Here is a 72,089-nt window from a genome sequence, read left to right on the forward strand (position 1 = left end):
GGCTCTCTACACTTTTTTACAGCCAATCACCTAATATGGTAATACCCATCATTTTCTCTACCATTCCTTTCACCTATCACTCATCTTTAACCTAGTGGGCTTTAGAAAAAATACCCATTCTAATGAAGTATATAAAACTTGAACATATTAGGCTTTAGACGAGGGCCCAATAAAACCCTAATATACACCAGCGCACAACTCTATTGTCGCTCTTCAGCCGTCTGCCCTGCCTTGGATTTATAAGCTCGTAGCAGTTTCTCATCTTCTTCCACATCTAAATCAAACAATTCAGAGAGAGATTATCTAGTTATAGTTTATGTATGTATGGCAATGACGAGAATGTTAGAAAACATATGACTGCGGGATCTAATCTCGCAGGATGAACTTTCTTCGGTTCGTATTCCCTGAGCTTACAACTCCTTTTCTTTTCATCTTAGTTTCTCGATCTATCTATTGAATTTGCTTATACGAAGGTCCTATGGAAGAAGCGCACAATTATGCGTTATCGCCCAAGTTTGCTTTCGAATATAGAATTAGAGAGTTTTGTTACGATGGAGTTGAATTATTTGATTTTATCTCCTGACTAACAGTCTATTTTAGATCTAAAACTCTTACAACAAATTGATTAAGATTTATAAACCCTAGATTGAGATTTATTATTTTCGAAGGTCCCAGCAGGGAGGAAGCTCATTAACGAGACCTCTCTAACACTAATCTATTACCTTCGTAGAGTTATTATTAGCCGAACTGAAAGACCTTCCAAATCATTTTCAATATTGGCGTGTTTAGAAATCTCGGCTACATCTTATCAAATTTTCTATGATCAATACTTTCACTTTATGAAAATTGATAATTCATCATTATTTTCACTTTTCAAATATGTGATTTAATGTGTCATAGATTATGATAAGTTCAGTTTCATAAGATTTTCTATGAATAATGAAAAAAAATTGTGTTTCTATGTGTACAATTCTACATAATATTAGGTTTACATTACTTCTTTTATGTTTTGTGTTTGAAGGGTGGATATTGATCAATGATTTGATAAATGATTGACTTGAAGAGGCATATTCATTACAGCCTATGCTAGTTGATAAACCATACCCCTCGAAAATGTCCAATTTCTTTGTTTAAGTGCATGGCTATCCATGGGTTTGGGTCATGACCCCGGTTCTTGTTGATTGTCATGATGTTGGTTGTTGTTGATTGTGTGGGTTTATCCTAACTAATTGGTTAGTGTGAACTTATTTAATAAAATCTGTCATTTTTAATTAGAATTTTTTTTATTTCTTTTTTAAAACCTTCAAACCTGTTTTTATCATTATTTATAATTTTAAAAAATAAATAAAATATATCAAAATTTATAATTTTTTAAGATATATAAAAGTATCTTTATTCATGACTTGTTATTGTGCTTATCCATAACCAACAAAGTTTTGATCACGAATTAAAAATATTATTTTAATTTTAAAATTAAAAAAATAATAAATAATTTTTAAATATAATAATAATATTTAATTTCTAATTTTTATATATAATTATAAACAAATGAAGATAATTAATAAAAATGAAGAAAATGGTAATTTTTTTTGTGCTCCTAAATATAGCAACAGTGGTCTCTATTTATAGATTTTAAAAAAATTATGAATTTTGATATATATATATATTTTTAAAATTATAAATAATATTAAAATCGGGTCTTGAAGATAAGAGATAAAAAAAATATGGGCAACCAATTAGATGCTTTTAACAAATGTCAGCATTTGATTGGATAACTTTGGTTGTGATTTTTGTTATAATTTGACTAAAACTAAGACTAAATGACATGGTTTTGGTCATGGATTGATCAAACATTTGGTCATGATAAATTAACAAGATCAACATAACCAACATCATGACCCATTTTTGGGTCATAGATAAGGATGGTCTAAGAGCATCCCTATCAATAATCAATTTTTTGGTCATGATGTCGGTTGTCGTCGCTGATTGTGTGGGTTTATCATGACCAATTGGTTGGTTATTTAATGACCAAAATCACAATCAGTTCAAACAAACACATCCAATAAAATGTTGTTATTTGTTAGGTGCTATTGAATTTTTTTATCTCTTATCTTTAAAACTTAATTATATTATTATTATTATTTATAATTTAAAAAGATAAATAAAATATACCAAAATTCATAATTTTTCGAGATCTATAAGAGCATCCCTGTCAATAACCAATTTTTTGGTCATGATCATGAAAAAAGTTTTATGATCAAGTTTTCATGAACAAAAAATCTTCATCATTAATTAATTTTTTTTATTTTTTTTATTTTTAAATTAAAAAAATAATAAATAATTTTTAAAATATAATCACGGAAGTGTTTAGTAAAAATGGAGGAAAAAAAATCACTATTTTCTCCATTTTTCTTACTAATTATCCACCTTTATTTACAATTATTATCCATAATTAATACTAAATTATTATGGATAACTACAACAATAATCTAAACCCGTTGATTATATTTAAAAATTATTTATTATTTTTTTAATTTAAAAATTAAAAAAATAATTTTAAATTTATGATTAAGATTTTTTTGGTTATGGATAATCAACATTACCAAAATCTTGGATATAAAGCTTTTTCATTATCATGACTAAAAAAAATGGTTATTGATAAAGATGCTCTAACAATAATAATAAATGAACAATTATAGTTTCTAAGGAATTACAAAGTTTGTAAAGATGAGAAATTTGAGTGTTCACTTGGGATGTTAATGGTGTTTCTTGTAGACTTGTTTTGTGGGATTTATTATTTTTTGGGATGTTAATGGTGTTTCTTGTAGACTTGTTTTTTGGGATTTATTATTTTTGTTTGAATTATATTTGTTAATGGTGAAGAGACTTTTAAATGGAATACTAAAATCTAAAATAAAATGAAATTATAAAATCATATTCAATATTAAGTATATAAAATTATTAATTTAATATCAAATATAAATATTAAATTATTAAATAACAATTAATGTGCCTGATTAGTTAATGATTTAAATTAAGAATAATATAGTTAATGATTCAAATTAAGAATAATATAATTAATGATTTTAATTAAGAATAATATAGATTTAAAGAACATTTTTTAATAAATATGAAAGATAAAATTATTATGAACAAAATAACTATTTATTAAAAAAATTCAACTATTTTATTCACTTTATATATATATATATATATATATATATATATATATATATATTAAATTATAAGTTTATTATATACTTTTAAAATTATAAAAAAAAGTTAAATATATATATAAATAACAATCTTAATATATATAATAAACAAATGAGTAGTTATATGTACAAAAGTGATATTATTAAATATTTTAAAAAGTTATTAATAAATTAAAAAAATTATTTATTAAGAAATATATATTTAGAAAGTTAGGTACTTATAACTATAAAATTTTAATATATAAATTAGAAAGAGAGAAAATATGAAATATTTTTTTAAAATAAAAATTAAAGAAAAATATTATTAAATATGTTTATAATTTGTCAAAAGAGAGAAAATGTTACATAATTTGTAACCAAGCATAATTTTAAAAAGGTCAGATTTTCTTTCTTTTCTTTTCATTAGTTATTTTTCTCTCATCTCTCTATCTTAATAATTTCCCTTTATTTTTTATATATATATTTTTAAATAGATAATTAACACGGAGATTGGATTAATCAAATATAAAAAGTATTAATTATTTTTATAATATAATGAATTGATTCAACTATTTTATTCACTTAATAAATATATAACAAACTATTTAAATAAAATTATAAGTTTTCACCTTTTTTTAAATATACATAATAAATAAAATTAATAATTCAAAATTTATTTAAACAATATTAAAAAATCAAAATTAATAATATAATAAATCATTTATATATATATATATATATATATATATATATATATATATATATATATATATATATATATATATATTACAAGTCATAGTAAAAAAAATTAATATTTTTTTAAAAAAAAATAATTTAAATATATATAAATATATTAAGTATTTATTAAAATTTTAAAAATATATATATATATATATAAAATATTTCTTAATAAGTGTTCTAGTGGTGTGGAATTGTTTATATAGAGATTTTAGTTCAAATCACAAGTATTTTACTATTAAAAAATTATTAATGATTAATATGTGAAATGCGAACGTTGGTTTATTGAAGTGAGGAGATAGTTAAATGTAAAATTATGTTGATGGTTAAAATATGCGATGAAATTTGTGGGTGGGTAAATGACTTTAATGAGATTAGAAGTCGATTGTGATGGATAGTTAAAATATGCGATGAAATTAGTGGTTGGGTAAATGACATTTATATGGGATGAGATGGTTTGGAGTTTGTTGATTTGACTGAAAGAAGTCAATTGAGGCGGATAAAAATATAGAATGAGGTGGTTGGTTAGTCGAAGTGATGATAAGTATGTCGGGTTGTTTATTGTAAAATATGTGAGGAGTGACTTGTTTGACCGTAGTGAAAGTAAAAAGTTTCGAAATGAGAGGTCGAAATTGAGATTGGTGGATAAAAATGTGCAATGATATAACTGGTTAGTCGAATTGAGTATGTCACACAATGAGAGGTCGATTGAAGATTTGTGAGCCAAAGTTACAGTAAGAGAGGTCCGATTAGGATGGATAAATGTGGAAAGAGATGAATGGTCAGTTCAAAGTGAGGATAAGTAAGTCGGATTGTTTAATCGAAATGAAAGTAAGTCTCAAGATGAGAGGTCGATTGAGATTTGTGAGATAAAAATGTGGAATGAGATGGTTGATTAATTAAAGTAAGTAAGGTCACGCGATGAAAGGTCGATTGAGGATTAATGGGTCAAAGTGAGGGTAAAAGAGATTGATAATGTTGAAGATGATTGATTTGACTAAAATGAAAGTGTGTAAGGTCATAGTATGAGAGGTTTATTAGGCTGTGGATAAATGTTGAATGAGATGGTTAGTTAACCGAAGTGAGGATAAAAAAAACTATGTTGTATATTATAAAATATGTGAGAAGATGAGTCACGAGATAAGATGTCAGTTGGGAATTTGTGACTAAAGTGAGAGTAAAAGAGATTGGTAATGTTGGAGATGGTTGATTTGATCGAAGTGTAATGTCACATATGAGAGGTCAATTATTGAGGTGGATAAATGTGAAATTAGATTAATGGTTAGCTGAATTGAGGTTAAAGAATGTCGGACTGTATATTGTAAAGTATGTTAGGAGATGAGTTGTTTGACGAAGTTAAAGTAAGGTCTTGAGATAAGAGATCAATTGTGAATTGATGGATAAATGTGGAATGAGATGGTTAATTAGTCAAAGTGAAAGTAAGGTAACGAGATAAGAGGTCGTTTTGGGTGGATAAATGTGGAATGAAATGTATGGTTAGCCGAAGTGAGAATAAGAATGTCGGATTGTATATTATAAAATATGTGAGAAAATGAGTTGTTTGATGAAGTGAAAGTAAGGTCTTCGAAAGATGAGATGTCGATTGTGATTGGTGGATAAATGTGGAATGCGATGATTTTTGATTATTCGAAGTGAAAGTAAGGTAAAGATATGAGAGGTCGATCAGAAAGAAATTGATATTGGTGGTTAAAATATGCGAAAAAATTAGTTGTTTAACCGAAGTGAAAATTAAGGTCACGAGATGAGAAGTCCAATTTGAATTGGTAGATAAATGTGGAATGAGATGGTTGGTTAGTCGAAGTGATTTAAGGTCACGAGATAAGAGGTCGATTGAGCATTGATAAACTAAAGTGAGGGTAAAAAAGAGATTGGTAATGTTTGAGATTTTTAATTTGATCAAAGTGAAAGTGTAAGGTAATGAGATGAAAGATCCATTGGAAAGATTATGTGATGAGATATGTGAGAAGATAAATTGTTTTACTAAAGCGAATAAAATATAGAATGAGAGTGTTTTATTTTTTATTATAATATATTATTTGTGATTTATTGAGAATTTTAAACATTCAATACATATATTAAAATTATTATATTTATTATTATTTTTTTTGTTTATATTTTTATCCGTATGTATCGCACGAGAATCCTTCTAATTATGATAGTTTATGTGTTTAGATTTTTGTCTAGATGTCAATTCTATTAAGAAAAGAATATCGGTTAAGTTTAAATTACAAAAAATAAATATCGTTTGAGCATGTTAACTTTTAAAATAAAAACAAAAAATAAATAAATATTTGACATGTTAAAATTTTAAATTAAAAAAAAAATATTTGTTCGAAATTTAACTTACTAATTATTTTAAAAATATATTGGTTCGACACTTTTAACTTTTCTAAATTAAAAAATAAAAATTATTGGTTCAACAAGTTAACAGTTAACTGTATTGTAAATAATAAAAACAAAAAAATTATTTAGAAAACATAAATATTTCATGATAGAGGGAGAAAATTTGAAAGAGGGAATGGAGTGTCATCACACTGGTTGAAAAAAGAATAAAAGGACGAGAGAGAAGAGAAAAATTTTGTTGTTTTTTTAACGAATCAGATTGCCGTCGTCACGTAATTCTTTATCAAATTCCTTCCCAAATTATTTCTCTATTTGTAATTACAATTCAGAGTTAAAAAGAGTGGAATTAAAAATTATGAAATTACATCAATTAATATTCTATTGAAATTTTAATTCAAATTATTAATCTTAAATGATTTACCAAACTTAAATTACAATTGGACCCAATTCCAATTTCATAGTTACCAAACAACTTTTTTTTTTAAAGAAAAATATAAATGTTTAAATATATATATATATATATATATTATAATAATTTTATATAAATTAATATAATAATCATATAAAATAAATAAAATAATATATGTAAGAAAAAAATAAAAAAAAATAAAAAAGAAAGAATATGAGAAATAATGAATAAAAATATTGAAAATAATGATAAGAAAATAAATTACGGAAATTATAAGATCAAACGTTATAAGGTGAGATAAATAAAAAATGCGTTTTTCAAATGTTTTTGATTTATAATTTTTTGGTTAGTTTATTAGTTAGAATTACTATAGCATATTATTATGCAAATGCGTATAATTTCAACTTATAAGCTGAATCAATCATGACTTATTTATAGTTTATTTTTTTATTTATATAATTTTACATATATATATATATATATATAACTTTATATATGTTTATAATCTATTCTTTCATAATATTTTATTTTATTTTTCTTCACAATTATATTTCTTCATTCACTCTATTAAAATGATCATATATAAACTTAATTCTTATTTATTTTTAGCTTTAATAATAAAAAAATATATTATATCATGTAATTAAATTAAAAATATGATAAATTCAAATTGATTTATTAAAATGATATATGTTTTTGTTACCTACATGAATATGAGATTTATTTGAACATTTTTATAAGTTTAATTTCAAATCAACTTAGAATTAGTTGATCCGTCTTTAATTATCGATTTGATACACATACTTGTTTGTTTTATATTCATGATGGATATATGGGGGTTGAGAACTAATTAAGGTTAACTCAAATTAGGGTGACCTAAAAGCTACAACATGGAACAAGAAAATAAAAAAATAAAAATTGACATGACTGACCATAACATGAGTCAGTTACTTCTAAAACTACATTTTGATTTCTATATTATAAATATCTTAATTCTCTTTGGTAGCTCTTAATTGTGTTCTAGTTATGTGGACACGATTCTACGTTAATTAATAAACTTTAAAGTAACAATATGTTTCATGTTTGGTTTAGACATGGGGATTTTGCAAAAATAGTTGTCGCAGTTGAAAACCCCCATGTCTAAATCGCAATGGCCGTTGCCCGCAACCCCGAAAAACTGAAGTCGCGGACATGCTCTACTAAATGAAGATTTTATCTCGGGTTGTCTGTGAAAAAAATGCAGTTTTGTGATGGAAAGATTTGTTGGAGGTTACCTGGGTTGTTTGATCAAGTTTCCACACAGAGAGTTTAATTATCCATCATTATTTTTTTTACCTTAGAGGAGGATTATGCAATTTTATATATATATATATATATATATATATATATATATATATATAAAATATGAAGTTATAAAAAAAATAATTAAATACAATATATATAAAAATATATATAAAGAACAATATTATTGAATAAGTGGTTGATTCGAGGTATGTGCATAAGAAATTTCCATTAAGCAGTTCCATCGTTTTCCGTTTGTGTTGGAGATTATCGCAGATGGTTGTCTCGCAGGGTACAACGAATCTAGTAGTGATTCTACACGGGAATCACTACGCATCGAACTTGACCAGCATACCTGAACTATAACCGAGTTTTATCTCGAAGATTACTCACAAAATAAGTTTCAACTCGAAAATTACTCACAAAATAAGGAGAGGACTTTTGAAATCCTATAGTGAGAAAGGATAAGATGATGTGCTAGTTTAAGATTTAGAGATGATGAGTTTTATATTATTGAATTATAAACTTTCATAAAAATAAAATCAATTATTAATCTTTTACAACGACTGGCCTTGATTGACTCTTCATTATCCTTTACATTTTCTTTTTATTAGAAAAGACACGTTACATGATTTTTTATAATGCTAATAAACTGATTGCAATAATCTCATTAAGGTTATAATGACAATTAGAAAAATTAAATATATTTAATTTAATAATTATTTTTCAAGGCATTAAATATTAATTACACAATTAACAAATTTAAACTAATTAATTCATACATTTGGATCAAATTTCACGTTTGAATTTCGTGTGAATTTCGTTTGATTTTATTTACCCAAATTCTCATTTCAATTCATTAATATAATTTATGAATTAGTTTAAATATACAACAATCCCCACATTAATGGAAATTGAAATATGAACCCATTAAAAAGTTCAACAGTTGAATCTTACATAGAATATGTATGTGTAACCTTTTGAACATTCCCTTACGAAAGTATATAATTTTACTAGCTAATTAGTAGACTCGATCTCCTTGAACTATTTCGTATTTTATGTAAATGATTACACATTTTTCCATCGAATTCTTCCTGATACATGTCAAGCTCTCATAGTTGTGTCTGTTTTGTCCATAGAACACGCGCCTAGTTCTGTGACAGGGTCTAGAATTGAGTTGTGCAATTCCTTTGAAGCGACCCGACTTCTCCCTCACATAGGTGATCTTTTTGTTTCAAAGAATAATTAAAAGTGACATGTTTATCCTAATTAAAATGTATATTGTTTCTTTATAGGATTAATGCTCAACAATAATATTCCAAGTTAGTATAATTAGGTTATCCCATTGAACCTAGTTCTTGAGATCTCCAATCTACATAGGTTGGATTTCCTTCATATCAACTTATAGTAAGCTAATATCTTTAAAGACTTCAAACTAACTCTTTATTTAATAATTTGGTTAGTGGATCCACAATGTTATCTTTGACTTAAATAGTCAAATTTGACAACTTCATTAGAGAGTATATTTTATTGACATTATTTCTAAGACGTGTATGTCTAGACTTGTCTTTGACTCTAAGTTTGTCCAATTTCAAATTACTATCATAATAATTAAAAAAATTCGTTGGTACATTTTAGATAATCTTGAAACATCTTCTAATAAAAAAACATAGTCATTCGTACATGTTTACCGTTTAAATTTTTGTTTTTATAAAATTATTGTTTACTTGGCTAATTAGTAGACAAAATATTTTTGAACTATTCTGCCTTCGTGTAAACAATACTTTTTCATATACATATTTTATTTTTTGACATATGTCAAAATTATAAATTATAATGTTTAATCTATCAAACATAATTTTTTTTAGAAGATTCTATACTTAGATTGCACTTACAAGTGTAAACAGATTCACTTGTAGGCGTAAAGTCTTTCATTTAATAATATCAATATATCATTTAATAATACCAATTTTTTTCATCGTAATTTCAACGATAAAAATATCATACAAAAGACACGTAATGAAATAATTTTTATTATCTTCATGATATATGTAATTGTCACATTCACTTTTAGTCAAAGTATGATCAAATTTTTATATTATTATTATAAAATTTGTTATAAGTCATATAAAGACTTTATAAAAAATTCTTTTTCATCTATTTCATAAAATCATTTAGAAGATATTGGTTCTTCAAAGTTTATTATGAAAGTAATATCAAATAAATGACACGTTTCTTGATTTTAAAATCCTCAAATTTTAAATATCAATTTGAGCACCAACTCAAACAGTTCTATCGTCTCCCGTTTATACTGGAGCTTATTACAGATGATTGTCTCCTAGGGTACAACGAATCTAGTAGTGATTCTACACTGATATTACTACGCATCAAACTTGACCAGTGTACCTAAACTATTACCAGATTTAAAAGAAAATGTCGAGCGAAGAGCTCGAAGATTACTCACAAAATAAGGAGAGGACTTTTGAAATTCTAGAGTGAGAAAGAATAAGATGATGTGTTGGTTTAAGATTAGAGATGAGAGATTTTATATTATTGAATAGATAATGTTTTATAAAAATAAAATCAACCATTAATTATTGATAATACGACTGACCTTGATAGCCTATTCATTGTCCTTTACATTTTCTCTTCATTAGAAAAGACACATTACATGATTTTTTAAATTGTTAATAAATTAATAGTAATAATCTAACGAATGTTACAATGACAATTAACAATATTAAATATATGTAAATTATGAATGTTAATTACATAAATAACAAATTTAAATTAATTAATTCAAATTATACCTTTAGATTAAATTTCACCTTTAATTCACACGTTTGAATTTAGTGTGAATTTCATTTTATTTTATCTACCAAAATTCTCATTTTCATTCATTAATAAAATTTATAAATTAACTTTAAATTGAATTAATTTTAAATTCGAACACTTTGTACATAGATTTTGGATTAATCTGTTTAATGTATCTTTGTTTGAAGGAAGCCCCTAATCTTTAGGGGGGCAAACCTGGTTATATGTGAAACCACACTGTAATTAGGCTTTGACTGGTGATTTTGAATTTATTTTTAAAATGTTTTGAATTTCCACAACGCCTTTTCTTGGTTTCCAAATTAGGTGTACATCATTAAATCAATAATTATTTGAAATTACATAAGTTGGTTATTGATGGACATGTACCTAACTAAATCATGGGAGCTCATTTATTTATTTATTTTTGTGGTGGTTATTAATATGCAAAAATGATTTTAACATGTCTATATTTAAAACGAGTTGAAAGTGGGTGTCATTGTTTATTTACATATATTTTGATTTTGAAATGTAATAGTGATTTTGATGGTTTCATTTGTCAATTTTAAAAGTGTGACATTTTTTTCTCATAATTTTATAATTTATTTTCTTCAGATATCATTCAGTTTTAATAAAAAAAAAACATATTGATGTTGGACTAGAGTCAATGTGAATCATGTGATTGACATGACCATCACCTTTCATTATCAATTATTGTACCGTTTAAAAATTAGGCACGTGATTAAATTCAAAATATGTAATTTACCAAAATATAATAAAAAAAAACAGAGAATTTAACTGTCCAATATATGTGCCGCTAAAAATCTTACCGGCACAAGATTTAGCGTCGCAAAAGATGGAGTTCGAAAAATTAAAATTTTATCCGACACATAATTAAGCGTTGATAATCAGTTTATATGGAAACAAAAACTAACATCATTTTGTTATTTTAGCAATACACTCATAAACTCATATTTTAGCCATTTGAATTTAAACTCTAAATTTTCAAATTATATTTTTCAATATTTTATAAACGTATGAATTAAAAACTAAAATTACATATATTATCTATAATATTCCATATTAATATACTCGAAATAGGCCTAACATACTAACAATGTAGCATGATATATAAACATGTGCACTTATATAAGTTTTTCAAAAAGAAACAACACATTAAGATATTTTGATGAGCCAGACCTTTATTAAAATACATGAAAATAAAGACAAATATTTTGTTCTCACAATATATGGCCTTATTATGAACTAAATGATCAACATTTAAAAGCATTCACCATTACTTTCATCACTAATTTTGGATAATTCACATCAATCAAAGGAAAGCGAAATCGGGTCGAGGAGGAGCAATTTAACGCGATCTTTATTTTTTCCTGTAGTATTATGACCGTGTGCATCTCCATGTTGATACATGAAATGACCTGCCCTTGCAAGGTTTGTTGTTATATTCACGTAAATCTTCCCGAAAGGGCAATCAGGTGCGACTCGAGCTGTGTTTATCTTCCTCCATGCTGCCCTAATTAGTTTCTTAATATGATTTTGAGCTTCTTCTTGCGAGAGGCCGGTTTCATGCATATGAATTTGCACTGATTTCAATATATCACCACGCTCCAATTCGTTCTAAAATTGAAACCACAAAAAAGAATAAAAAAACATCTATCATTAAGAACAGAAAATGAAATTTTTATTGCTACATTTTAAATACATGAGGAATGTGGATGCAACTTGCCTTCGATGTTCCCAAATCATTGGTAAGACGAACTATCATGGAAGGCCATTTAATGAGATCATGATAGTTTTTAACTGCTTCTAACCCCTTCTCAGTGATTGAATGAGAAGTAGAACCACATAGGAAATACCCATGAACGGCTATCATAGGAATCGCAACAGACATCCATCCATTGTCCAAGTACTCCTCAAGAGAAGGAACATGTCCCCCATGGAACCACCTCGCTTCCTTCATATAACACCCACATAAATCTGTCCACTACATCGAAACAAACAATTGAAATGAAGCTAACAACTAGTGAACTTTGTTTTTTAGAAGCTATCGAGTATTGTTATATACAAAAATCTTATGTGCGATAGAAATTATTGATAAATATACAAGAATCAAGACGATAAATATAGAAATGGAACGAAATGACAAGTACCACTTTGACGAGGTAAGGAAGAGCGTGGACTCCAACCTCCTTAAGAGCCTCATAGCCCAATTCATTGATAGAATTGACATTGCCAAGAAAGCATAACTTCATATAGTCCGGTAATCCATCGACATGATTGACATCCCACCTTCAAATTCAAATAAACACATCTTTATATACTTTTTGCTATAATAAGTTGTGTGTGATTTATTTTACACCATGTTCCATTCGGTGGAATCATCACGAATACCATAGTCCCCAATAATTACCTTAACTGGCTCAATTGTTAATTTTATATAGCTTATACAAAAAAAAAACTTGTTAGTTGTGTAAATAAAGACACAAATTTAACCTAATAAATGCGTCGTTAAAGAGCTCGAGCTCGTCTAGTGTTCCGTAGACATCATAAATATCATCAACACATGTGACTAGTTGGTTGACCCTTGTGGCCATCCTTCTATAGTATTGAAACTGAGGTTGTGGATCATACACTTCAGCCAAGGACCATAGGTAACATTCCACTAGCCTATCCCTTGCAAATGGTAGTTTTTTACTCAATCCTAAGTTGTCCCACCATCTGCACAACAAAACTTTTGATTAATTATTCATTTTATATATAAAAAAAATAAGAGAATGTTTTACTATAAAGGACATTTGAGGGAAATATAAATTATAGAAGGTTGGTGTCATAAATTATAAATAATACTAGTATAATCTTATTTTTATAAAGTGTAATAAAATGGTTCAAAGATCTTTATATATATAAGACTATGATTTGATAATTAACCACCTCGAAACATGTTTAAGGTCTTCTTGGTGAATAGCTTGCACCGTGTTGAAATCAATCTTAGCGAAATTGAGGAGGGCATTATTAACATCTTGTCGCATGCCATATTCGTCTATGAACCATCTCGCCTCGAATCTTTGCATGGTCCAATGGAGGGGAAGCTCAAGAGCATGTCTCACTAACTTGGCAAGATATGGATTTTTTATCTTATTCAAGTTTTCTTTTAAATGTTTAGTAGCAAAATTTTCTGCCTCTTCCAATGTTGTACCCTCATCCTCTAGTGCATGAAATGAGGCCTCGTACAAGGACAACAACCCCTTGGTATCCTCACATAAGGACTCCTTGAAATTCCCATTTTGGTCCTTAAATTTTTCAAAAACTTCTATAAAACACAACCAAGTTAATTCACACATAAATTCTCTCACCAAGAAATAATTAGAAAAAATGAAGAATTACCTAGTGAAACATTATAACCATGCTCTCTGAAAAGCCTGAATTTGAGAGCTGTCTCATTTAAGTCAACTGCATCAGTAGACCAATTTGTGTTACTATAGATGTTATCCAAACAGGACTTTATTTCTTCTTCAAAATGATAAGACACTCCAAGTCTTTGCACTATGTCAATAAGCTCCAATTTCTCCAATGGAATATCTATCTTCTTTAGCATCATCATCCTCACTTCTTCATTCAATTTTGCCACCTTTTTCTCATAGTCCTCTCCCTATACATACATATACATGATTACTATGCTTGATTAAATATAATATTTTTTGTTTTAATTCTTTTATTAAATCACAATTCTATGAAGATAATAAATATAATGTCTAAAAAGAATCATGACGAATCAAGATGTATGTGACAAATATAGGAATATATAATTTTTACTCTTAATAAGTTTTATACTAATTCAAAGGGAAAAGGAATAAAAATAGGTTACCACATGATTATTGGTAATCGATTGTATGTATTCATGTTCCCAAATAGTTGGACCATAGTTAGCCCACCGCCTAACCACGGCTCGGTCATCATTGGGTTGGTCTAAAGTGGTAGCCTTGTTGCAGTTGATTATGTTGCAACCCATTCGGCTCGGGAAACCTTTTATTTGTCGTGACAATCGGTGGCGGAAAGGTCCGACCGGTAACTTCCAAAACTGGGGAAGCTTAGAAGATTGAACTAGGTTTAAGGGAAAGAGAAGTTGGGAACCCATTGATCAAGCAATGAGAAAAGAAGAAACGCTAGCTAGCTCTTTGTTTTGCACTTAGCAATATTGTTTCTTGTTTATTCACCTTAGATATATTTGAGAGCTACATTTTATATAGAAGGAGAAATTATGTGTCACGGCCCGCAACTAATGCACAGTACAAATATAATCAAATACAATTTAAGTTTTGACATTAATCACCACAAGTTAAGTTTAGTTTCAAAAGAAAATTTTGTCAATTAAAATATCATAAACTCAATTATTATTATTATTATTTTTTATTTTTGAAAAAATGAATTTTTTATTCATTTGTACGTCTACATAAGATCATGTTTCTCGTTTGGAAAAGAATCAATTATAATTCAAATTACACAAACAAATATTATCATAAATTATAAGGGCAAAAAGGTAACAATGGCTATTCAAATAATGTTATCCTACAAAGAATTTTTATTTTGTTTATGGAATTAGTTTTTTCCTTCTTAAAAAAACACTATTATATAAGTTCAAACTTTTTCAAGGTTGAATAGAAACCTAAATGTCCTATTTTTTTAGTTATATTTAGTCATGGTCATTTAATATGTAAAGTAAAATATGACTACTTATTAATAGAATCTTTAAAAAAAATTAAATATATTTTTTTTTTATTGAAAGTACTTTTTCTTGTAGCTATATTTTAGCTACGAGAATTTATAGTAATGATTGGTGATTGGTATGTTTACCATGCAGGATAAAGATCAATAACTACAGTAAATTATGCAACACTTATATTATTTTCCGTCGCTTCCCAATTTTATACTCTTACTTGTTTGAATGTAGTAAGTTGGAGAATTCAAATATTATTTATAAATGACAAAAACTAAGGGTCTTAACCCTGTGGTTCAAAGTTCTTTAACCGTTGAATTTACCTAAACGTAAAGTTGTGCGTCATGGTATACTGGCTATGTTTGGTATAGGGTATAATCCTGTAGATAAAGTATACTTATATAACTAGTAAATTAGAATGATTGTTTGGTTGAATAATATTTATATATACAGTAATATTTAGGTATAACTTATCCCTTATATGAGGTATAAGGTAATACCTACCTACACCAGTTACAAAGTCAATTATAAAATTTAATATTATTCTTTTACCCTAATTTTATAAAATTATTAAAATTTTAATTTTTTATTATATTTTAAAATATAATAATAATATAAATTATATCTAAGTATTAATTTAAATTTAACATTGTTTAATTTTTAAATTTAAATAATAATAATAATAATAATAATTACACAATTACTTATTTTTATTTGATTTTTTAATTTATATTTTTTTATGTATATAAACAAAAATTATATTATTTTAAGTATAATTTTTTTTAATGTGATAATTTATATACATTATTAAATATAATGATTAAAAATAATAATAATGTTAGTTAAAAATTAATAATATATAAAATTAATTTATAAAATAAAATTGTATTTCATTATTAATAAATAATATTTATAATTAATTATATAAATTAATGATATTATTATTAATTAATATAACTTATATCTATATTATTTCTGAAATTAATTTATAATTCTAATTTCAAATATTATTTTATTAAAATTATTATTTTTAATATTTTATTCAAATAATTAATATTATTTTAATATATAAATATTTATAATAATACATAAATTTCAAAATTAAATATTAATTAATATATAAATAAGTTTTACTTATATAATTATATAAGTTAAATTAAAAAGAATTATATATAAAATAATGTAAACCATATAACAGTATTATTTATTTTAAAATACATTTTTACAATAATTATATATTATTATTTTTTATAAAATTCAATTTAATTAATATTACAAGCTACTTACAATAAGCATTAAAATAATAATTTTAAATAATTTTAAAAAATATAAGATTAAAATAATCATTTACACTTTTTTACTACTCTCTTATACCACCAACCAAACACAAAATAACAAAATATATATAACTTATACCTATTTTTTTCTCTCAACCAAACACTAATAATCTATATAACTTATACCTCATAATACCTCCTTATAATTTATACCCCTTACAATTTATACCTATATAACTAATATTTATATATCGTAACAAACGCTACCATATTGTAATGAGATCGAATGAGAAGAAATTATTGAATTTTCAGTAACTATTTTATTAAATTATGTTTAAAACATGAACTCATCCGAACTCACATCCAATGTGTTTTCAAATTGGTCAACATGTATTAGCTAGCATTCCATTAATTAATGGAGAGTTGTTTTAGGTTAATTTGTGTTGTGTTTCTAACCAAATTTGTTGAATCATGCTAGGTTCTAATTAATTAAACTCTCCATCCATAATTTGTATGTCTTATCAACTTTTTTAAATATAAATATTTTATCCATTTAAATACGAATTTAAAGTTTATTATATTTGTTTATCGTATTTATTGTGTTTATATTTTCGCATATAGATATCATACCATCACAAGATTTTCAATTATGTTGTTTTGGATTACTCTATTATGATATTTTATATAAGGGACATTTAAAATAAAATATTAGCACATTTTACTAGTAAAGTAATGTGTATAAGTGACATAATGGATGATCTATTTAACAAATAAATTAGGAAATCATGATTCATAATATTTTAATGATAAAATTTCTAATCCTGCCACTATCCACTAACTAATGTATTATTTTTAAATATGTCAGATTTTTTTCATGTTTATCATTGCATTAATGTCACATAAATAATGATATGTAGATCTTAAAATACCTGGCATAGATTTTGTGACGACACCATTATAAGTGGACCAACTATTTACATACAGATTTAGAAACTCTCAATAGTACCCGCCGACAGAAAACTAGCTAGGTCATATTTGAAACAACATCCAATGAAAACAATGAACATTTGTGATTATTATTATTTCCCTAAGTGACAATAATATTAAACATACATTGGAATACGATAGATATTCAGTAGGTTAAGTGGAAGTCAATAGTCAACCGTCAAACAAGTTTGAATTGAGACTGTGTTCTCGGTTGGTTTAATTCTATAGGTCATTATCTAGATTATTTTCTGATGGATTATTTGGCTTGAAAAAAACTGCAAAACGTTTAATTATTAAGTTGACCGATATATTTACTAAAAAACGTTGCTTGCTAAAGGAACAACCAGGTGCAACTCGAGTACTATTAATCTTCTTCCATGCATCTCGAATCAACTCTTTCACATGCTCGCGGTCATCTTCCATCGATATTCCTCCCTCCCACATATACACTTGCATTGACTTCATTGTATCGTCTCTGATCATTTCATTCTAAACTAACAAACAAGACAAATTAATTAGTAAGCATCAATACTTTAATTCATAAGAGAGAGTGATATCATGTGAAAAAGAAATTATATATATATAGCATATATTGTCTTGGATGTTTGCAAATCATTAGCTAGCCTTACTACGATTGATGGTCACTTAATAAGATCATGATAGTTTATAATAGCATCCAAACCAGCCTTTGTGATGGGTATTGTTTGATTATTTGAAATGAGAAAATAAGGGTGTGCTGACAACATGGGGATTGTAATTGTAATCCATTAATTATTCAAATACTCTTAAGTGTAGGTACATATCCACCATGAACCATTTTGCCTCTTTTAAGTATATATTGCCCACACAGATCTGCCCACTTCATATTATTCACCATTGTGAGAAACACCTGCCCACTTTTAAGTATGCCTCCTTTTGTATCACACAACGAAAATTTTGAAATTTCCATTCTTATTCTTAAATTTGTTAAAAACATCTGCGAAGAATATGAGTAGTGAGAATATAGGCTAATAATGTAGATCGAAGTAAGATATTTATGGTTATGACTAATGACCCTAAAATTGAAGTGTAGCAATTGGTACATCAGGCGGTTATGATGAGTAGTGGTTAATGATGATCAAGGCCGGTCCTGGGGTAAGCCTGGCAAGCCCTCGGGCTAGGGCAGCCCACCCCCTAGGGAAGCCCATTTGTTAAAAATATCAAAAGATTTAGTTATATTTATTTTAATTTTAAACTTAAATGGTTGTAGCTTGGTGGTTCAAGATATGCATTTAAAGTTTAATGTGGTTATGGATTCAAATCTCATTAAAAATGAATTGTTTTTTTTATCAATTTTTAAAACTACTTAGGCTAACAAAAATGTATATCGAATTTTTTCTACCGATATTAGGGCAGCCCAAACCTCGAGGCCGGCTCTGATGATGATTAAGGGAACTACTCATCATAACCACTAGATATCCTAAGTAAAATACTTCAACCCTAAGAACGATAACTCTCACATAAAAATTTCTCTCACAAATGTGTGCATAGAGAGAAGAGATCATGGATACCTTGGGGGGTATTATAACCTAGTTGTCTAAATATTATAAACATAGAGGCCACACTAGATCAGTTTCAACCATACCATTGATGGAATTTATGGGTAACTAATATAATAAATAATTGTGCAAATTTCATTTTTAAAATAAGTTAGAAATAATGTGATATAATCTCATCGTCTAGCCTAGCGGCAATAAGAGGTTGATACTAACCCCAAATTTCTGGGTTCGAACGGTTAGACGGCAAGTTTTGCGCCTAATTAATTGGTTAAGTGTGTTTGCGGGCTCCATACTTAATCCGTTGTCCTATTTTTTTCAAAAATATTGTGACCTAACGTGAAATTAAATTTATGTCTTATGAATAACTATATTGTTAATGTTTTTAATTTTATTTATTCTTTTATTGTTATTTATGTATTTTGAAACCTATATATATTGTAAGAAATATATATGTTGTTTTTTACTTAACAAATAAAACACAAATCTTTGTAATAGAAACATTGTTTAATTAATTAGGGAGGAATAGATTAGGAACTGTTTATACATTATTTAGTGGTGGGTCACCTAGAATATTTAATTAATAAATTAATAAATTAAGATCTCCTTTAATTATAAATAATATATTATACAGTATTAATTATTGGCGGGGGCAGTGTGGATCACCCGCAGCCATGTAACACTCGGGTTATTTAATTAAAATTTATAAATTAAGATTTTATTAAATTAAAAACAATATATTATTAATTGGTGGGGGTAGTGGGCCTAGGTGTGCAAATGATTAAATTCGACTAAAATTAAATTTTATCAACCTATTATCCAATCATATTAATGAGTAACATGGGTTTGGGTAACTCAAACTATATTTTAGTTGATAAATATTTATTACATTTTTTTACTCGTTTAATATTTAATATGTTTTTGTCCCTGTTAACCCATTTTGATTCGTTTAACAATTATTTGATTTGTTTTACCTAATTTAATACGTTTTTGACTTATTCAACACGTTTTTTTAACTAATTTAACAAATATTTGATTCATTTAACATGTTTTGACTCGCTTAATATGTTTTTAGTTTAAATAAGTATATAACTCGTTTTAATCTATTTTATACGTTTTTGGCACGTTTAATACGTTTTAACACGCTTAACACGTTTGACACGTTCAACATTTTTTAACATGTTTAACACGTTTTTGACACGTTTAACGCATTTTAACATATATAACACATTTTTGGCACGTTTAATATGTTTTTCACATTTTTTGCACGTTTAACACGTTTTTCACACGTTTAACGCATTTTTCATATGTTTAACATATTTTTCACGTTTTGACACGTTTAACATGTTTTTTACATTTTTGACACGTTTAACATGTTTTTCACGTTTTTCACACGTTTAACATGTTTTTCACATTTTTGACACGTTTAACATGTTTTTCACACATATAACACATTTTGTACGTTTTTTGCACGTTTAACACGTTAACACGTTTTTGACACGTTTAACATTTTTCACGTTTTTGGCACGTTTAACACATTTTGACACATTTAATACGTTTTTCACGTTTTTGGCACGTTCAACACGTTTTGGTATAAACATGCCAAAATGTGCTAAACATGCCAAAAACATGTTAAATGTGTCAAAACGTGTTAAACGTGCTAAAAAATGAAAACATGTTAGACATGTAAAAAATATATTAAACATGTTAAAACGTGAAAAATATGTTAAATTTGTCAAAACGTGTTAAACGTGTGAAAAACATGTTAAACATATTAAAAATATCAAAAATGTGTTAAGCGTGCCCAAAATGTGAAAAATGTGTTAAAGGTGCCAAAAATGTTATAAACGTGCTAAATATGTCATAAACGTGTTAAACGTGCTAAAAATGTGAAAAAATTGTTAAAAATGTGAAAACGTGTTGTAATGTCAAAAACGTGTTAAATGTACCAAAAATGTGAAAAACGTATTAAAAATGTCAAAAACGTGTTAAACGTGTAAAAAAAATTTAAGTGTGATAACGTGTTAAACATGTCAAAAATGTATTAAACGTGCCAAAAACGTGAAAAATGTATTTAATGTGTGAAAAACGTGTTAAACGTGTGAAAATGTGTTAAACGTGTTAAACATGTCAAAATGTGTTAAACATGTCAAAAACGTGTTAAACGTGCTAAAAACGTAAAAAAATGTGTGAAAACGTGTTAAATATGTCAAAAACGTGTTAAAAATGTGTTTAACTTTAACGGAAATCAACGTAGTAAAAATCAAGAGAATATATTGAAATTGGAAGATTGTTAGTTTATATTTGATTAATAATAGAGCATTAAATTAAATTTATATAATTTGGGTAATTTGAGTAACCCTAACCAACCCAACCCAAATTAACTACCCAAATTAATATTTTGGGTTAGGTTTGGAGTTTGGGTCAATCCAAGATATGCTCACTCCTAAGTGGGCCACCCGGAGGTAGGTCCGGCTATTTAATTAAAATTAATAAATTAGGATCTTGTTTAATTAAAATTAATATATTATATAGTATTAAAATGACGATAGGAGAATGAAACACTACCCAAAAAACACCTAATTAGCGACGAATAATTATTGACGCTCAGTAAGCGTTGAAAATATATGACGGCGATCGCGACAGTTTAATCCACGAAAAACATGAACCATCGAAAATATTAATAAATGAAAAAAACTTCATCAAAATAAATAAAGATATTTACCCATGATCAATAATCGTCGCTAAATTAAAAGGTACATTTCCGTAGGAAAATTCGTCAATCAATTTATACTATATTTTGAAGTTTTTTAGTTTGTCAAAAAATCCGTAGAAAATATCATCGCAAATATCCGTAGAAAATTCGTCGTAGATTTTCGACGGTTGTTTCAACGTTACATTCAACTTTATTTTCTACATTTGTTTTTAATAAATTTCATCGAAAATGACAAATTTATAGGTTTAGAAAGAACAACATAACGAAGGCTCCGGTTTCTCTATGTTAATAGAGCACCTTCTGGAGATAATCCGCATGAACCAATGGGTTGCACATGAATACGACATTTTCTCAATCGAAAACGACACATGTTTCTTGAGCTGAAAACTACATGTTGTTCTAAGTACAATTTTCGTCTATTTGTTTCTGCGATTGCAGATCTGTTTGTTCAGTTTGAGAACTGTGAGTACTATAATCTTCTTCTCCCTTTTTTCATTTTACCCGTATTTTCTTCTTGTTATAGTAGGTAATTAAGGGGTTGTTGCAGAATCTACAATCTAATGTGCAATTGCTAATACACAAACTTCTGAGAATAATGAAGGTTAGTTTTCTATGAAAAACAATTGTTTATTTTATGGGTTTGATCGTTGGGTTAAATATACTGCAGACTTAAGACCTTGAAAAGTGTTTACAAAAGAAAACCTCTATTTAGTGGATCATTAACACACAAATTAAGATATCTTAAGCTTTGTACAAGGCATAATCTAAAGTGGGGGTTCAATTTCTGGTTATCATAATCTTTGTAGAAGAAGGTATCTTGGGATGTCTTTCCTTACGACTGTACTATTCATCCACACTGGACATAATATCATTAGTGTAACATTTTTTGTTGTTTACAAATAAACCAAGTTGTTAATAGTTTTTGGTTGGATTACCAATTATTTCTTTGTTCATACAATATTCAACAACCATTAGAGGGTCAGATTCAATTATGAAACTCAAACACTTTGAGTACCTTAGATGACAAATTATGGAGTAGCATCAGAAAGTAAATTTATGAATAGGTTGCACCTCAATTCCTCCATGAATAATGCCTTGTTTTCTTTCTTGCTTTATTTGTTTATCTTTCATTCAAAAGTCGGGCTTGTTCTACATATATACTAAACAAAATTGGGGTAATGTTCATATAATATTTTCAAAAAATGTAATTTTTCATTATTTGTTGTCATGAAACACAAATTAAAAGAGGTACATGAATTAGAAAAAAAAATTGGAAACAATTAATATATTTGATTTATTGTGTACAAAAATAACTTATTTGAGAGGCATAATATTTTTTTTTTTATAACAGTCACTTTTTTATTATAGTATAATCTAAAACAATGATTTTTTTTAAAAGAAATATATGGATATTTCTTGTTTCTTATTTGAAATTTTGGTTATATTTCAGGGCTTCTAAAGATCCGATCCTTATATTTGGAGATTTAGTTGAGCTTATCATTTTGCATCCGTTGATGAATAATCTTTAGCTGCTATTGTATAATACACGTATGTCCATCACTATTTTTTATTCATTTGTACTAATTGTTAAAAGTTTCTCAAGTGAGTCTATCTATGGTAATTTTAATTAAATTTTTGAGAGAAAAATATGAGAGAAAATTGGCTTTGGATGTACAACAAAAATTTACCAGATCGTCGAGGATTAACTAACGAATTTATTAAAGGGGTAGAAGTTTATTCAGTTTTCTATGCACAATGTTAACGGTATGAATGGAGGAAATATTTTGTGCCCATGTAGAAAATGAGGAAATCGTACATTTCAAGATTCAGAAACTTATAGAAGTCATCTTTATCGTAGTGGTTTTATTGAGAATTATCATATGTGGGTATGTCACGGGGAAGCACCAACTCAGTTTGTACAATTTTCGGATGAAATTAATGTTGAACCAAATTCTAGTGTTTACTACCATAGAATGGTTTTTCAATGTTGCAGCTAGTTATGACCCGCCAATACAAAATGAAGGTGCAAGTTCTTCATCTAATGTTCCGATAGATAAACTTATTGAAGGCGGAAAATTTTGGGAAATGTTAAATATTTTAGATCAAACTCTTTGATCAGGTCACCTAAGCGAAACAAAATTGTCAGCAACTACGAGACTTATAAGTCTTAAATCTGATTACAATTTATCTGAAAGTGCAATAAATGACATTATAGTATTGTTGCGCGATCTAATTCCAAGTTACAAGAACTTGCCTAAAAATTATTATAATGTGAAAAAACTGCTCAAAGATCTAGTTTTACCGGTTGTAAAGATTGATGTATGTCTTAAAGGTTGTATGCTTTTCTGGAAGGATAATAATCTAATTGAGCATGGTAAGTTTTGTTGCAACCAAGATACAAACAAAATGAATTCAACTCTACAAAGAAAAAACCTTTGAAATAATTAATATATTTTCCTTTAACGCCAAGGTTACAAATGTTATATGCTTCAAATGTAACAGTAGAACACATGACTTGGTATGTGCAACATGATATTGAAAATAGCGTGATGTGTCTGTTGTTTTTGGCACAATTAGAATCCCACATCGGAAGATAATGGGAGTGAAAGAAGTTTCTTAGTATATAAAAGAAACTATATTCACAATTAGCATAAATCCCACATCGGAAGATGATGGGAGTTGGGGAAGTTTCTTAGTGTATAAAAGAAACTCTCCCCTCTTTGGTTTATTGCACCCAAATTTGTATCTCTTCTTCCTTATTAATTGATAGCCTTAGTGCTCGGAGACGTAGGCAACATTTTGGCCGAACTCCGTTATCAAATTATGTTAGTGTTCTTTCAGTTGTTTTTTTTCTTCTTTTGTGGTTCTGTCAAGTTTTTCCCCAACAAGTGGTATCAGAGCCGAAGGTTTGTCCTTGGCATGGTGGAGTCTTCAAAAGGGGCGTCAACTCCTTCGTCATCCTGGACGAGGACACCGATGTCGAATTTGAAGTTTGCGGTGGAGATCTTTGATGGAACTGGGCATTTCGGCATGTGGCAAGGTGAGGTTCTAGATTGTCTTTTTCAGCAGGGTCTAGATGTTGCTATTGAGGTCGGAAAGCCAGATGGTATAGAAGAAAAAGAGTGGAGTATCATGAATCGATTGGCGTGCGGAACAATTCGGTCGTGCCTGTCCAGAGAGCAGAAGTATGCTGTGAAGAATGAAACTTCTGCACAGAAGCTGTGGCAAGCATTGGAGGACAAGTTTCTGAAGAAGAGTGGTCAGAATAAGCTCCTTATGAAGAAGCGACTGTTCCGGTTTGAATACCAATCAGGTACTACGATGAATGAGCATATAACTAAGTTTAATCAGTTAGTAGCGGATTTGTTAAACCTTGACGTTAGGTTTGAGGATGAAGATTTGGCTTTGATGTTGCTATCGTCCCTTCCTGATGAATTTGAACACTTAGAAACAACGTTACTTCATGGGAAGGGAAATGTTTCTCTTGATGCTGTAAGTTCTGCTTTATATAGTCATGAATTGAGAAAGCAAGATAAAAGAAAAAGTAAAGTAGGTACAGCAGATGAAGCATTGATGGTCAGGGGCCGTCAGCAGAGCAAATCAAAAGGGAAAGGAAGAAGATCTGAAAGTAGAGTTGCCAAAGATGAATGTGCTTTCTGTCGTGAGAAAGGACATTGGAAGATTAACTGCCCAAAGTTGAAGAAGAAAGAGAAAGATTCTGAAGATGCGAATGTTGCAGAAAACAAAGGTGATGCAGATTCAGAATACTGTTTATCGATGTCACACACAACATCACATCCTGATGCGTGGATATTGAACTCAGCTTGCACTTATCATATGACACCAGTTCGAAAGTGGTTCTTTGACTTTAAGGAGCTAGATGGTGGAGTTGTTTACATGGGAGATGCTAATACATGTAAAATAAAGGGGATAAGTTCAATCAAGCTGAGGAATGATGACGGATCTACCAGAATTATTAGAGATGTTCGGTACATACCGAATATGAAAAAGAATCTCATTTCTTTGGGGGCCTTGGAGTCGAAAGGGCTACATGTGAAATTGGAAAATGGAGTTCTTAGGGTAATATCTGGAGCGCTAGTGATGTTGAAAGCTATCAGGAAGAGTAATAATTTGTATTACTATCAAGGTAGTACAGTTAATGGGACATCATGTGTATCAACTTCCGGGAGCAGTAAAGAGTTAGAGGCAACAAAGCTATGGCATATGCGATTGGGGCATGCTGGTGAGAAATCTATGCAAACTCTTGTCAAGCAAGGATTGTTGAAAGGTACAAAAGTTTGTACGTTAGATTTTTGTGAACATTGTATTCTGGGAAAACAAAGACGAGTAAAATTTGGCACTGCTATGCATAATACCAAGGGTATTTTGGACTATGTGCACTCAGATGTCTGGGGACCTGCCAAGACTCCTTCTCTTGGAGGTAGACATTATTTTGTTACTTTTATTGATGATTTTTCCAGAAGAGTATGGGTGTTTACTATGAAGAATAAAGGTGAAGTGTTTGAGATTTTTCTTAAATGGAAAACTCAAGTTGAAGACGAGACAGGAAGAAAGATCAAAATTATTCGGACTGATAACGGTGGAGAATACAAGAATGATCCATTCCAGAAGTTATGCCAAGAGTGTGGCATAGTTCGACACTTCACAGTCAGAAAAACACCACAGCAGAATGGAGTATCGGAACGTATGAACAGGACATTGGTGGAGAAAGTTCGATGTATGTTGTCTAATGCTGGGTTAGACAGGAAATTTTGGGCAGAAGCTGTGTCATACGCTCAACATTTGGTAAATCGCCTACCATCATCTGCACTTGGTGGCAAGACTCCATTAGAGGTATGGTCTGGAAAACCTGCAACTGATTATGATTCTTTGCATATTTTTGGTTCTACTGCATATTATGATGGAGTTGAATCAAATTTGGATCCACGAGGAAAGAAGGCTCTTTTTATGGGATTTACTACAGGAGTTAAAGAGTATCGCCTCTGGTGTTTGGATGCAAAGAAAACCATTATCAGAAGAGATGTTACTTTTGATGATTATTCAATGTTGAATAAGGTAACACCAGACAAGATTGATTGTACTCCGCAACAGGTGGAGTTTGAGCAGATAAAGATAAGCCCAACTAGAAGTGACTCTCCGACGACAGACGAAGAGTTAAATGAGGAAGAGGTTCTGACCCAAGAACCTTCAGAAAAAAGTGAATCAATTGCTGTGAATAGGCCAAGACGAGCTATTCAAAAACCAAGTCGGTTTGTTGACATGGCGGCCTATGCACTTCTAGTCGTAGATGATGTTCCATCCACTTTTCCAGATGTCAGTCGAAGTACTGAAAATGGAAAAAGGAGAGGTGTTATGGAAGATGAGATGCAATCTATTCAGAAGAATGAGACATGCAAGTTGGCGCATCTACGAAAAGGGAAGAAGGCTATTGGTGGTAAATGGATCTTTGCTAAGAAAGAAGGATTTCCTGTAAAATTTGATGTTCGCTACAAGGAAAAATTGGTAGTTAAAGACTACGCTCAGAAGGAAGGAGGTGATTATAATGAGGTACTTTCTCCTGTTGTTAAACACTCTTCCATTAGAATTTTGTTGGCCTTGGTAGCGCAGATGAATTTGGAGCTAGCTCAACCAGATGTGAAGACCGTAGACATACACGGTCATTTGAACGAGGAAATCTACATTTATCAACCAGATGGATTCAATGTTGCTGATAAAGAAAATTGGGTTTGCAAGTTGAATAGATCATTGTACAGGTTGAAGCAATCGTCGAGACAATGGTACAAGCAACTTAACAAGTTTATGATGAAGCACAAGTACACAAGAAGCAGATTCAGTTCATGTGTGTATTTGCGCAAATTGCAAGATGAGTCTTACATCTATCTACTCTTCAACGTTGATGATATGTTGATAGCATCAAAGAGCCAATATGAAGTTGACAAGTTGAAGGTTCAATTGGGTAAAGAGTTCGAGATGAAAGACATGGGGAAAACCAAATCTAATTGTTTAGATTTGGTAAACATCTTCCGCGTTTGAGTCGGCGCTGAAGAGCGCCAATTGGAAGCACTGAAGGACTATTTTTAATATTGAAGAATTAGTATTTGGATATTGTGCCAAGGTGGAGATTTGTTGTTTTTGGCACAATTAGAATCCCACATCGGAAGATAATGGGAGTGAAAGAAGTTTCTTAGTATATAAAAGAAACTATATTCACAATTAGCATAAATCCCACATCGGAAGATGATGGGAGTTGGGGAAGTTTCTTAGTGTATAAAAGAAACTCTCCCCTCTTTGGTTTATTGCACCCAAATTTGTATCTCTTCTTCCTTATTAATTGATAGCCTTAGTGCTCGGAGACGTAGGCAACATTTTGGCCGAACTCCGTTATCAAATTCTGTTAGTGTTCTTTCAGTTGTTTTTTTCTTCTTTTGTGGTTCTGTCAGGGTTTTCCCCAACAGTGTCATCCTTCAGATGGAGAGGCGTGGAAATTATTTGACCGTAAATTTCCAAAATTTTCAGCCGAGAAACGCAATATTCTTTTAGGACTATGCGCTGATGGATTTTCACCTTTTGATATGTCTACATATTCTTCCTGACCGGTAATGGTGACTCTATACAATCTTCCACCAAGTATGTGTATGAAGACACAATACGTTGATTGTGCCCGGATCATCAAATCCAAAAAAGAATATTGACATATATATATGCAACCATTAATAGAAGAGTTAAAACAATTATGGGTGGAAGGTGTTCCAATATTCGACATATCAAGTGGACAAACATTCAATATAAGAGCAGCTCTTTTTTGGATGATAAATGATTTTCTAGCATATGGAATGTTATCTGGTTAGAGTACTGTCGGAATTCATGAATGTCTTATTATATAAAACGTATAAACAATGAATTTTCAAGAAATATCATTTAAACATGTTTAAACATAATCATATTAATCATTCCAATTCATTCAAGGCATTAATTAAAAAATGAAGCATAAAGATTATATAAATATATATATATATATATTTAAATATATTTAAATCATGGGTCTAATAATAAACATTTTCTAATGACATATTAATAGACATCCATCAAATATTAATTTATAATAAGTATGTACAAAAATATAATATATATATATATATATATATATATATATATATATTTAATTTTAGGATTTTTGGAGCCCTAAAAAAATTTTTAAAAAATTAACAATTAAATATGAAAATAAATTATGATCAAATTGGACCTCAATTGAAGAATAAATTTTAATTTATTTAAAAAATATTACTTCCTGATTTTTTCATTTTTTAATTATTATTTATTTATTTAATAATAAATATTATATAGTAAAGTAAAATAAATAGAAATGGACTTTTGAGCCATTTATGTAGAATGGGGAAAACACACATGCGGGCCTGGTTAGAGTAGACTAGATTAAGGAATGACTATATCTCATACTGCATTAGGATAGAGGCATGAGTTGGGGTCATCTTCTTTTCCTGATCTATTCTGCACATGAATATCAAACAAAGCCCCCACCCAAAATAAAATAGGTTCCTTTCCACAAAGGCCTCCACTTAACAAACAAAAGCTATACCAAATTTATTTTTTCATTCAACACAAATTATCCCTATTCTAATTCTAATTCATAACATATTAGTTAACTTCATATTCAAACAATTAGCATTAATTTACAAAAGAACAATTACAAACAAAATGAAAAACATACATCTAATAATGACAGACATAGAATTGATCTCTTCATCAATCCATAACCCGCTGTTTTCCTGGGGTTCACCATTCTTGAGTATAGGCTCAAGAATAATCTTAAACAAAACATAACAAGATTATTAAACTTCACAGATAAACAATGATCACAATTCAGTAAAAAAATAAGAAACTTCAAATTCTAGAATGATATTGTATTATAAAAAAGAATAACACTTACACAAAAGGCAGATAGTCTTTAATTATTAAAGAAGAATCAATATTCAACCAGCTAAAAAACAATCAACAACTATCACTATCACTCAATAAGGGAAAATGATTTTCTAAAAATAGCTTTCTGAATATCAGGATGATGACTTCTTGGTGCCTCTGATCTCCCTTCTTCTGAAAGCTCTCATTTATATTTATAGTTGTGGGGGCCATCTAGAAACTTCTTCAACGTGATCTTCTCGTAGGAGAGACTAGATTCAGTCAACGAATAGGGGTCGATGTGGTCTTCTAGGGGCATCGGAAAGACTAGATCCAGTCGACGAATAGGGGTCGATGCGGTCTTTTCGGCGGGCATCAGGAGGCTAGATCTAGTAGACGAACAGGGAAGATCGTGTCATCTTAGACAAGAAGAGGATCACGGAAGAATCGGACATGCCACGTTTTTCTTAGCATCTACAACTTCACCGGGGAAATCGGGAGTTGTGGTTGATCTTGGCGTTTCTTGCTTTTCTTCCCCATAAGGCGGAAAGAATAATGTGATTGTTGAGGAAAATATCAAATGAGCAAGGAAGGGGAAATGACCCTTCGTCTTCTGGTTTGCTGAAGGGGAAATTTGATGAAATGGCCCTCATAAGAGGTCTAATTCCAAAAAAGGCCCACGGTTGATAAAGTTGGCAAAAAGGGCCTTTTTGCCCTGTGAAAAGTCTGTAATACCCTCGCGCGCCTATTTTACTGCTCAATTACGAGAAATATATTTCTTGCATTTGGTATTTCTCGCATTTGACTCAATTACGAGAAATGTATTTCTCGCATTTGATATTTCTTGCATTTGTTATTTCTCGCATTTGACTCAATTACGAGAAATGTATTTCTCGCATTTGGTATTTCTAGCATTTTCTATTTCTCGCATTTGGTATATTTGAGTATATATTGAGATTCGGACATTTGTAAAATATAGGAAAATGACTAGGGTTTCGAATCGATCTACAATAAACTACGAAAGAACAATCTCCAATGGAGGACGCTATCACGATGCATTCATCTCTGGATATCAGATTAACACACATACATGACGACGACTCAAGACAAGAGCGCCTTATCATCGGTGGCTCCACTTGCCCCTGTCACCGTCGAACGCAATGTTCGCTCCGACCTCGACACCACACTTCCAAAGCCTTGTATATATTATCTAGCTAGATCTTGTTCTTTCAAATTATTAGATCTTTGAGATTGAGTCTTTTTTCATCAAATATGCAGACTTGGTTAAAGGGTCGACTGCTCCTGATATGTACCATCCACAAGGAATAATAGGGCACCCTCAATATGGCATGAGTGTCCTCCAGCAACATGCTTCCTTCTTTGATCAAGATGACAAATGAATAGTCATCTTTCGGCGCCAGGGCTTGCGTTGTCTAACAATGATAGCAGGCTCAATTACAAGAAATGTATTTCTCGCATTTGGTATTTTTCGCATTTGGTAAATATTCTCCGGCCACGAACCCTAAATTTAGGGTTCTCATATAAATACTCTATAATTTATATTTTCAAATGAAATTGTCAATTTTGAAATATGGGTTCCTTAGATTTTGATGATATTGTTTGAGATATAGGTTTGTGTCAACTGGGTTTCAATATTAACAATTTCATGTAAATAACAATATACTTAAAATACATATGTGGGTTTGGTTGCATTTGTACAGGTGCCTATTGCAATTGGAGGGCCAGGTTTGACGGCTGGTGTGAGGTACAGGAAGGATGTTACAACTGGAGGACATGCAAATGTGGCTGCCACAGTGATCAATCTCCATGGATTTGAGGCACCTAGTGACTATGAAACTACCCTAATTGAGGTGGTTGACAACTAAAACCACAAAGCCAAAACAGACCATCTTCGAGAAAGAAGAGTTTTGACTTCTATGTTATTTTGCTCATTTTTGTCTACTGTTTAGCCTGGTTCTTGTTAGGTTAAGAATAAATAATGGAACTCATCCTTATTTACCCACCAAAACTTGGTCAAAAAAGAAGGAAGAACTTATTCTTCTTCTTATTATGATATTTAATCATTAGTTGAATTAAAACTATTAAATGTTAGAATGAGTTTTTTTCCCTTTCCTTCAGCTGTTTTGTTATTATCTGATTTGTTTTTCTTTCATTTCATATTTAGTTTTAATATTAAAAAACTACTTAAATTATTTTCATTCATTATGAATTGGATATATAAAGTTAAAAGATAATATTTAGACAATATAACTAAATTTATATTGTAGAAGTTCCAACAGAAATGCAATTGTTTTATTTCATCAATGAGAGATGAAATAGTAAACACATGTCCTCTTGTTGGCCCTTTTGTTCATCAAAGATCAAAGTAATCATAACTCCATCATTCTTACTCCATCATTCTTAGCTGACTATTTAAGTTCATTAAAGATTAACTTCATCATTTTCAGATGACGGTTTAAACATGGTTGTGGGTATTGTTTTGTCAAATTATTCGGACACTTTAAGTAGTATTGTTGACACAATTGAGAACGATTCATCTATGACTAATTATATTCATACAAAAATAAAACCTTATGACAACAAACTTAGTCCGATTAAACAGGACGTCATACATAACAAAACACAAACCCAACCCAAAATTTAGAATCTCAGACTGTAATAGAATTTGTAACAAATATAGAAAGTAATTTGTATAAGTCAGTCACATCAATTCCCATGAAACTCTATATGTAATTTTAGGTAAAATAATGTGTTACAGAATAAGAAAATTTGGCTTCATCAAGAGAGAAAGCTTGATGGAGAAACAGGTGAAGAATTTTAGGATCTGGAAAAAAATGTAAATGATTTACAAAACTAGAATTCTCTATACAAAATGGCTTCAATGAGAATTGAGAGCTTATTATTATTATTTTTTTGGGAAAAAAGCTTATTATTATTGATTACAAGTAAGAGAGTTAGTTATATTTAAGATTAACTAAGATGATTATTGCTCAAGAGGAATCCATTCTAGTTCTAGATCAATCTCTCCCGATTCCACATTCTGTAGCGTAAGACTCACTTCCTCCTTCACCCTTCCATCGACTATATTCATAGTGCTGTCTTCTACGAGGGCATTATCATCCGCCTTTATCCATTTCCCAATTTGCATGTTTTCAAACATTGCAGCATCCCCATATACCATTGCAGAACTTATCATCCATTGTATATCAATATTTGCCTCACCCATTATGTCATCAACAGAAAATGTATCATAGTCATACACTTCCTGCATGCATGTATAATTTCATTATCTTCGAAAATTGTTAAAAACACAAAGAAGTCTTCTTTTTTTACCAATTTCATCGGCCCATAATTCTGGGGCACTGAAAGCATCAGCTCCTCATTCCATGTAGGATTAAGATTACTCCTCATAACAGTTGTTTGCGCTTTCTATATAAAGTAGATCAAATTAACATTTTCAAAATATACAAAAACCGAGACTGGACTCAACTCACTCACCTGCTGCCCGAGAGTAAGAACAACATAAGGATCACTCGACAACATATCTCTGACAGCTAAATTTGTGCCTTTACCCACTTTTATCTTGAGCATTCCTATAAATTCCACCATTCCTTTCTGTTAGTCAGCCATCCATCAGGATTTCATAATTATTTATTTAGTATGAACAGAATTAACCACACAAAAAAGATGTAGATCTTTGGATAGAGAATGACTACGGAATGAGATGAACTAGATTGCAAATTGTTGTTTGACTTCTTGTTGGAATTTGAAGAAATACATAAGCTAGGCTTCACAAATTCTTGCGGCTCATATTTAGACCTACAATAGAAACAAACCAAAGAAAGGGTGGATGGGATTTAAATGATTTGATCAATATATTAACCAAAGATAGTTTAGTTGCACTGATTGATCGATCATAAAATTGGCCTGATAAATTTAGAACGGTCCTCGTGGCTAGAATCTAGTCTAGGTTTCGAGAAACTATCTAGAATATAAGCCTGGTAAATAGAATTAGCAGAAGCATTTCCTCCAACATCAATCATCGCCTCAATTTCATCCTCTGTCCATTCGTCTAATGTCACCGATAACACTTGTTCTTGTTGTTTAAATCACTTATGAGTTATGACATACCATTTTTTTTTATCCAATTCATCTATCAATCATTGAGAACCATCACTCATTTCACCTTTGAGATATGTGCTCCAAGGCTTCTGTGCACTCCACAACATTTTAAGCATATGAAAACCCCAATATTAACTAACCTGAAAGTAGAAACAATCAACCCTCTTAATTCTTATCACAACTCTATCAACATTTTTAAAATATCGAATACTAAGTAAGAAACATACGCCCACTTCGGGTCTAGAGAGCCACAATCTGCACAAAAACGAGTATTCTTTTGCATCTGCAGATCTTTCAATCTTCCTTTACCTACAAAAATCAAGTAGTAGTAAAAGGAATGATATGAATTACTCCTTTGAAACCCTAATTGAATTCAAATAGATACCTGATTTACTCATTTCTATGTTTCATATTCAAAATCATCAAAACAAAACGTTTCCTTTTTACCAGTCTGCAAGTTTCCTCTACCGATGTTGAGAGTGTTAAACTCTGTCGGATTCTCCTCTTCAATTTTCATATCAGTCGGAACGTTTAACTTCTACTTCCATAGATCAATGAAGTACAAACTCATGTGTTGTTGATTGTCATCATCTTTACATAGATAAAGTTGTAAGATTTTCTTAAAACCCTAGATCATGCATCCCACATAATATCACTTAGATAATATTCTAAACCTAGAATACATAAGAATGAATTGAGACGAGAATGTCTTACCTTAGCGGAGCAGTGGTATCGGAGGGGATAGGGTTTGAGAGAGAGTCGGAACCCTAAAAATTGGAGATTTAAAATGAGGGCCAAAATTAGGCGCTTTATATAGTATGAAAGACGCATATTACATAATGCGCGTATATGTAATATGCGTCTTTCAATATACGCATATTACATATTTCGCGTAAGTGTAATCCGCGTAAGTGTAATCCACGTATGTGTAATTCGCGTAAGTGCAGTCACAGGGGCAAGACATACATTTTGTAGGGAAAAAGGCCCATTTTGCAAACATTATCAGGTGCGGGCCTTTTTGGAATTAAGGCTATTATTAGGGTCATTTCATCAAATTTCCCTGCTGAAGAACCATTCAAATGAACAACTAAAATAACCCTTCACCCTTTTGTTGTTTTTAGGGTTTGGTTAATTGTAAATGTGCCCCTTTTTTTCTTCTTATTTTCTATGAATGGGCCTGAACTATCTGCTCCACTCCTTCCTTTGGCCTGAATTCACAAAATAAAATGAAATTAATAATAATATATCTCTTACATTATTCCTTATTTGTTTTTATTATTTATAAAAATAAACAATAATATTAATAATTATAGATATATTAAAATATCCTAATTATTAACTAACCATTTATTATTTATTTTATTTTTCTAATACTAGGATATTTACACAAATAAATAATATCGATAATAATTAATCAATTTTTGTCAAACTCAATTATTATTTTATTTATTCTTTTGATATATTTTATCCAACTAATTTTATCTTTCCCAAAATACTTCTAAATAAATAAATAAATTTGGGGAGTAAAAAATGAGTGTCTACAGACTTGTTTCTACATTGCAATCGTCCCTTGTTGTATGTGCATCCCGATAGTAATGGTCTGAAGCCTAAATCTATTTATACGTTAACCAAAAAAGAAAATCGTATAGTGTTTGAATGGCTTAAAAGTCTAAAATTACATGATGGTTACGTGTCAAACATTGCAAGATTTATTGATTTTAATGGATGCAAGTTGAGTGGATTGAAGAGCCATGATTGTCATATCTTTATGGAACGATTGATTCTAATTGCTTTCAAAAAATTATTGTCAAACTATGTGCGGGGCGCGTTGACAGATTTGAGTAACTTTTTTCATGAACTTTGCTCAACAACATTGAGTATTTCAAACATTAAAAGAATGAAAGTTGATATTCCAGTGATTCTTTGCAACCTTGAAAGAATATTTCCTCCATCATTTTTTTACTCAATGGAGCATCTTTTGGTGCATATATTTTATTTCATTATAGATGGATGTATCAATTTGAAATGTACACAATATATTTTATTTCACTGTATATATTATTTATAATTTCTTAATAACATAATAATTTGTTAGGTTACATCTTTTAAAGAAGAAAGTGAAAAACAAATCGAAAGTGGAAACCTCTATTTTCAATTCTTATCTTGTTGAAGAAATACATTTGCGTCACACTTTTTTGAACCACACGTGAATTCAAAAAGAAAAAGACCGCAAAGGAATACAGAAGGTCCAATTAATAGTTTTTTCCCTACCTGCACATTCTATATTCAATTACCTTGGACGCCCAAGTAGTGGTTCTAAGCCTCGATATTTAAATGATGAAGAACTTTGAGCTGCACATACATATGTTCTGTTAAATTGTTCTGAAGTGGATCTGTACTACAAGTAAGTGTTACTAATTATTACTATTTTATAAATGTACATAATATACTATTCTAAATGTTAATTTACAGAAGATATTGTAATTCACTCGAAGGAGTACATGCAAATCAATTAGATCATGTTGTTGCCGATAATTTTGCTAAGTGGTTTTCTTCACAAGTAAGAATTTAAAATAAAGCACTCATTATCAATGATTTATAACATATTAAAAATGATTCATTATCCAATTTCAGATTCTTATATATCATATTCTTGTTACCGAAAAAAGGTTGTTTTATAACCTTGCATGGAGTCCCAATAGCCCAAAAACGAGTTGGCCTATGTATTTTATTAATGGATTTGTTTGGCACTCTCGAGCATATGAATCAAACAAATCTACAATGAACAGTGGAGTATGTGTGCACTCTGATCATGATTATTATAGTTTTTTAGATGAAATTATTGAATTGGAGTATCCAGGTTTATATATTCGGGTAATGTTATTTAAATATTCTTAGTTTCACCCAATTAAATAAGTCAATGTTCATAAAAAAATATAAATTAGTTGACATAAATCTTATGCAGCCATACAATAAATATGAACCATTTCTATTAGCGCAACAAGTGGTTCAGGTGTATTACTTTTCTTACCCGAGTAATAGGAAAGACAATACACAATGGTGGGCTATTTGCAAAGCAAAGGTTAGAACTAAAGTTGAGGAGCGTTGGACAAAAAAAACGTACCAACAAGATGAAATGATACGATCATTTGACATTCCAATTTATAAAATTACACAATTGTGTGATCATAATGGTTCTCATGATGAGGAAACAATTGATGAGTTTGACACTAATGTCCATAGAGAATTACAGTTTAATGATAACGGAGATCAGAGTGAAGACATCGAAGATGACAATGATCTATTTGAAACATGAACATGTAAGTAATTCCTTATTTTAATATATGCCCTCAATTCCCATAAAATAGGTGAGTACTAAGTAATAATAATGTTATTGTATATTCAACAGGTTTCTAAGTTAACTTGGAAAAGTTGGTAGACATATTCTATTATGTGGCAATTGTTCGAGGAAATATTTACTTAAAGTTGGTGTTATGTCATATGTTAATGCTGATGATTATGTTCTCTATTAAATATTGTGAGAGTTATTTTTAATATTTTACTTGAATTTGGTGTTATGTCTCATGGTACAATTGTTGTAACTCATGTATGAACTTCATTAAATAGATAAATGTTTTGATTGCTTATGAATATTTGGTTGCTTTGTTTATATATCATTAGTAATTCAGTTTTGATCATTCCAACTGATTTATTTATAAAAATGTGACAAATCTTTTAGTACAAAAATTATCTCAATTTGTATCAATAAATTTAAGACTAAATATTTGATCATGTTTTTTTTTTTTGAAATAGATAAACTCAAATAACTTCAATGTTAAAAAATTAATCCCAAAATATTAAACTGTTTTAATATTAAAATCAACCTATTTCAGTTTATTTTAACCATGTGAATACTATATAATATAGAAAATTATTTAAAAATATTATAAAATAAAATAAAAATAATATATTTAATGTTGGCTGTGGAAAATGATGTGGAAACATAAATAATATATAATGTAGAAATTAATTTATAAATAATATAAAATAAATTAATATATTTAATATTAGTCGTCGAAAAATATGTAGATAATTTAGTACGTCGAAATTACGTAGATAATTCGGTACGTCGAAAACTACGTGGATAGTTTGGTACGTCGAAAACTAAGTGGATAATTTGGTACGTCGAATATTACGTGGAAACCTAAATAATATATAATATAGAAACTTAATTTATAAATAATATATTTAATATTGGGAGTCGAAAATGATGTGTATAATATATTAGTCTAAACTTTCATTCGCGCATGTATTTCCCTCTTTTCACTGATGTGTTTCTCTCTCATTTTTTTCTTTTTTCATACATCTTGAAGCAATATTGTGATCGCTCGTTCAACATTCGGCATTGAATCAGAGTTAGGTTTCAATACTGTTTTCATACACATTTTTCAATCAGCACCTAGGTAAGCAATATTGTTTTCATGTTTCAGAGTTAGGTTTCGTTGTTCGTTGGCATTGGTAGATCTAGGTTTTCATTCAACATTTGACACTCGACTCGACCTTGATCTTCAATCAGCATGTAAGGTAAAATCAACAATCTAACTTCATCTCTTATCTTTCACGTATCAAAAAGTGTTTACGACCTATATTTTTAGGATTTAGATATGGATGGTACTGTATTGCTTGCTGTATAACTTATTTCATTTAACTTATTAAATTGGATTTTGTTTGAAGACAAATTTCTTTTTCCTCTTTGAGCAACGATTCTCAAAAATTGTGGCAGTTGGATTAGTTGGGAGCCATCTCCTTTGCTTCAAGCTGCAGCAATCATCATTTCGTCTAAGCTCGGAGTAGTCCTTAGTCAAATTGTTTGTTAATCAAGTAAGTAGGCCTAGTTTAAGGATTCTCATTAGGAGAGATTTTCTTAAAAAAGTAAACTTCATTAAATACTATTGTGCTAACACAAGCATCGTGCTAATTGTAGTCAAGTGTCCCAAACCAATTACAACACAATGCTAATCAAGTGGGTCAACGTCTTTCAACGAAAAATTGGGTTAAATATGGAATAAATTGCATAAAACTAAAATTGCCACTTTTAGATTTAATCTTGCCTTAACTCCTTACCATGTATGTGTGATTAGTTATGTTGACAAGGTAATATATATAATGCTGAGTAAATATGCATTATTATTAAACTTTGACTAATTTGGAATGCTCCTCAATTTCATGTCTCATTTTGAACAAACTGACCAGATATGGATTCATATTGAACAGGAACTAAGTTACAAGAGTCAGCTTGAACAACTTGTACAAATTAAAGGATTAAAATGGATATTAGGTAGAGATATGACTTTAGATCTTCTAATAACATTTAGATTAAGGATTCTTGGGTTCTTACATGTTGTTTTTAAGGATTCTCAGCCAGAGCTTTCCCCCTCCCTTAACTATACTCTAATGTTGTCATGTTTAATCTTTTTGCGAGCAATAGTAGTAGTAGTGTACTGACATTGATATTTTACCTGATTTCCTTTTTAACAATGTGATAATTTGGGATATGCTTTGTAGATTTTACTGTTTCTAAGTAGAATGTGGTGATTTTGTGTTAAAAATTGCATGATAAACAGATAACACAAGTTTCAAATGGTCTCTTGTTCCAACATATTATTAAAGTTTCAATTTCAGAGCTTGTTGTAACTTGTTTTATTTTTTCCATGAAGATTATGTCTAAAGAGAATACACGAGATACAGGAGTTCCATCTTTGTGTTCATATGCACAAAGAAATGATACTTTGGAAATTCAACCTGACGGACTTAAGTAAGTGTTTCACATTTTTATAAAATTTTGAATATAAATAGATTATATAAGTAATTTTCTCTCCATTGATTACACTCTATTTTTATTCAAATATAATATATATTTTTTTAATACTTTTGATTGCTTTCTACCGGATGTTACGAGGATATTGAACAAAATAATAATGTCTTGTTTGCAAGGCTAATTGGAATGATGTACCACTAGAAGTTAAAGAATTATGGTGGCATCAATTCAATGTAAGTTAATTTAATTTTTTTTTGTTTATAGTAAATGAATAAAAATATGTTATAACCTATGACAGTTGCATTTCAAATATGATGAGATTCACACATCAGAGATTCGGCGAATATTCAATAGAAAATGGGGTGAAAAGATAAGAAATGGTGTATATCATACGAAACGATGTAATAAAAAGGCATGGTTCGTTTCCGACCATAGTTGGGCAAAAATGCAAAGTACTTTCGTGACTCCTAAATATGAGTGTAAAAGTAAAAAAGCAAAAACAAGTCAGAAAATGAATTCTGAGGAATCTATGGGTTCATATATTGTGGAGGATCCATAAGTATTTAAACACATAAAAGACGGACTTTTGAGTTTGTTAATCTTCTTAATTAGTAATATTTTTATGAATTAACTCATATAAATATCAATTTATATTATGTTAATATTCTTTTATCTAAGAAGTGAAGTTAAGAAGGATACCAACGGTAATGGAGACTTTCATGCGTATATATAAAAAGTGAATGATAGTTGGAGTGGCTCACAAACGGCTAAAGCAGCTGTATTAAATTACTTTTATATTTATTTCAGTTTAAAATTATTTTAAAAAAATAATTACATTTGTTTTGAACAATATTGTTTGTATGTATTTTTAAGAAAAGTTTGTGAAACTTAACGAAGTTAATGATAGTTGTGATGAATCTAACAAAATAATAAACGAAGAATTATAAATACAATTCAATATTAAATTAAGTTAATATAATGTGTCATAACTTATATAATTCAATATAAAATTCAATACAATCTTTTCTCAATTCTAATAATTGTCATTTCCTTTACTCTTTCTCTGTTTATAGATTTTTAATCATTTATCTCCTACTTTCTTTCTACCTTAAATAAATTAAATTAATTTAATAATACCACCTTATTAATAAATTACCAAATGTCTTCAGTTGAGTTATTACCTTTTATTTTAACATTATATATTAAAATATTTTTAAAATATTATAAAAAAAATTATCTCCTTCAAATTATCATAATAATCCGAATCATAATAAGCCATTAGGACCTAGTTTGGATTTGGATTTTTTTAATTTGGAGAGAGAAAAATGATGATTAAAATGGCTAAATTACTTTAATAATACCTAAACAAATGAAAATGAAAAGAGATTGGGTTGATACTTAACAATGTGGTAATAATTGGTGATAATTTTTAAAATGTAGTATTTTTTTAAAAGGGTAATTTACACACCCAAATTTAATTCATCTAATTTAATAAATATTTAAATAAATTTAAGTCTTTAAATAATATTTTATTTAAAAGACTTCAAAAAAATTAATTATTTCAGGTGAATGTCATATTCATAAATCTAAAATAATTAAAAAAAATGTCAAAAAAAATTTGAACGACAAATAAATAATAATTTTGAAAAAAAATGTATATTCTTAATGTCAAAATAATTAAAATTTGATTCATAAATAAATTAAATAATTATTTGGGACAATGTTATATCTAATAATTTTAAATTAATTAAATTTAAGACTTAATTAAATTAAATGATTATTTTGACAAATATTATAGCCATTTAAATCTCAAAATAATTAAAAATAAATACCTAATACACAAAATTATGAATAAAATAGACAACAATAAATTTTTATATCTAATAAGTAATCTTTGTTTATTTTGCACGTAAATAAAATTTATTAAAAAATGGTCAAAGGCCCAAACAGAGGTTGTTTGGCCCAAATCAAACTAGGCCTAAATGCCTATACCAATCAGAGCGCGTTAGGAGAACTAACTAACGCCCAGGCTAACACCCAATCCAACGACTAAAAGTTAGGCCTTATTTTCATTTGTTGGGTCATTTTGTTGAATTGGGCTTCAAACTTACAGTCCAGACCACCTGCAAATATATAAAAGCCCAAAATATTAAACCTACTTGTGTTTTATAACTACATTTATAATTTTTTTTTGCAAAATACATATTACCATTTATTATTACTAGCAGCATATGATTAAGTTGGAAAGTTATTTTTTTAATATTATATTTATTTTTAATAACATAGGTGAAAATTGTTACAATTAAACATCAAACAGGTAGTTGAGAAATGTTTTAAAGTGTTTTAAAAATAAAATTAAAAGAAAAACAGGTAGTTGAGAAATGTTTTAAAGTGTTTTAAAATAAAATTAAAAGAAATGTGATTAATTGAAGTGTTATTTATAAATCATTAAGTTATAAAATTAACATTATTTTTACAATGTTAATAATGGTAATAAAAAATTAACATCACGAAAATATCATGATTGAACATCAAATAATTGGTGAGGGTGGTTTACAATATTATAAAATCAAAAATAAAAATTTCAATAAATCTTATGCCATTTTTTTAGTTAAACCTCTTAAAAATGTGAATTTTTATAAATAGTAATATTGTTAATTAATAGTATAACTTAGTTATATACTCATGTTATCAAATAGTCACTGATTGTCGTTAACAACCTTTTAAAATAAGAATAGAATCATCTTTTATGTTATTTTCTTAAATATGTCTTTCCATTGAATTTTCGTAAATATAAAATAAATAACTTGTTAATTAACCTTATAACATTATTTATATATCGGTATCATTGGGTTTATTTTGACTTCTTAATTTTGACTTACTAGTTTTATTTATAAATAGAATATTAATATTTTAAAGAAAAAATTGATATACTTTAATGGATAAGATTTTATTTTTTATAAAATATTTTAACCATTATATCACTTAATTATTAAATTCAATTTATAATTTTATTTATCTATATATATTCATATAAAAACTTTTAATCCCAACTTTTAATCCCGCTTAAAATGAATTTATCTCTTAAAATGCACACTCTCAAATTCGCACTTTGTGATTTGAACTATAATCTATCTACATATAATTTCGTCAAATTTGTTATATCATCATTATTATCATTTAAACTCACTCTCAAATTCACACCTATAGAGATTCAAACACTCGTTTCTGCATAGATAATTCTCTCAAATTCGCACACAAATATATGACCAACATTTTCATATAAACACCCACTCTCAAATTTGCACTAATTATGATTCGAACCCTAATCTATATACATATTACTCTGTCAAATTCGTACTCACATATATTATCATAAATCCACTACGAAGTTCGCATCAAAAAAGATTTGAATCATAGTCTCCACAAAAATAATTTCTTACACACTTTTTAACAATGACTTCTTACGAACTAATAACATTGTTCAAATAATCAAACATAACCGATCAATAAAACGAAATCAATATATTCTCATTTTTTGTGACATCAAACCAAAACCAAAATAAAAAATATATATATACTGTTTACTTTCTTATATAGTCACACAAGTTTTTTCTAGAACAGCCCAATGGCCTTAGAGGGTCTACTCGGTCGTCTATCATGGGCTTGGGTAGGGACATTCATTTTAAATCTATTAAATAAGTATTTTCAAATATGTTCAATTCATTTATCTAGTAGAAGTTAGTTTATTTAAAAATGTAGTGCTTTAATCTCTTTATAATAATAATAATAATAATAATTGTTGAAATTGAGTTGATGGGTCAGGCCCAAATTTAATAGGCCCAACTAACTAAAGTGTCAAAGGCTTAAGTTTGTTAAGTTTGTTAAGTTAGTTAGGACAAGTTGTTTATATATATATATATATATATGAGTAATTCACACAAGAGTGTAAAAGATTTTAGAGGTGTGAGTGATATATATAAAGAACGAGGTGTAACTGAAACGTTTAATTGTGATAGTGGAATCGAGTTCGTAATAGAGCTCGACGGAGACGTAGACCATCTTTTTTGGGTCGAACTCCGATATCAAATCTTGTGTTGTTTTATTGGTTTCTTGCTGTTATATTTCTTAAGTTCTTTGATTGATTAGGAGGGAAATTCCCTACAGTGGTATCAGAGCTCGGTTTGGGCAAGATTAAAATCAATCTTGAAGAATCTTGAAGAATCTTGGAAAGGTCTTTAATGCTGGCTAGTGATACGGATAAGGAAGATTCCGGCTCAGGCGCAGAAAGAGACAAAGTGGACAAGGTTCAATATTATACAAGAAAAAGATCAACACAGAAAACGGCACCTTGGGAATTCCAGTGGCAGTCCATCTCAAGCATGAAGACTGACATTGACAAGTTCGATGGCAATGGAGATTTTCGCATTTGGCAGCGGAAAATCAGGGCTCTCTTGGCACAGCAGCATCTTCTGCGAACTCTAGAAGAACCAGTCTCGTGGCCAATGGAGATGAATAAAGATCAAAAGATCGAGATGACAGAGACAGCGATTGGTACAATCATTTTCCATCTCTCAGATTCTGTAATTCGGTTGATAGACAATGAGAAGACTCCGGCATCGATGTGGAGGCGCCTAGACGAGCTGTTCCAATCCAAATCTTTGATCAACAAGATTTACTTGAAGGAAAGGTTGTTCAGTTACAAGATGATGCAAGAAAAGACTCTTACTCAAAATCTTGATGAGTTCTTGAAACTCAATATCGAGTTGGCAAACTCAGGCGAGAACGAAGCAATGAGCAATGAAAACCAGGCAATAATAATCCTCAACTCTCTTCCCGAATCCTACAAAGAAGTCCGTAATGCAATCAAATATGGACGAACAAGTATCACTCTTGAAGAGGTGATTTCGGCATTGAAGTCGAGAGAGCTGGAATTAAGAACAGAAAAGAAAGCGAGTTCGAATGGTGAGAATTATATGGCCAAAGGGAAAAACTTCTTCAAAGGGCAACCTCGCACCAATAACAAATCGAAAGACAAGAAAAGCAAAACATCACAATCAGAATCTACGGAAACAAGAAAATGCTATCATTGTGGAAAGGTTGGTCATCTTCGAAACCACTGCTATAGCTGGCTAAAAGATAACAAGAAAAAGCAAGTGGAGACTAAAGAATCAGCGAATTATGGTGATGGCTATGATAGTGGAGAGGTCTTAATGGCGTCAATGGAAGATACTAGGAGGGACTGGGTTCTTGATTCTGGTTGTACTTTCCACATGACGTACAGAAAAGATTGGATCTCTAATTTCCAGAAACTGAGTGGTTGCAAGGTGCTGATGGGAAATAGCAATGCATGTCAAGTAGAAGGTATTGGAAATGTCAGCATAAAAATGTTCGATGGTGTTGTAAGGGTTCTGAAACAAGTCAGGTTTGTACCTCAGCTGTCACGAAACCTCGTCTCTCTCGGGATTCTTGATGACTTAGGATACACAAATCAGATAGTGTCGGGGAAGATGAAGATAATGAAGGAAAACAGGTTAATGATGCAAGGTATCAAGCAAGAAGGTTTGTATCAGCTGATTGGTGAAACTGTGTCGAGACAGTCTGCACTTATAGTTTCAGATGAAGACAGGAAGGCCACGATATGGCATCGGAGGCTCGGTCACATCAGTGAGAAGGGTTTGCAGATTCTCAGCGACAAGAATATATTAGGCTCAGATAGAGTCAAGGGTCTAAACTTTTGCGAGCATTGCGTGTTAGGCAAGCAGCATCGGCAGAAATTTAAGACCGGGGTTCATAAGTCCAAGGGCGTGTTGGAGTATGTCCATTCAGACTTATGGGGTCCTGAGAAAACATCGACGCATGGAGGTAACTCGTATTTCTTGTCAATTGTAGATGATTATTCTCGTAAAGTATGGGTTTATCTATTGAAACACAAAAGTGATGCTTTTGAGAAGTTCAAAACATGGCAGACTTTGGTTGAGAATCTGACAGGTAGAAAATTAAAGATCCTAAGAACAGATAATGGGTTAGAGTTTTGCAACGAAGTGTTTGATAGTCATTGTCGTGAGCTAGGGGTTCAAAGACATAGAATAGTTCGATCCACACCCCAGCAAAACGGCGTTGCTGAGCGAATGAATCGGACTTTGTTAGATAAGTCTCGATGCATGCTTTTCGGGGCAGGTTTGTCTAAGTCTTTCTGGGGAGAAGCTGTAATGACAGCAGCATATTTGGTGAATCGATGTCCGTCGACAGCAATTGAGTTCAAAACTCCTGAAGAAATGTGGACAGGTAAACCTCCAGATTTGTCTCATCTTAGACCATTTGGATGTACAGCCTTCGCTCATCAAAAAGAAGGCAAGTTAGAGCCAAGAAGTGTGAAATGTGTGTTTCTTGGGTATCCTCAAGGAGTGAAAGGTTATAGGCTGTGGTTAAAACAGTCTGGTGGTTTTAAAACCATAAACAGCAGGGACGTAGTATTCAATGAAGAGGAGTTTGTGTGTCTCTCTCAGAATCAATCTAATCAAGGTGACTTGGGTAAAAGCGAGCAGGGGACTGGTCAAGTGGAGATTAATGCAGGGGATCATGGTCAGGTGGAGCCATTGATTTCAGATCAAGACACTGAAATGGTTGCTGAAATGAAGGAATTTACTGGTACAGATGTTGAACCTGTTGTGGCACAAGACGAGGAAATTACAGCTCAGTCGGAAGCTAGTTATCAACTCGCAAGGGACAGGGAAAGGAGGCAACCAAAACCCATCCAGAGGTATGGGTTCTCAGCTTATACCGATATGTTGGCATATGCGTTTATGACAGCAGTTGAGTTAGACAAAACTGAGCCGGAAGATTTCAAAGAGGCTTTGAGTTCTAGTGATAGATCCAAGTGGATGGAAGCTATGAAGGAAGAAATGAATTCACTTTATAAGAATTCAACTTGGGAGATTGTTCCAAGGCCTGTCAAACAATCTGTAATCAAGTGCAGGTGGATCTATAAGATCAAGGAAGGTATTTCGATTCAAGAAGGGGTCAAGTACAAAGCAAGATTAGTTGCTAAAGGGTTCTCTCAAAAGGAAGGAGTGGACTATAATGAGATTTTCTCACCAGTTGTTAAGTACAAAACCATTCGGATAATTCTCTCGCTGGTAACTCAGTTCGATCTTGAGTTAGAACAGATGGATGTTAAGACTGCGTTTCTTCATGGAAATTTAGAGGAAACCATCTACATGGAGCAGCCAGAAGGGTTCAAAGTTCAGCAAGAGAAAAACATGGTGTGTTTGCTTAGAAAGTCGTTGTATGGACTCAAACAATCACCAAGGCAGTGGTATTTACGGTTTGATGCGTTTATTACTCAACAAGGCTTTATGAGGAGTAGCTATGATACTTGTTTATACTTTAGAGGGAAGAATATACTTGAAGCTGATTATCTTCTGCTATATGTAGATGATATGCTACTAATCAGCAAAGAAGCTTCAAGTGTGAAGAAGTTGAAAATTGTTCTATGTTCTGAGTTCGATATGAAGGACTTAGGCAAAGCTGCTAAGATTCTTGGGATAAGGATTAAGAGAGACAGGAAGAATGGTGTAATGACTCTCAGCCAGCAAGGGTATCTCGAGAAGGTGATTGACAAGTTCGAAATTCGAGGAGCCAAGCCAGCAAAGTTGCCGATCACGAATCAGTATCTGATGTCGTCTGTGAACTCGGCAAAAACCAGGTCAGATCAGACTTACATGGAAAAGATTCCGTATTCAAGTGCAGTTGGGTCTGTGATGTACTCAATGGTCTGTACCAGGCCAGACTTGGCACATGCGATTAGTGTCTTGAGCAGGTTTATGGCAAGTCCAGGCCGTGAACATTGGCTCGCAATGAAGTGGTTACTAAGATACATAGCCTCGACTACTAATGTGGGGATATGTTACAAGAAAAGAAGTGGAGCAGATGTTAGTGTAATTGGTTACGTGGACTCAGACTATGCAGGAGATAAAGACTCAAGGAAATCAACTTCGGCTTTCTATTTTTTGGTGAACGGTAACTGTATCAGTTGGAAGAGCCAGTTGCAATCAGTAGTGGCCTTATCAACAACAGAAGCCGAATATATCGCAGCAACTGAAGCTGTAAAGGAAGCAATGTGGATTCAGGGTCTGCTGCAAGAACTGAAGGTGTTCGAAGGACCTGCGACGGTGTTCACAGATAGCCAAAGTGCACTACACTTGTGCAAGAATCCCGTGTTCCATGACAGAACAAAACACGTGGATATCAAGCACCATTTCATTCGAGAGAAGATAACACAAGGGGTGGTTTCAATCAACAAGGTTGGAACAGAAGATAACCCGGCTGATGTTGGAACCAAGGTACTACCTCTAAGTAAATTCAGACATTGTTTGGATTTGCTTAGAGTTCAAGAGATTTAGTGCAATGAAGGCTTCGAGCAATGAAGTGATGAACATATTCGATTTCACTAGAACAAGAGAAGGACCCTTCAACTCAAGGTGGAGATTGTTGAAATTGAGTTGATGGGTCAGGCCCAAATTTAATAGGCCCAACTAACTAAAGTGTCAAAGGCTTAAGTTTGTTAAGTTTGTTAAGTTAGTTAGGACAAGTTGTTTATATATATATATATATATATGAGTAATTCACACAAGAGTGTAAAAGATTTTAGAGGTGTGAGTGATATATATAAAGAACGAGGTGTAACTGAAACGTTTAATTGTGATAGTGGAATCGAGTTCGTAACAGAGCTCGACGGAGACGTAGACCATCTTTTTTGGGTCGAACTCCGATATCAAATCTTGTGTTGTTTTATTGGTTTCTTGCTGTTATATTTCTTAAGTTCTTTGATTGATTAGGAGGGAAATTCCCTACAGTAATAATAATAATAATAATAATAATAATAATAATAATAATAATAATAATAATAATAATAATAATAATAATAATAATAATAATTATTATTATTATTATTATTATTAGATGCTGTTTAATCAAATTATGTACACTTCAACCACTTGCTAAAGATATTTTTTTTAAAATATTGATCCATCATAACAAAAAAATGAGATTTATTTAATCACACTAAAATAATTAAACATGGAGTTTGAAAAAAATAAAACAAAAAATAATAAAAACATGAGATTAACAAGCATTAAGGCCTTAAAAAGTGAAATGAGCTATTCAAGTGATTAAATAGGCTTCCATCACAAATTTAAAAAAACATAACATTGACGTTATAAATGATACATATTAGTTAAATATAATCATTAAAAATATATTTATAATTTTTCGATCAAATAGTGGAAAAAAAACATACTATATGAAAATATTTATTACTTTTAATTTGTAAATAACTCTTTTTCATTATTATTTTTTCGATTCAATTTGTCTTGTTTTATAATACAATTTGTTTTTATAAATATTAAATAAATAAAAAAGAAGACTAGATAAATAGTATTATAATAAACCAATTTTATATCACAAATTAATATGATTTAATTAAAATTTTAATTTAATTTAAGAATCTCAACCAAGCAAATCAATATATTGTTGTATATAGGAAAAAGGACAATTATTCATTAATTTATTACTTATATATATGTTGACTAGAAAATATTAGGACATTTTTTTTCTTTTAGTAATATTACTAACCCTTGACCATTAAGTTTTCCAATTTTGTATTACACAATTATTGATATTCAAACTTCTAGATATTATAATTTATAACAACATATCTTAACATGTAAGCAACAAGAAACAAATTAATTGAATTCTTAACATAAAAGTAAGCAAATGCATTGTCTAACTTTTGAAAAGTATATATTATGAGAGCTTTTTAGATTTGGCCATATGAAATGTCATTTTCAATCAAGGCCTATTTATAAATATTTCATGGAATTTAATTTGGAGTTAGTTATGTTTTTAAATGAGAAAATGTCACTAAATTTATAAGTGTTTCAGAATTTTATTTTTTTATTATCTAAATTACTACTAGGATAAATTAAATCATAAGAAAAACTTTTTTTCAAAGAAATCTATTATATTATGATAAGAAAAGGTTACATCTAATTTAATTAAATTTTTACCCAATAGTGAGTATGAGTTATGGATAAATCATATGATTATCATAATTTTGAAATGGAAAGTTCAAATTTTGAATTTTTTTTGTACAAATGGGAATATGGGATATCTCATGTCATTTAAATTTTGTTTTAGTTAATAGGTCTTATTTTGAGGTGAATATTAAATTTTTGTTTTTGTTAATTCTCTTCATTATTTTATATTCAAGTTGAGTTAATTTGTAAAAACATTTAATGAATTTAGTTTAGGTAAATTTTTTAAGTACTCATTTTTATAATTATAGTAAGTTTTACAATTTTACATAAATAAAGTTATAAATTCAAAAAAAAAAATATTAATTATATAATAATAATAATATAATCATTCCTCTCAACACAACACAATGCATTTTATGAGAGTAAACTGTTGGACCAATAATATATTCAAATAAATGAGCAAGGTTATTGATTCCACAGTTTCACTTATTTGTAAGGTAACTGTTGATTAGATTATTTTTTTATTTAAAATAAACTCTTACTATTTAATAAATTATCAAATTTTCGAATTTACTTATGTTCAACAATGGTAAATAAATCTCTATTAATAAAACTAATATTAAAAAAAAACTAATACTTTTATTAAAAATTGGCTAACATAGACCTTGTTCGAATTGGAGTTTTTTAAAAATTTAGAGGGAGAAAAAAATAATGATTGGTGATAATTTTGAAAAGGTAGTGATTATTTTTTATAAAAAGACTTAAAGGGTATTTGTATATATAAATTAAATAAAAAATTATAATTTAAAATAGAGAGTATTTTAGTATTTTGGTTAATGAAATGAGTGATATAATTGTTAAAAAGTGATTATTTGAAAATTGATTTGGGTTGGATTTTTTAAAAACCCAAAGAGAACCAGCCCATAAATAAAAATAATTTTTCATATGTCTATTTAGCAAATTTTCACTAGACTGGATTCAGTTGGGTTATTTAATTAACTCAAATTATCCAACCATCGTTTAACTGGCTCTCTCATTTATAAGATTACTTAATTTATTAATCAAAGCACTAAAATATTTTTTATTTTAAATTAGACATCGCGGATCAATCAGGCTAAAGTCTAAAGAAAGTTATTATTTTTCTATATTTATATATATCAATACCTTTAAACATTTTATAAAAAAAATCAAACTTTTTAAAATCATCAAAAAAAAAAAAAAAAAAAAAAAAAAATCATTATTTTTTTATATGTTCTACCGTTCATCGAATAAAAATGAGTAAACATCATATTCATAGTCAAAGTCTTCTTTTATTGGAGATGATTCATATGTCAAAAGTCTTCTTCAATGAAAGCATGGAAAAGTCACATTTGTGAGAATTGTTGGCCAATGAAACTTATTAAGGTAAGATTTTAGTTATGAAAACTAATATCAATCACTTGGTAATTATTAAAACTTATTAAGGCAAGATTTTAAATATTTTATTAATCACTAACCCATTAAAATTTATCGATCACTAACCGGTTAAAACTTATTAACTTAAGGTTTTAAATATTTTATATAGTACATATGATTCAAAACAACTTGTTTACATCTTTTTAATAGTTATTTAACTATGAAAAAATTTATAATTTTTTTTTGAAAGTGGTTAAAACTATTTCATTAAAATCTCAAAAGTGAGAAGGTCAAAAATAAAAGCTAGACAAATCCTATCTATCATTAAAAATGACAATCAAAATACCTAAAAAAACTGATTAGTAGCATTTATACTTTCTAAAAAACAGAAGACTACATTCAAATCTAACAATCTATCAGGCTATCTATTTTTATTGAGAGACTTTCTTTCCTCTCCTCTTTCTCTAACGATAAAAGGAGATTGTATAGAAAAGAATGTTAAGTATTGTTGTTTCTCATTTTGATCTCTCTTTATACGAGCCCGTTCTAATTTGATAGAAATAATTGTTTATGAGAATTTTAGAAGTTTTACCTTTGTTATCTTCAACTTAAATTTCTGTATTATTGTCTTCCTTATTTTTATCTTCAGCTTCAGATTTCACATCGGTTTTGAAATCTTCTTTATCGGTTTTAGAATTTTCTATTTCAGTTTTAAATAATAATAACGTAACTTTATAATTTTGAATGGGTAAAAACATTAAAATTACATTTTAAGATTATAAAGTTTTATTATTATATATTCAATAATTTAAGGTGATAGATAAATTTAATATAAAGTTAAAAAATATATAGGGGAAACTTAGACCACGAATGAGATCTGGAATGGAACCCACCACCAGACTGCAAACACATGGTCTCTTGTCAGTCTTTTGTCATTGCTTTTAAATATTTTATTTTTAAAATAATAATAATTGATTCTCAATTTCTCATTATAATCATAATTACTTAAAAAATATTAAAACAAAAAATTATTATTTTTTTATATATAACAATTTTAATCAATTTAGATTTAAACATTTAGGTACAAAATAGATAAAAAAAAATAATTTTTTATTAATATTTTGTCAATGTAAAAGGAAAAATTCTGTAAACTAACAAGAATTTATTATTTGTTGTTCACTCATTTTATATTTTAAAATTAAAGTTCTTATTTTTAAAATGTTCACTAAGTTAATTTTTAAATATAATAATTATATTTAATATATATTTAGTAGAATAATCCAAGAAAAAAATTATGGACAAGAGATTAAATATTTCAAATTTAATTTATTATTATTTCTGAGCATCATTCTGGAATCATATTAATTTTGTAAAATAAAAAAAAAGTACAGAACATACGTGATAATTTATTATTTTCAAAAAGTTATAAATAAATTGTTACAATTAATTAAACTAATAAATTATTATGAATAAAATGAATTCAACAATTTTAATAAATAAATTGATAAAAAAAAAAACCAATTGTAAGACGTGATAACAATAAGAATCTCTAAACTACCCAAAATATTCAAATTATTAAAAATATATAATAAATGAAATAAATAACAAATAAGCTAATTTCATATTTACTCAAAATTAATTATTTATAACTTTTACTAGTATCATCTCAATAATATGAATAATCATTCAATCTTAACACATTTTCTATATTTGATTTTGATTATTTGAATATCCAATATAAAAAACAATCATTTCATCTCATTTTTTAATCATCATGTTACTCAATTAATTAAAAAAAAAAAACTAAAATATTCTATATTTTAAATTAATAAATTTTATTTTATTATTATACATTAATAATCTTAAATATATTTTTTTAAATCTTCAACTCTTTATAATGGTGAGCACTCATTACTTTATTAAATAATCATTTTTTTTAATCCAATGAATAAAGAACATAGTTTTCCAACCCATAGAAACCATAAGGTTATGGCTTGGTCCACTCAAAGCATCATTGTCATTCTTTATAATAGTTTTTTTTAATTTATTTTAACCATTTATGATTAAACTAATTCCTTTAAGTTTTTTTTTTTTGTTACACTTCTTTATAGAAATGTGTAAGGAATGATAAATGAGAAAATATTATGCTTAATTAGCTAGGTTGCATAATCAATTAAATATATTTTTAACAACAATTAAATGAATAAATTAATGCTATAATTTATTTTATAAATACATTTTTTATCCTTTTTCTGTCTTGTGCTAATAAAATTAAGTACTTGTATGATATTAAATATTTGGATTAAATCCAATCATTTAATTAATATAGATTATAATCATTATTAATTTTATTCAAGTGATAATTAATTTATTTACATTTATTCAAAAATTATTATTATTATACATGTCATATTATTTGGTTTGTTGAGTGAATATACAAATATTTAAAAATAAATAATTCAATTAGATCAAATAACAAAATTCTAAACGATACAGAAGTTTTATATTTAATTCGAGTGCTTTAAGTTAAATTTTCTTTAAATTATTTTTTTTAACACAAATGATAATATTATTATTGAGTTTTTCTGTCTATATATGTTTGAGCCATTTTTATTAAAAATATAAATTTTAGTATACATGATTTTTAAAATTTATGTCAATATATAACAATTCAGTTCTTTTCTGTTAATGATTAATTTGATTGTAAATAACTAAATATTTATATGAAGGCAAAATAATAAGTAAAATGCAGCTAAATATAAATAACCATTTTTTTATTTGGTTAAATTAAATCAATATCTTGTTTAATGTTGTTAGTTAGAAAATGAATAAATTGAATATTTCAAAACATAAATAAATAATGTTATTTTGTATTTTGTTTGTCAGTTTATTGTAAACAATATAATGAAGCTTGTTGAATTTACCAATATAAGTTTTAATATTAAAAAATAAATTGAATTTAATAAAGTAGTTTGAAATTTATGTTTGTCAGTTATATTTGAAATTTTGCATTTTTTTTTTCTTTGTAACCATCCTAATTTCATAAGAAAAATAATTAATTTTAACTTTTTTTTTTGTTTGTTCTCTGGTACTTTTTAAATTGTTTGAATGGTAGTTTATTTTATAATTTATATGTATAATTGAAAATATATATTAATTAATTTGGTCAAAAATCATTAAAATTTGCAAAGCAATATATATATATATATATATATATATATTATTGATATAATCATCTATTATAATGTGGTTTTTTTTACTTTATTTATATAAATAATTATTTTCTGGATCATTTATATTATTTAATTTAATTTGTATACTTTAATTTAATATTATCTGTTTTATATATATTATCATAATCTATATTAAAATTAATTTGAATTTTATAAACATGACAAATATATTTTTTTTAAATCATGATTATAAAATATGATAATTAAGAATTAAAAAATATTAATTTCAATACACTACAGTAAATATATAACCAAATTTGTAAATATATATATGCCAATGTCCATGTCAATTATAAAAAAGTTTAGAAAATTGTTTCCAAACTAATTTAATCTTCAATAAGAATATAACTTACATAGTGACAAATGAAGTTTAGCCAAAAAGACTGAAGCTTACTAACTTGGATTTGTTTGATCCCTAGATTTTTTTGGAATAATTATATATATATTTTTTAATTTATGAATTTAACACTATATTATTTCAAATTAAAGTCATTTTTAAGTAAAAAATCAAACTTTTTTTTTTTATTTCAGATAATATGTCAAGTCTCTTAGTTTAGAAAAATTTATATTATAAATATAGTTTTATAAATAAGTTTTTTTCAGAAAGTTAAATTTACCCTTATTCCCCACTTCAATTGAAAGATTCTTATATATATTTTTTTTATATAAATAAGTGAATTATATTAATAATTGGGTATCAAAACAATTTAGATCAAACAAGACCAATAATAAGAATTAAACATGAGCTGACTGTTTAATCAAATATAACTAACCAATCTCAAACATTTAAATTACTAATTTTTAATCATAATATTAAATTTTATAGTTTTACTTACAAGTCTTAACTATTGCTTTGGTTGAAATTTTCAATATATAACTACAACTTTTGTTGAAGTTTTCAATTATATATATATATATAAATAATGAAATGATATATTATATTTTATCATTAATTGAAACAGTCTAGCATACTATTTAATTCTCATTATTTTTATTTTATTTAAAAATTCATTTAATTAAATTAAAGTGTTCCATTCAAATAAAACAGTTGATTTAGATAGACTATGTGGGCTTAATATGTTTGATATTGAGTTATCAAGATCCATATTTAGATGGTTGCAATTATTTCATAACTTCATATACAAAATTATAAATACATTTATACACAGAATTATAAATATAATTCAATAATTAAAAATAGTCTAATAGTTAAATTTAAATGTTAAAGTGGATTTCGTGTCCTATTATTAGTATATTTTAATTTTGTAGGGCGTGTATATCATTACAATATTATATTAATTTTCTAATTTTAGATTTAACAAATATGTTTAGATTTAATTGGATTTAGCAAATTTGTTATTTGAGTATAATATTAATATGTTTAATTTTGAAACTCAAAGACGTTGGTATTAGTTTTATTAATAATTTAGATTGAATAAATATAATTAAAAATAATCACCTCAAACAAGTCCTTACCATTTTTTTTAGTGTTTACTTTGATTTGGAGTTATCTTAATTATAACTTTAAAACTTTTATTTAATGGAAAATTAGTTTATTAAATATTTTTGATATTTAATTTTTTTTTTTTTGTCAAATGGTAAAATTGGGGCGATGACCATTGGAATCTCAAAACTCTTCTTTCAAACCTCACAATTTTAATTTAATAATAATAATTATTATTATTATAGAGCACTGAGTTTTGTTTTTCTTTCGAAATGTGACTAATCCCTACGGTTAAACATATATCCCGCAAAGACACTTAACCAATTAACCAGGTGAACGTAACTTGTTGCCTGACGAGCTCAAACCTAAGACCTTAGGAAAGTTGATAATATCCACTTCTTTTTGTCGCCAAAGTTCCTTATTATTAAAGTTATACATGTTGTGGAAAATCGATAAATAAAAGAAGAAACGAAAGAAAGAACACAATCAAGAATTTGATAATGGAGTTCGGTCAAATATTGTCTATATCTCCGAACACTAAAGCTATCAATTAATAAGGAATAAGGTATACAAATATTAGATACATCAAATCAAAGGGAGGAGAATTTCTTTATAAGCTAAGAAACTTCCTCTACTTCCATCATCATCCGATTAGAGATTCTAATTGTGCCAAAAAGTCAACAAATCTCCATCTTGACACAATTTTCAATACAAATCTTCATCATTAAAAAAGCTCTTGAGTGCTTTCAATTTGACGCTTTTCAGCGGCCACTCAAACGCGCAAGATATTACCAAATTTAAACAATGTTTAAATTTGGCTTTTGTCCACACCTTAGTCATCATATCTATAGAATTATCTGTAGTACAAATTTAAAGAGAAATATTACCTCTTTTTCAAGAATTTTCCGCACAAAGTGATAGTAAACATCAATATATTTCGTTCTTGCATGAAAGACATGATTTCTTGATAAGTGAATAACACTCTAACTGTTAGAATATATTACCATGTGTTCCTGAATAATTACCAAGTCTTTTAGCAATCCTTAAAGCCAAATTGCCTCCTTCACAACATCTGTAATCGCCATAAACTCTGCATCTGTTGTAGACAAAGTAATTGTTGACTATATATTACATTTCCAATTGATTGACACTTTGGTTAGCGTGAACAAATAAACAATTGTTGATTGTCTCTTATTTGAGTCACCTGAATAGTTAGAATCACAATATCTAACTACACATTGACCAAATGATCTATCATGCTCAAATGTTAAATCAATATCTATAAAATCTTGAATATACCGTATAATACATTTTATTGCTTGCTAGTGATCTTTACCTGGATCATGCATGTACCAGCTCACAACACCAACTACCTACGTAGTATCAAGTCTCGTACATACCATTGCATACATTAAGTTTCCAACTGCATTTGCATATGTGACATTTTCCATGTATTCTCGTTCTACATCTGTCTTTAAAGATAACCGGTTGCTAAATTTCAAATGAGGACAAAATGGAGTACTTACATGTTTTGCATCTTTTTAATATCAAATTGCTGCAATACCTTCTTCAAATATTGCTTTTGTGTTAGGCAAAGCTTCCTTCTTTTTTTATCCCAACTTATCTCCATATCGAGGATTTTCTTGTCTTATCTCAAATCTTTCATCTCAAAAACTTTAATTAATCGAGCCTTCAATTTGTCAATTTCATCTTGGCCCTTTAATGCTATCAATATATCATCAACGTAAAATAGTAGATAAATATAAGACTCATCTTGCAGTTTGCGCAAATACACACAAGAATCGTATTTGCTTTTTGTGTACTTGTGGTCCATCATAAACTTGTCAAATCGTCCATTGCATCGACGATTGTTTTAGATTTGTTCAACTTTCAAACCCAATTTCTTTGAATCTATCTGGTTGAGACATATAAATTTTCTCCTTCAAATGATCGTGTAAGAATTTAGTCTTCACATCTAGTTGAGCTAGCTCCAAATTCATATGCACTACCAATGCCAACAAAGTTCTAATGGAAGAGTGTTTAACAATAGAAGAAAATATCTTATTATAATCGACTCCTTCTTTCAATGTAACATTTAGCTACCAATCTTGCATTATAGAGAACATTGTTTTTTTTGTAAAATTCTTCTTTCTTTGCAAAGATCCATTTATAACCAATAACATTCTTCCCTTTTGGTAGATGCGTCAACTTTCATGTCTCATTCTTCTGAAGTGATTGCATCTCATCTTCTATATCACCTTTCCGTTTTCCAATTTTAGTACTTCAAATGACATCTGAAAAAGTGGATGGAATATTATCTGTAATTGGAAGTGCATAGACCTCCATGTCAACAAACCGAGTTGACTTTTGAATAATCCATCTCGGTCTGTTCACAATAATTATTCACGTTATTGTGAAGGTTCTTGGGTCAAAATATCTTTCTCGTCTAACTCTCCGTCTGTCATCGAAGAGACACTTATAGTTGAGTTTATCTTTATCTACTCAAACTACACCTACTACGGAGTGCAATCATTCTCGTCTAGTGTTACCTTATTCAACATGGAAGATTCGTAAAAAGTAACATATCTACTAATAATGATTTTTTTGCATTCAAATACTAGAGACGATATCCTTTAACTCCAATATTAAAACCCATAAGGAGAACATCATTTGCTCGTGGGTCTAACTTTTATTCAACAACATATAATATGCCAAAGAACTAAAAATATGCAAAAAATATTAATCAGTTGTAGGTTTTCTAGACCATATCTCTAATAGAGTATTACCACAAAGTGCAAATGATGGTAGACGATTTATCAAATGGCGAGCGTATATCAAAGTTTATGCACAAAATTTTCTATCTAACACATCATTATACAACATACAACGAACTTTCTCTATCAATGTCTTGTTCATACGTTCCAATACTTCATTATGCTGTGGTGTTTTTCTGATTGTGAAGTGTCGAATTATGTTACACTCTTGACATAACTTTTGGAATGAGTCGTTCTTGTATTCTCCACCATTATCAGTTCGAAGAATTTTGATCTTTCTTCATGTCTAGTTTAAACTTGAGTTTTCCATTTAAGGAAAATCTCAAATACTTCATCTTTGTTTTTCATACTAAACACTCATACTCTTCTAAAAATATTATCAACAAAAGTAACAAAATAATGTCTACCTCCAAGAGATGGGGACTTGGTAGGTCCATAGGAATTTGAGTCACATAGTCCAAAATACCTTTGGTGTTATATATAATACTGCCAAATTTTACTCGTCTTTATTTTACAGAACACATTTTTTACAAAAATCTAGTTTACAAACTTTTGTATCTTTCAGCAATCATTTCCTGACAAGAGTTTGCATAAATTTCTCAATAACATATCCCAAACGAATGTCCTGTTGTCAGAAGTGAACAATTTTGTTGTTGTTGAAGGTGATCTAGAGTGGCAAGACTTAGAGACCCTTTTAGAATATGCAGTTTCCACAGTCTCAAGGAGAAAGCATTCTCACAATACGTCTCATTAACTGTACTACCTTTTTTTTGGGGGGGGGGGAAGTTAACTGTACTACCTCTAATGACTTTCAACATCACTAGTGTTCCAGATACGACTTTAAGAATTTCATTTTCCATACTCACATGTAGGTCTTTTGACTCTTAGGCCCCTAAAAATGAGATTTTTTCATATTCGATATATACCGAACATCTCTGACAATTCTAATGGATCCATCATCATTTTTCAGCTTGATTGAATCTATCCATTTTATTTTACATGTATTATTATTTCTCATGTAAACAATTCATTCATCCAGTTTTTTAAAGTCAAAGAACCACTAACGAACTGATGTCATATGATAAGTGTGTGGCCTAGTCCAATATCAATGCGTCAGTATGTGATGTTGTGTGTGACATCACCAAAGAGAGGTCTGAATTTGCACCATTTGCATATTCATGATTCTTCCCTTTCTTATTCAACTCTGGACATTTTTTTTTCAATGTCATTTGTCACGACAAAAAGCACATTTGTCTTTGGCAACTCTAGTTTTAAATATCCATTCTTTCCCTTTTGATTTTCTTTGTTGACGGCCCCTTACCACCAATGCTTTATCTGTTGTATCTATTTTGTTTTTATTTTTATTTTATTTTTTCAATTCATGACTATATAAAACATAATTTACAACATAAAAAGATATAATTTTCTTCCCATGAAGTAACGTTATTTCTAAATATTCAAATTCATCAAGAAGGGATGATAAAAACATCAAAGCTAAATCTTTATGCTCAAATTTTATATCATGATTTAAAGATATGCTAGTAATTGATTAAACTTAGTGATGTATTCATTCATGATGGTACTTGACTGTTAATAAAACTGGAATAAATGTTTTTTCATAAGGAGCTTACCTGGTCACTCTTTTTTAGAAATTTGTTCTCCAATATGTCATAATTTTTGTGTAGAACTTTCGTTTTGACGGTATACTCTCTAGATAGGTATGAACGAATTATTGCGTACGTCAATCGATTCATCTTTTTCTTTTATATCATCTCATTTTTTGATCTCAATAGTAATATCTAGACTCTGTTGAAAAAGGCAATCTAGAACCTCATCTTTCCACATACCGAAATACTCAGTAACATCAAATATTTTAACTGCAAATTTCAAATTCGACATTGGGGTCCTCGTAAAGGATGACGAAAAGTTGATAGCCATTTTAAAAACTCAGCCACCATGTCAAGGACGAACTTTTGACTCTGATGCCACTTTGTGAGATAAGATGTAATCTAAACACACAATAAATGCCTATATCATCGATGAATCATCCAATTTATAAATTTTCATGTAATAATAGTCCAAATAATCATATGTCACAATGTCTCTATTTATAAAAGTAGATCAAAATGCATAAAAAAAAACTATTACTCTTAAGTTAATTAAAGGTTTAAAGTTCATTATAATATATAAAATGTGAGATCAAAACCCAACAATCTCCACCTTGGACAAATACCGTGCTTATTGAAATTTGATGAATAAGTAAAAATTCAACAATCTCCACCTTAACAAATTTCACGTCCCTTAGAAAATACACGAGTCCTACCCATCAATCTCCACCTTGACAAAAGTCAAGCCATCGATAAATAAGTGGGTTCAACACTTCAATCTTTCTTCACCTTTGCTCGAGTCATTCATTAGATAACTTTTCATACATCCACTTTCACTCAAGAGCTCTAGAAGAATAACAATCTCCACCATCAAAAGGTTATGAGTCACACATCAATCTTCACAGTTTTTCGAGTCATTCACGAGTTAAATCATTATACCTTTACTTCTGTTAAAAAATATTTATAATATAAAATCATAGAGTTTATAACACCAAGTGAATTTGGGAACCACACTACTTCAACAGTTGGAAACATTCAATAACTGTTCTTAGTTTGTGTTCATACTCGTTCACTATGCATTAACTAAAAAACAATTCTTTATTATGTCAAAATAATCCTTACCCTTGTTTGCCACAAATTATGTATCTTATTTTTCAAGTCCAACAACTAACTGAAACTAAAACACCAATTACACTCAAAACGAACTTTCATCGTATACTTTTTAAAATCAGATATCTATCGAAAACCGAGAACACCCAATACGAACTTTCATCGTCTACTCCTCAAAATAAGATACCGATTAAAAGCGAGAAAACCCATGACGAAATTTTATCGTATACTTAATAACAAACAATTAAGTATATCTCGACATCTCTTTTTTCTTACTTTGAAGGTTGCACGTTAAACCAACATGAACCTATTTTTATTTGAACAAATTAACTTGCAATATAGAACTACAACTAACCAAATTTGAAATGATTTAAGAGGGGAGGGGACAATCAATAGATTGAAATAATCACACGCGTTATTGAATATAAAATAAACAAATAAAAGATTAGATTTTTAGCGGTTCTCTGGAAGAGACGATTCTCTCTCTCTCTTTCCTTTCGGCGCTGGAGTCGTTTTGAACACACATTGCTCTCCTTAAAACCCTCCGATTTTCCCCTCTGAAGAAGAAGAAAGAGAGAGAAAGAGCATCATCAACAAGAAGAAGAAGATCAGGAACATACTCCGGCTATCCGGGGTACCTTTCCTCCATTCCACCACGCTCAATCATCTCCTTTCCTTCATTATTTCCAACCAGATTTGCATCATTTCTTCAAACCCACCAATTTTACTGTAAATCTCATCTCTTCCTTCCAGCATTTTCACACAAACAATGGCGGACGAGAAAAAGTACATTACTTTACTAGAACTCAGCAAGCACAACGAACCTGGAGATCTATGGATCTCGATTCAAGGAAAAGTATACAACGTGACTGATTGGGTGAAAGAACATCCCGGCGGTGACATTCCCCTCCTGAATCTCGCCGGACAAGAAGCGACTGACGCTTTCATCGCCTTTCATCCACCAACCGTCTGGCACCGTCTTGATAAATTCTTCACAGGCTACCATCTCAAAGATTACGAGGTAACTGAGATCTCAAAAGACTATCGTCGTTTGGCTTCGGAGTTTTCTAAAGCAGGTTTGTTCGAGAAAAAGGGACACGTTGTGATACAATCTCTATCATTCGTTTGTATTCTATTCATGTTATCGATCCGTGGTGTTCTTTTTCACGATGGGTTCTGGATGCATATGCTTTCTGGAGCAATGTTAGGTTTCGCTTGGGTTCAGGTTTCTTACCTAGGACATGATTCAGGTCATTATAATATGATGACAAACAGAAGATTCAACAAAGTAGCACAGATTCTTTCTGGTAACTGTTTGACTGGAATAAGCATGGCTTGGTGGAAATGGACGCACAACGCTCATCATATCGCTGTTAACAGCCTCGACTACGATCCTGACCTACAGCATCTTCCTGTATTCGCCGTTTCTACAAGCATTTTCCATAACATCACATCGAAATTCTACGACCGTGAACTGACATTCGATCCAATTTCAATGTTCATGGTTAGTTATCAACACATCACATTCTATCCTGTTATGTGTGTAGGGAGAATCAATCTGTTTATACAGACATTTTTGCTGTTATTCTCCAATAGAAAAGTACCAGACAGGGCTTTGAACATATTGGGTATTCTTGTATTCTGGACTTGGTTTCCTTTATTCGTATCCTACCTTCCCAATTGGACAGAAAGGTTTCTTTTCGTTCTGATAAGCTTCACAGTCACAGCTATTCAGCATATCCAGTTCTGTTTGAACCATTTCTCAGCTGATACCTATGTTGGTCCTCCTCGAGGAAATGACTGGTTTGAGAAGCAAATGAGTGGAACTATTGATATCTCTTGCTCGACTTGGATGGATTGGTTTCACGGCGGTCTACAGTTCCAGCTTGAACATCATCTCTTTCCTCGATTACCCAGATGTCAATTGAGGAAGATCTCACCTTTGGTGAGAGATTTATGCAAGAAACACAATCTTCCTTACAACAGCTTGTCTTTCTATGATGCCAACTGCCAGACTATTAGGACGTTGAAGAAAGCTGCAATGGAAGCTAGATCTTTGCTTTGGGAGGCTGTGAATACTCATGGCTGAGAATCTGAGGAACTTCTGGTTCAAGTATATCTATTTTGTTCCATTTCTCTAATGTTGAGTTTCTCTATGACTCCCCTTGTTCATCAATGAATACATCTTTTTTCAAAAAATCAAAAAAACAAAAAATGTTCCTAGGATATTTTCATTGTGAACCCTTATACATATCTGTCTTGAGACTGCAGTAACTTATATTTATTTCTTATAATCTGATCTGATTGTGTTTATATTTCTTTGATGGTTCTGATTAGAAGATTGAATATTGGAAAAGCACTTTATCTATGGCTGGCAGTTCTTGGCCTGTAAAGTTGCTACTGTATATGCTGGCTGCTTTCTTGAAATTGGAAAGATGCCCCTTTATAAGTTTAGTGAATATTTGGAAAACCCATCATTGAGATCTTGAAAAAGTATGTTTTTTTCAGGGTCTACAACTAGATGTATGCCTTGTTTGTGAATAATCATGTTTGGAACCAATAGTCTTCAAAAAAAACTTTCAATAAGCTATATATTTGATTCTTTTGGTCAATAATTTAAATGATATGATTATAGGTCAAACAAGCCCTAAATATTGGTGAGTTTTGTGTGTGATCCATTTAAGCTATGGCTTTTGTTTTTATTCTTCATTATCCTTAGTTATTTCTTCCACTAAAAGCATTCATGATTTGAAACAAGCACAATTTGACACTCTTATATTACAATGTACACAAGATTGTGCATAGTTTTTACATATGTAGATGAGATGAGGTGCACACACATGTAGATGATAAATCGTGTACTCGCTTTTTAGGCAAAGGTTTAATGCTATGTTCGCTAGACATGGCTTTTGATCGAAGAACTGTATCCACTTTGATCATCGTAATACTTAGACCACAACATCACACCTCCGTACTTGTTTGAGCCTTTTATGGCCGGAAGCACTTTTGACATTAGATCTGTGGCTGGGATGAAACCACTCCCGGCTGCATCAGATGCAGCTGGAAGACCCAAGAAAATCTTCTTTGCGGGAACAATTGAAGTCCATACCTTCCACGATTCTTGGAGATTAGTCAAATTCCCCGAAATGTATTGGCAAGGAGGATTGTTATAGAATTGAACCCAAACATAGTCGAATAGGCCGGTTTTAAGGGCTCCCCCAATCCAAGCATCAGGGAATGGACACTGAGGAGCTGCGGTTAGGTATATTTTCTTCCCCTTTCTGCTATATCCGGCTAGGGTTTTCGCCAACACATCCCAATATTGGCCATTTCCTTGCTCTATGTCGAAGTCAATTCCGTCGAGAATTGCTTCCCCGAGAGGACGAGTAGTCGACTTCCCACCAAAAAAGTTGTCCCATAAATAAGTAGCAACTTGTGCTGCATCCGTCGCTGAGCCTAGCGAATAGGCTCCGGCACCTCCTCCAATAGAAAGTATAACCTTGACTCCTTTCGACTGGCAAGAGGTTATATTCGAGCTCAAATTACTGCACGGGTTGCTGTAGGGGTCGTTTGTATAGGGATCGCAATGGCCGGCTAAGTTAACCATTGGTTGTCGCCCATCCCCAAACGTGGCTAGGAAAGCTAGGTTTACGATATCGTATTTCCCTGTGGCACATGTTTGAGCTAACGTGCCCTCGTTTCCATTCTGACCCCAATATATAGCGATTTGACCGGCCTTAGAACTTGAGAGGTGCATTAGAAATGATGAAAGAACAAGGAGAAGTATTGAACTCTTCGTAGTCATATCCATAAAATGAGTTTTCTATGTTTTCACACAAATGAAATGCTGATTTGATACATTTAATCTTTGATGGTTTGGTTTTATATAGGATTGGGGGAGATTGTTTGATGAGTATTTTGTTTGTTTGTTTTTACTTTTTGTTCATATATATTTATTGAACTATTAGGCTGCTAGAAGTACCTCTACGGACTCCTACTTATTTTAAATACAATTGACCTACCCTAATCGGTTTTAAATACGATTGTTATCACTTGCCTACCATAATCGGTTGACCTTCATTTTTTTCGAAAAAAATCTTAAAAATCGAAGATCAAACAAGCTCCATTGTGGGGAAAAGACAATAAATGAGTTGTTGAATGGCTTCTAGTTTGTGCATATCTATTAATCCGTGCCTGAAAAGCTAAATTAGTTATTATTTTGTTCCTCTCTTTATCAAACAATCCTCCACATAAGAAGACAAAGGTTTATCTTCTATGTTCTTTCTTATTACATGCCACGGTAAATTCTTGTATTTATTTGAAAATTATTCATTTTTGTTTATAAAGTATAAAACAATCACAATATAATCATATCAATCATAACAAAATAAAATGTAATTGTGTAAATTAGAAGAGAGGAGAGAAATAGAGAAAATGTTTATTTGAAGATTCCTCTAGTTAAGTAATTTTAAAATGAAATCAAACTTATTTGAAATGATTATTTTTTTAGTAAATTTTTAATTATAATGTTTTTTGTTTGATTACTTCCTGGTAAAACTATTATAAGAGTTTATTATATTATACAATTGTAGACATGTCTATTAGGCTATAAAGATGTTACTTGCTTATGAGTTTTTGTTATTTTTTCTATTATCTTTTGTAAAATGATTTTTTTTGTTTAAAATAAAATAAAATTTGTACTGAGATAAAGTTATTTTATGAATTCTATAATTTATTTGTGTAATGTAGAAATGTTATTAGTTATAGTGAGATAAAGTTAATTTATGAATATATTATTTGTTTTATTAGTTATGTGAATTTTGAGGTGAATAATTGAACCCAACAAATAAAATAATTATTAAATAAGCTTCTAACTTAAATTAACTATTATAAAAAGACACTTATTTGTCCATTTGAAGCTGAGAATTATTGTTTGGATATTATGAGGTCTCTCATCTTTCTATTTTGTTTATATATATATATATTTTTAAAAGTTAGCACAATTATTTTTAGTATTCGACCTAATTTATTTATTCATTTGAAAATATATTTTTTTTAGCTTATAAAATATTATCTGATTTAAATTAAAAGAAATAGAATTATTGGTATTAATAAAATTTTAAAATGGGCCCAATATTAGTAGGGCTCATTACCATTGTATCCAAGCTGTTTCCATTAGGACTTCATCTTTTGTCACATCTCATCCAGATCAATATATAAATAATATTATTAATAATAATGATAATTTATTATTAGTGGACTAAACGTGACGTTGCTGCTGTAACTTTATTTGAAAAAAAATCTGAATTTGATTTTATATAAGTTTATTTTAAAATAGATTTAATTTTATGACATGTTCAGATCTTCTTAACTGCCTCAGGCCCATCCACGTCTCTCTCACATGTTCCAATACAATTAAAGTTGATAATTTATTTAAAATGGTTGTTGACTATTCAATTTGGAATTTAATTTAAACTAATATTAACTATATAATTAAGTATAAATTTAATTTAAAGATTAATAAAAAATGATAAAATAAAATAATAGTTAAATAATTAATTTTATTTATTTATTTATTTGAATAAATAATATTTATATAAAATCTTAAGATAGTAGATTCAAACATTTTAGGAGTTTAACTAGATTATATAAATATGATTTGTTAGTTTTATTTAAAATAGCAAAATCTTACTAATCAGTTTTTAATTATTTTGAGATTGATGACGGAGTTTTAATCAAATTTATTTTTATTTTTATTTATAAGCGTGAATCCGAGCAAACATGTTTATAAATATAAACAAAATATTATTTATTTATAAATATTTTAGATAAAATTAATATTATTCTAAATTAATTAATTTAAAATTAGTTTTAATTTATAAAAATTAAGTTTAATTTAAAATTTAATGTTAACATATATTTTAAAATTTATTAAATATTTAAAATTAAAAAAAATATAAATTTGAAAAACACTTAAAAAGAAAGGTAGATTTCTTCATAGTAAAAATAAGTCAATTACACAATTTATCTTGTTAGTTACTATAAATTAATATAGAGATTTTACTTAAAGTTGTGTCATATATCTAAAGTAATGTTAGATGTGTTTTACACTATTACTAATCTCTTATCCATTACTTTGACTTTTTTTACCACCACTTCGACAACCACCAATCACATAATCCATATCTCATATTGTGACTTCACACACTTTCACACACTTATTATCTCTCGTCAAATCAACCACCAATCTCAATCGACCTCTCATATCATGACCTTACATTTTTCACACGCCTCTTATCACACTCGACAAACCAACCACCAATCTCAATCGACCTCTAGTATCGTGTGCTCACACATTTTCACATTTCGGTCAATCAAAATTTTATTCATATTATTTTTAACCACCAATATCTCATTTATTATTGGTCTCTTATCCCAAAAAATCCCACATCTCATCTCATGATTATTATCCTTACCGCAACCACTTTTACCACAAATCGACCTTTTATCTTATGACTCACACTTTTTCATATTTCTCTTTCTCCACTAGAAAAATAACCCACAAATCCCAATCAACCTTTAATCTCGTGACCTCACACCCTTTTAAAATTTGATTAATGAACATCGTATTCATATACTTTAACCACTAATATCTCATTTATTACTATCCTCTTTTATATTACCGCTACCTCTTTTTTATCCCCACTTCGGTAAACCAACCATCAAATCTCAATCGAAATATCATCTCGTGACTTCATACACTTTCACACACTTCTTATCCTCGTCAAACCAACAAAAATCCCTCAATCGACCTCTAATCTCGTGACCTCACACCCTTTTACATTTCGGTTAATCAACATCACATTCATATATTTTTAACCACTAATATCTCATTTGTTATGAACCTCTTAAATTATTCCCCACTTCCGGCAAACTAACCACCAAATCTCATTCGACATCTCTTCTCATAACCTTACACACACTTTCACACACATCTTATCCCTTGTCAAACCAAACATCAATTTCCTCAATCGACCTCTCATCTTGTGACTCACACTTTTCATATGCCTCTTTACCCCCTCGATAAACCATTCACTAATCCTAATTTCGACATCTAATCTACGCACGTTTATACTACGATCAATCAACATCCCATTTATATATTTTTAACCATCGATATCTTCTTTTATTATCAGTTTCTTATCCCTACAAATCAACCACAAATTAACCACAAATCCTCATCTCGAATCTCATCCTATTTACTCTTATCGCAACTTATTTTACCCCACTTCAACAAATCAACAATCAACCCCCTAATCGACCACTTCGGTCAATCAACATTTTATTCTTATATTTTTAACCACCAATATCTAATTTGTTAAGAAGATCTCTTATATTTACCCTCACTTCGACAAACCAACCACCTCATACACTTTCACACATATTTTATCCCTCGACAAATCACCCACCAATCTTAGTCGACCTCTTGTGACTCACACTTTTTCATATATCTCTTTATCCACTTGGAAAACCACCCACCAAATCTTAATCGACCTCTTATGACTCACACTTTTTCATATGCCTCTTTATCCCCTCGACAAACCACCCACCAATCTTAATCAACATTTTTTACCCCACTTCAACAAATCAACAACCAATTTCAATCGATCACACACCTATTATCTCTCGTCAAACAGCCACTAATCCCCTAATTGACACTCATATTGTGACTCACACTTTTTTATATGCCTCTTTTCCCATCATATGTCACTGGTAAAAAAATGGTCAAAACCGAGAGTTAAAACTCTCGGTTTTGAGCCTATAACTTTCGGGATAGACTAAAATCCGAGAGTTAAGGTGACTGTCGCCATCCCTCGGTATTGACTCCGTCGTTAAAAAGAATAGTGTATTTACCGAAAGATGTCCTCTAGTTCTCGGGTTTTCTTCAATGAGAAAAACCGAGAGTTATTAGCATAACCTTCGGTTTTTCCTTCGAAGAAAAACCGAGAGTTAATGGCTTAACCTTCGGTTTTTCCTTCGAAGAAAAACCGAGAGTTAATGGCATAACCTTCGGTTTTTCCTTCGAAGAAAAACCGAGAGTTAATGGCATAACCTTCGGTTTTTCCTTTGAAGAAAAACCGAGAGTTAATGGCATAACCTTCGGTTTTTCCTTTGAAGAAAAACCGAGAGTTAATGGCATAACCTTCGGTTTTTCCTTTGAAGAAAAACCGAGAGTAATGAGCTTAACCTTCGGTTTTTTCCTTTGAAGAAAAACCGATAGTTATTATCATAACCTTCGGTTTTTCCCTTTAAAGAAAAACCGAGAGTTATTAGCTAAACCTTCGCTTTTTCCCTTTAAAGAAAAACCGAAAGCTTCCATTTAACTTTCGGTTTTTCTTTTAAAAATTTACAAAATAGCCGTACTGATTTGTGCTAAACCGAAACCGCATACCGAAACCAAAACCTGTTCAGCCAGCCAAACCAATCAATTCATAAAACAAAATCATCATTCCAAAATTCTCCAATCAATCATCCCAAAAACAAGTTTTACATTAAACCATTAAACCATTAAACATATTCAATCAATTCATATAGTCGAAACGTCTTAGAACTAGCTAGCTGGTGGGGGAGGCGGCGGTTTATATTGCCGCATAAACACTTCAAAATTCTCTAATCTTGCATTCAATTCTAACCTTTCCTTCTCCTGTTTTGCACTTTCTCTATCCATTCGTGAAATCAATTCTACCTTTTCTCTTTGGATTTGATCAATCTTTTGTGTTTTTTCTTCATCCCTTTTCTTCAATTCCTCAAGCTCTATCGCCATTCTTTGATTCTCCTCAAACAATCGATCAGTGGCTCGTTGAGAATTGTTAGAACTCCGTCGATCTTGACGAAAGTGTGTGGGTCGGACGCCTGATCCCATACCGAATACTCCCCCGTGTTTTTGGGGTCCGAATACTCTCTCCGTCAACTCAAAGTCTGATATTTCTGGTTCGTTACTTAGAACTTCCTCCATCTCAACCTGCAAATTTGAAATAATTTGTCAATTATATAATAATTTATAAACTAGTTATAAGTAATTTAATTTAATTTAATTCAATTCACTTACAATTTTCTCTTGAACGCGGTCGTCCGGGACGGGAGTTGGGTTTTCTTTTGTCGGTTTTGGGGTACGGGTCCTCTTGAACACTTCAACGACCGATGGAGCCCGTCCCATTTCAATCGCCTGTTGAAAAAAAAATTATATAACTCGTAACAATGTTTATATTAAGTTATTATATAACTCATAACAATCTTACCAACTCTTCTTCAATTTGAGCAAACGGTCTACTTCCCGTATGATGCGGGAATTTCAGCTGCTGTCTGTTAGCCATATTTGTGCTACTATTTTTCTGAAATTCAAATAAAAAAAATTGAAGTTAGAATAACTAATATCATATTTTATTTTTTTATGAAACCGTACCTTAAATTTCTCCGTAAAGAAATGGTTGCGACACACAAACTCCCAATCATCTCGATCGTAGTCTGGTGGAGGATTGGCAAGTACCGCGGCCTCGTCTCCTTTATGGATGCGGATATATTCCGTGTGCAAATCCGAGCGCCATCTATCCCATATTTGTCTGACGTGTCCCATTGCGGTCTTTCGAAAAGAATCAATAGGACCATTAGTAGCCTCGAACGGATCCTGAAAATAAAAACATTCAAATGTTTTAAAATAATTATTGAATGATCAATGTAGAATTATTTAATCTTTACCTTCGCAGCATTCCAAATGTAATCCAATTGGTCAGCACTTAATGCCTTCCACTTCAAAAGACGGTGCGAGACGGCTGAGGGATCCCGCACAACCGACCCCACATGTCTGGACCACCTTGTTCTTCCAACGTCAACACCTCCCGGCCTCCCATCTACCTCTCTAAAAGTGAGAGGAATCCTTGTCCCCGCTGGTCTCTTAGATAACGCAATATTCTTGTTTTTCCCTCTTCTCTTGCGGGCACAAGATTCTTCAAAACAGATTAAATTCATAATCAGATATGCGAATCAATTCAAACTATAACTAATAGTAAACAAGTTACCTGTCGATGATGGGTCGGGAGTCGATCCATGCTCCTCCTCTTCATCCACGTCCTGAGGGTCCTCGTGACCCTCGTCATCAGCCTCATCGTCCTCATCCCCCACATTAGCAAACGTACTCTCTACAAACTCTTCTGCCTCAGCAGCCTCAACATCCTCGTCTGCTGGGGGAGCAGTAGCTATCGGGACTACAGCAATAGGTGATGCATCTCTAGTAGACGATTCTCGGAGCCTCAAGTTTTCTGATTGTGCAATGAGGTTCTGGTACGGCTTTAAGAGTTTGCTGGGTGTTTTCCTCATACTCCACCAAGGTTCGTCACTACCTTTAGACATTCTTAATGCATACACCATTAATAAATGAGCGACTAATTGAAATAAAGTAGTAATAAGAAATAATATATAGTAAAAAACAGATAATCTACCTAATTAATCTGATCTATATATTTGTAAACCGCGGTTTTATTTTTGT

General features: G+C 29.8%; 3 protein-coding genes, 1 non-coding gene and 1 pseudogene across 4 annotated transcripts; 2 read left to right on the forward strand and 3 right to left on the reverse strand.

The window, feature by feature from the left end:
- The first annotated feature begins 660 nt into the window (after positions 1 to 660).
- On the forward strand, positions 661 to 808 carry LOC124923242. Its single transcript, XR_007098242.1, has one exon. It is a non-coding gene; the product is annotated as a small nucleolar RNA snoR145 (small nucleolar RNA).
- An 11,318-nt stretch (positions 809 to 12,126) lies between these two features.
- LOC124938507 (terpene synthase 10-like) lies at positions 12,127 to 14,953 on the reverse strand. Its single transcript, XM_047478954.1, has 7 exons — positions 14,684 to 14,953; positions 14,203 to 14,467; positions 13,750 to 14,128; positions 13,312 to 13,536; positions 12,969 to 13,107; positions 12,545 to 12,802; positions 12,127 to 12,435 (listed from the first exon to the last, which is right to left on the reverse strand). Exons 1-7 carry the CDS (start codon positions 14,951 to 14,953, stop codon positions 12,127 to 12,129), a joined length of 1,845 nt encoding a protein of 614 aa, XP_047334910.1.
- Positions 14,954 to 32,986: 18,033 nt separating this feature from the next.
- Positions 32,987 to 34,642, reverse strand: LOC124938517 (annotated as a pseudogene).
- A 27,392-nt stretch (positions 34,643 to 62,034) lies between these two features.
- On the forward strand, positions 62,035 to 63,863 carry LOC124919430 (delta(8)-fatty-acid desaturase-like). The gene has a single exon (XM_047459666.1). It carries the CDS (start codon positions 62,316 to 62,318, stop codon positions 63,633 to 63,635), a length of 1,320 nt encoding a protein of 439 aa, XP_047315622.1. The 5' UTR covers positions 62,035 to 62,315; the 3' UTR covers positions 63,636 to 63,863.
- Positions 63,864 to 64,379: 516 nt separating this feature from the next.
- On the reverse strand, positions 64,380 to 65,365 carry LOC124922585 (acidic endochitinase-like). The gene has a single exon (XM_047463307.1). The coding sequence runs from the start codon at positions 65,355 to 65,357 to the stop codon at positions 64,443 to 64,445; it is 915 nt and encodes a 304-aa protein (XP_047319263.1). The 5' UTR covers positions 65,358 to 65,365; the 3' UTR covers positions 64,380 to 64,442.
- Between the last annotated feature and the right edge of the window lie 6,724 nt (positions 65,366 to 72,089).

Source organism: Impatiens glandulifera, chromosome 1 (assembly GCF_907164915.1).
Source record: "Impatiens glandulifera chromosome 1, dImpGla2.1, whole genome shotgun sequence".
Taxonomy (NCBI): Eukaryota; Viridiplantae; Streptophyta; class Magnoliopsida; order Ericales; family Balsaminaceae; genus Impatiens; species Impatiens glandulifera.

Coding starts and splice junctions, on each gene's coding strand:
- LOC124938507 (XM_047478954.1), bottom strand. CDS start 14,953: ATGGGTTCCCAACTTCTCTTTCCCTTAAACCTAGTTCAATCTTCTAAG. Junction 14,129..14,202: donor TGGTTATAATGTTTCACTAG/GTAATTCTTCAT, acceptor TGTGTTTTATAG/AAGTTTTTGAAAAATTTAAG. Junction 13,537..13,749: donor GACCTTAAACATGTTTCGAG/GTGGTTAATTAT, acceptor TTTGTTGTGCAG/ATGGTGGGACAACTTAGGAT.
- LOC124919430 (XM_047459666.1), top strand. CDS start 62,316: ATGGCGGACGAGAAAAAGTACATTACTTTACTAGAACTCAGCAAGCAC.
- LOC124922585 (XM_047463307.1), bottom strand. CDS start 65,357: ATGGATATGACTACGAAGAGTTCAATACTTCTCCTTGTTCTTTCATCA.